This window comes from Protopterus annectens, chromosome 3.part1 (genome assembly GCF_019279795.1).
Source record: "Protopterus annectens isolate FY-2018-M chromosome 3.part1, PAN1.0, whole genome shotgun sequence".
Taxonomy (NCBI): domain Eukaryota; kingdom Metazoa; phylum Chordata; order Ceratodontiformes; family Protopteridae; genus Protopterus; species Protopterus annectens.
The window spans coordinates 604,398,801-604,470,889 of NC_056732.1; positions in this window are offsets into that span (position 1 = coordinate 604,398,801).

Consider the following 72,089-nt stretch of genomic DNA (forward strand, 5'->3'; position numbering starts at 1 on the left):
ACTGATGTCCCACTCATCAGGCTAAACAAGGAGAAGGTTACTGTCAGCTGCCTGTCGGGTGCCAGGATCCACCACATAACCCACGCACTCAGGTCACTCCACAACAAGTGCAAATATGACTCTGTCATTGTCCATGTTGGTGTGAATGACCTCAGACATACCTCCCTGGACTACATGAAAAGAGACATGGAAGAGCTCTCTGATCTTGTAGCCCAGGCAGGTATGACCCTAGACCTGAGTAACATCCTGCCATCGCCCAGAATGATACTGCAGTACAAGGACAAAATGATTGACTTCAACAATTGGCTAAGCTTCTGGTGTCATTCTAAAGGGGATCCAGTATCTGTCTGCTTGGGACAATATGGTCGACAGACCACGATATCTTGCCAGAGATGGCCTGCATGTGTCACCTCTAGGATTCCGGATACTGGCTAAGGCTCTTGCTGCCCCTATAGTGCCATTTTTAGGCAAGGCTCAAATAACAAATTCACCACTGTAACAGGCGCAGACAAGCAAAAACTGAGGGTAATGTTACTTAATGCTAGAAGTCTAAATCTCAAAATGCACTTCCTCGAGCCACTGCTTAAAATGGAGAACATCGGTATCTGTGCAGTGACTGAGACCTGGTTCTCAAGGCTCCAGAGAGCACCCCTGCCTTACCAGGCTATAACTCATACCACACTTTTCGGCCATCTAACCTGGACCAGAACACCAAAGGCAGAGGTGTGTCCATATTCTTTAAGGATATCCACTCCTCCAGGCTAGTTGCTCAGCATAATGCATCCGAGGTTATCCAAGTGCAACTAACTCTAGGCAAAACTGCAATCCAAACTGTAACTTGTTACAGATCCCCCACCATGCACCAGGATTCCCACTCCTCTTTTCTTGATATACTGGAAAATATTAGGGTTCAACCAAACACTCTAATAATGGGGGATTTCAACTACCCCACCATTAACTGAGAAAACTACTCATGTACCAACTCCTTCACTCAACGCTTTCTGAAATTCATAAATTCCAATGCCCTGGATCAACTTATCCACACCCCCACCAGGGGCAACAATATCCTAGACCTATTCATTACCAACATGAGTGACCAGTGTTCCACACCTGAAGTCAACTCCTTGTTGGGCAGATCCAACCATAAGCTAATCACCCTGGATATCCACATCCCACCCCCACCCCCACCCCCATTAAGGAAACCATAGTAAAAAATTTCTCCAAATCCAACTTCATGCTTCTTAAGACAGAAGTGGCAAACTTCATGACACCCATGCAGATGAACAATACAGATATGACTGCTGAATCCTACACAAATGCACTCTATAAGCACTTACATGAGTGCATGGATCATGCTACCCCAAACAGAACCAAGACACTATCCTCTAAAAAAAGGAAACCAATCTGGTGGTCCTCTGCCATAAACAAACTTTACAACAGAAGGAAGAAACTGTTGCAAAAGAGAGTAAAATCCCATGAGTGGAGGAGCTCCCTGGTCAGCCTCAGTAAGAAGCTGAGATCCCTTATAGGATCCTCCAAAGTTAGCTATGAAAATAAAAATTGCCACTGATTCTAGGGACAACCACAAAGCATTCTATAGCTATGTCAAGAATCTCAATGGCAACACCCAGATATGCTCTGAGTTACAGCACAATGGCATGAAAAATACAGAACCAACTGATATTGTCAACATCCTGGCAGATGGGGTCAGTGCAAACTTCACCCCCCCCCCTCTCACCCCCTAAGGGGCCTATATCTATACAGGATGAATGTCCTGCAGAGTGATACAGGCAACAGAGAGACCTAAAGAGACTTTTCCAGATTTAAGTATTTTTTCTCTGTTTTTTTGCTCCGACTGCCTTTTCCCACCTAAAAAGTGAATTTCTAACTGATCTGTGCTTTAAAAAGTTTAAATTGCATTTGCCTTCTGCTTTTTACAGTTTTTGCACTTGTTTTATATCAATTTAAGTCATTTTTGTATTATATAACTGTTTTAGGCTACACACTGCGCTAGCCTGTTTATAGAATTTACAGTGTTTTCTGTGTGTTTTTCTGCTGTTTCTTGAAAAAAAAAAAATTCTCTTTTCCCGCCTTTGCTGAACTAGATTAGTCCAGATTTCAGGTTTTGCTGAATTCCAGATGGTGGTATAGTTTCCTGTGTTGCCCATATCCTTACTTGGTTACGTGGAAGCTTCTCTGTTCACCAGTGAGAGTGGGAAGCTTTGAGCAGCCTATCTGTCCCTAGAGGAGTGGTCTCTGCCCTGAAACTAGTAGCTTATTGGCCGCTTTGGGTCAACTCCTATCTCTTTCAGTTTCCCTGCTTTAGAACCCGCATTTGTGTGGTTTTGCACGATTTTGCGCATAGTGCAGCATCGGGCAGTGCCGCTTAAATGGGTTTAATTTATTCCCGGCTCCACAAAGTCTGCACTTCACTTTTTCCCTTAGAACTGTTCTAAAACTCAAAGTAAGCACTCTATTTTCATTCTAAAGCCCTGCAGTTGCTAGTATAAGTAATCTTATAAGTAAGCACTAATAAACTAAAGCACTACACCCTCTTATACTCCCTTTAAGTACTTGGCTCCCTATTGGTCCTTTTTGATCAGTCAAAAAGTAGTTCCTTATACTATTCTGGCATGTCCAAAAGTCAGTTTCGGGTTTACTCTCCAGTCCAGCTGGTGAATCTGGGAATCTTGAGGCAATGTTACAACTGCCTTATGTACACAGACCACCCTCTCCTCCTCCCAACAAGCTCAAATATATGTGAGAGATGCAACTATATAGCCAAAATGGAGGCTGAGCTCTCTCAACCCAATACTGGCGCAGTCAGTCAGAAGGAGAATGTAACCACACACACCACAAATCCAGTCTTACATAGACCTATCGCAACAGAAAACCAAACACATAAACACACAAAAACATACTCGGAGGCTCTAAATAAAAATCTGCCCAAGCAGCAGAGACCTCCAACGCAGACATCCAAGCAACCGCTACCCCACAACAATACCCATGTATCACATAGTTCACAAAGTCAGTGTGCCACTCAGTCACAGCCCTTAAGGCTAAACAACACACCTAATACACTTGTAATAGGTGACTCTATTGTCAGACACACTGGCATCCCACTCACCAGGCTGAACAAGGAGAAGGTCACTGTAAGCTGCCTGTCGGGTGCCAGGATCTGCCACATAACACAAGCACTCAGGTCACTCCAAAGCAAGTACAAATATGACTCCGTCATTGTCCATGCTGGTGTGAATGACCTGAGATGTACCTCCCTGGACTACATGAAAAGAGACATAGAGGAGCTCTCTGATCATGTAGCCCAGGCCGGTATGACCCTAACCTTGAGTAGCATCTTACCCTCACCAAGAATGATGCCACAGTATAAAGACAAAATGATCAATTTTAACAATTGGCTAAAGTATTGGTGTCATTCAAAGGGGATCCAGTGTCTGTCAGCCTGGGATGACATGCTCGACAAGCCACATTGCTTTGCTAGGGATGGCTTGCACCTGTCACCCCTGGGCTTTCAAATACTGGCTAAGGCTCTTGCCACCCCCATAGTGCCTTTTTTAGGCAAGGCTCAAAAGACAAACTCACCTCCATAGACAACACAAAGAAAAAGAAACTAAGGGTAATGCTGCTCAACGCCAGAAGTCTAAACCTCAAGATGCACGCACTCGAGGCTCTCCTCAGTATGGAGAATATCGATATCTGTGCAGTAACAGAAACCTGGCTCAAGGCTCCCGAGAGCACCCCAGCACTACCAGGTTATACCTCATACCATGCTTTTCGGCCCCAAAACTCAGACCGAACCACAAAAGGAGGGGGAGTATCCATATTCATCAAAGATACCAACACCTCCAGGTTAGTGGCACTGCATGAAGCATCGGAGACCATCCGTGTGCAACTAACAGTGGGCAAAACTGCCTTTCAGTTTGTAGCCTGCTACAGACCACCCTCCCAAACTCAGAAATCCCACTCGACTTTCCTGAGAACACTGGAGAATATAAAGGTCTCTCCAAACACCATTATATTGGGTGACTTCAACTACCCAAACATAGACTGGGAGCACTACTCAAGCCCCAAAACCCACACCCAACGGTTCCTAGAATTTATAAACTCAAATGCTATGGAACAACTGGTCACCACTCCCACAAGAGGGGAAAACATATTGGACCTGATCATCACCAACATGGGGACTCTATGTTCCATACCAGAGGTATACCCCTCATTGGTAAGATCTGACCATAAATTAATCTCACTGGACATCTATATCCCATCCCCACCCCCAGCCAAGGAAACCATGGTGAAGAACTTCTCAAAAGCAAACTACACACTTCTCAAAACCAAGGTGGAATCCTTTAACGCCCCCGGGCCAGTGGAAAATACGGCCCAAACCGCAGAATCCTTTACAAATGCTTTCTATGGACACCTACAGGAATGCATGGATCATGCTATCCCAAATAAAACCAAGACTCATTCCTCCAAAGGCAGGAGACCTGTCTGGTGGACCCCAGCCATAAATAAGCTATACAACAGAAGGAGGAAACTACTACATGATAAAGCAAAATCCCAAAAAGGGAAGGCATCTCTGGTCAGTACTAGCAAGAAACTACAATCCCTCATAAAATCATCTAAGGCCAGCTTCAAAAGAAAAATTGCACAAGATGCTAAAGATAATCACAAGGCCTTCTTTAGTTATGTCAGGAACCTGGGTGGCAACTCCCAGATATGCTCTGAGTTAGTTCAAAATGACAAAAAATACACTGAACCCACAGACATTGCCAACATCTTGGCAGACAGGTTCAGTGCAAACTCCCCCCCCCTTCCCCCCCAAAAGAGCAGATGTCTATCCCAACAGAGTGTAGCCTCCCTGACATCACAGATGCACAGGTGAGAGCTGCCCTCTCCAAAGCAAAAAACACAGCATCAATGGGACCGGACGGTGTCCCGGGCTGCGTCTTACATGAACTCCAAGAAGAACTGAACCCTCACATAAAGTCACTGTTCAATCTCAGCCTTACTACAGGATATGTACCCAAGGAATGGCGTACAGCAACAGTGGTCCTACTCCACAAAGGTGGTGCCACAACGGACCCCGGAAACTATCGCCCTATAAGCCTGACTAGCCTGGTCTTATAAAGCTATGGAGCGTATCATCATGAAACTCATAAACAAAGACATTGGGAACCTCCAAACACTGGATCCTACCCAATTTGGCTTTGTTAAGGGCAGATCTTGCCTCTTGAACCTGGTCAACTTCTTTGAAACAGTCACCAAGGCCATAGATGAAGGGAAGGTAGTCCACACAGCCTACCTAGACCTCGCAAAAGCCTTCGACACAATACCTCACTCGGGCATCATAAATAAGCTCACCAGCTTAAATATCATCCCCTATGTCACAAGATGGGTTGCAAACTGGCTCAGGGATAGAACCCACATGGTCAGAATTGCAGGTGCCATGTCAGACTCTAAGCCAGTTACAAGTGGCATCCCACAAGGCTCAGTCCTGGGACCTCTCTTGTTTGGTATATATTTCTCTGAGGTACAGGCTAACATGGGAGGACTATGGCTGACCAAGTTCGCAGATGACTGCAAACTGGGTGCCATAATCGACTCGCTGACTGACACAAGCATCCTCCAAAAGGGTCTCACAGAGACAGATAACTGGTGCCAGAGCCATGGCCTAAAGCTAAATGCCAAAAAGTGCATAGTCATCCCCTTTGGGAAAAACAAAGTGCCCACAAATTACCACATAGGTGGTAATCCATTAAGTACGGAAGAAGTAATTAGGGATTTGGGGACCCAAGTAGATAGCAATCTCTCCTTTGACAATCACGTTGCCAAAGTGGTTAGAAAGGCCTTCTATATAGCCCACCTTATCACGAAAGGGTTCACATCTAGATCAAGAGAGGTCATTGTGCCCCTCTACTCATCACTCATCAGGCCCATAATTGAATACAATGCCCCATTTGGGATGTACCTTACCCGACACCTGCAGCAACTGGAAAGACCCCAAAAGTACCTCACCAAGAGGATCAAGGGACTCAAACAGATGCCCTACGCAGTTAGGATAAAGAAACTCCAGCTCTACTCAGTTTCTTACCGCCTACTCAGAGGCGATCTGTGCCTGACGTATAAAGCCATGTCCAACCCAGAATTAATGGACATGCTCCACCTCAGGAAATCCAAATCCCTTAGAGCTACAAGCTCCAGGGACTTAAACCTCAGCACAGAAATAAATAGGACATGCTGGAGGGACAGATTCATACCCCAGAGGCTCCCCTCACTCTGGAACAAAATCCCAATCCATGTTAGGCAGAGTCCCTCAATGACCCTCTTCAATAGAAATCTTGACGAGTGGATGGGAGATCGTAGGTTTACCCCTGGGATCTCTTCTGTGTCCCTACTAGACAGAGGCACAGTAAACTAACCTCAAAAGGGCTATCTTCTGTGACCTACTATACAGAGGCACAGTCAACTAATCAAAAAGGGTGGTGAAAGCCAAACACACTCTGGCTAGGCTTATAAATGCCCTAGGGCAGATAGCCTAGTATCAACCTATGAACCTATGTAATCACAACTATGCAGGTAAAAGCTGCACTCTCTGAAGCTAAAAACACAGCATCCATGGGGCTGGACAACATCCAAGGCTGTGTTTTACATGAATTTCAGAACAAACTGGCTCCCCACCTAAGCACCATATTCAGTCATAGCCTCATGTCAAGCTTTGTGCCCACCGAATGGCGCACAGCAACAGTTATCCCACTCCACAAAGTGGGAGCCACCACTGATCCCAGGAACTATCACCCTATTAGCCTGACGAGCCTGGTCTGTAAGGCCATGGAATGTATCATCATAGAACTCATAAACAAAGACATCAGTAAACCTCCAAACTCTGGACCCCACACACTTCAGGTTTGTGAAAGGCAGATCATGCCTCCTGAACTTGATTGACTTCTTTGAGGCAGTCACCAAAGCCGTAGATGAGGGTAAGGTGGTTAAATAGCCTATCTTGACCTCGCCAAGGCTTTTGACACCATCCCCCATTCTGGAATTATAGCTCAACTCACTAAACTAGGTATAAATCCCTGCATCACAAGATGGGCTGCCAAATGGCTCCCTGACAGAACCCACACTGTAAAAGTTGCAGACTCCAAATCTGACTTCAAACCAGTGACAAGTGAAGTACTACAGGGTTCAGTCCTGGGACCTCTCCTGTTTAGTATCTACTTCTCTGAAGTACAGGCTAACTCAGAAGGCCTTTGGCTAATGAAGTTCACAGATGACTGCAAACTAAGAACCATAGTTGAGTCAAATAATGTGGACATCCTACAGAAGAGCCTCACTGAGACAGATGCCTGGTGTCAGAGCCATGGCTCAAGCTCAATGCCAAAATGTGCATTGTCATCCCCTTTAGTAAAAACTCTGTACCCATGAAATACCACATAGGCAGCAGTCTACTTAATGCTGAATGTGTGATAAGAGACCTTGGGACCCAGGTGGGCAGTAGTCTATCCTTTGATAATCACATTGCCACAGTAGTCAGGAAATCCTTCTACATGGCACACATCATCACAAACGGGTTCTCATCCAGGAAAAAAGAGGTCATTGTTCCCCTCTACTTGACACTCATTAGACCCATTATAGAGTACAACACCCCTTTTGGAATGCACCTCACAAGACATCTGAAGCAACTGGAAAGGCCACAGAAGTACCACACAAAGAGGAAAACTGGCCTCAAATAGATGCTCTACACTGACTGTCTCAAAGAACTCCAGCTTTACTCCATAGCATATCACCTACTCCGAGGTAATCTCTGCCTAACATATAAAGCTATGTCAAACCCAGAGCTGTTGGACATGCTACTCTTAAAGAAATCCCAATCCCTCTGAGCTGCACTCTCTAGGGACCTAAACCTCATTGCCACAATAAACAGGACATGCTGGAGGGATAGATTCCTGTCCCAGAGACTTCCCATACTCTGAGCAAGCTACCCATCTATGTCAAGCAAAGTTCCTCATTAGCACTCTTCAAGAAAAATCTTGATGGGTGGATGGGAAATAGGAAATACACCCCGGGGATCACTTCTGTGGCTCTGCTCGAAAGAGGCACAGGAAAATAACTTTCTTGGGTGGCATAAACCAGGGAACCTTGTTGTCTAGGCTTACTTAGGCCCTTGGGCCGATAGCCTAGTACCTACCTATGAACATGTGACCATAAAAAGCTATATCACCAAATTGTTAGACCGTTGTATGACATACATGGCATCTCACTATGTAGAAATGTGTGCCATGAGAAAAATCTCAGGTCCAGTGATCAGGGTAGTACATCAGAGGTGTCTGATACACTCTTTCCTACCCCTTAGTGAAGTGATGGAAATCACAGATGACATACACCTGCTGTGTCCAAACAGCTGCCTGAAGGACTACAGCTTGGGGACAATCATTGACTCCAACTGTGATATTAGTATAATATACACAGTATAATCACATACCAGAGGCTACTGCTACAGCCATGACAACACAGAGGAGACACATGGATGGATGTGTTGCATCAGGAAACAGACACAACATCCATGTATAATGTGGACATCACACCCTATAATTAGATCAATAGGCATGTGTCCTGTGTCCTGGGGAAGAAGGTAAGTGGTATATCCACCAGCATGTGGTCACGGTACTGACTACTCCCTTGACTATAACACAAGTACTGGGTACGTGAAGGACATATACAGTAGAAGGCATACTACCATCATGGTTCCTGCCTTCGTAACACCAGTAACTGAGTACAGTGCACCCCTCTCCATGTACCTCCTCACACATATTGCAGTGATGCGTAACTGAATGGTACCACCTTTGTCACAGTGTGCTGTCACACAGCTTATTGTCCATACCTAGGTATTCTTTCTGGGGAATATACATGACTGTCTGATGGTGCGGAACACCATTCAAGTTGTTACACCAGATGCATCTGTGCTACCTGTTCACCTTATGCACACACTGCATATATAGATGTTTGACAACATTAATGGCATATATATTATTTGTGAGAGTGTGAATTGTACCATAGATATATGCCATGCACACAAGACAACTGGACTGTAGTGCCCATACTATCACATTCAGGTATAGCAGTGCCCTTCCTAATACCACCTGCAGATATTATAGTACCAGGACAGTATACATGGTTACCTTCATAGAGTGTGGATGTATCATATTAGTTGTCCATTGTGTCTGCAGGCTCATCTGTTTTCACTCCACATCACATATGTCAGAGGCATGGGATTAGTGGTGGTATTATTCAGATATTGTCCATGACTGTGGTTGGTTCTTACAATGTTTGCCATGATCCTTTATCTGTGGACACCATTCTGGAGACCTATGCTGAGAGTACACTCATATTCAGGTATATTGGTTTGCACAGCTTCCCAATATGCACCCTACCTCAGTTGTATGTCAGATCCCTGATAGATGTCCTCTGCATTAGTCATGTAAGGATGCTTATCTCACACACACATCATTCCCATTGTTATGTCACCTTGTGTGATAGTCACAGACACACTTTCACTGTACAGTCCATACTGTACCATATAGATATGTGCTTGTTGTTGCTACTACAGCCATCTTCCATTGACATGCCCTCCTCTGCTGTACATGCAGGAGTTTCATCTGTACTCTTTCCCTGTGTTCATTCCTACAATTCATCTGTGTGTCCCTATTCAATATATACACTTCCCCTGAGTGATCATTTTACATGACAATCCCACGTCTTGTTACAGATCATTAACGCAACTTCAGTACTGAATGCCAAGAATGGGATATCAATACTCTGCACTGTAGGTACACTGTCCTGTACTCTATTTGGACCATATTCTTCACATTCATACATCTCAACTGTCCAGATATTCTCAGGACATCCAGATGTTTCCTTATTAAATATGTGTCTATCTGCTATATTACTGGGATGATCTCTGGACTGCTGTGACTCAATATTACAGACATTTGGGTGCATACCTCTCAACTGTCCTGATCTGTGCAGAATGTCCAGTTTTTGTCTCATATTTGTGATCTTTTCCTCATAACATGTTGTTTGCCTGGCAAATTATTGGCATGTCTTTGCAGAGTGCAGTCAGTAACTGATGATTGACATTTGAGTTGCAAATTTCATGCTCTTCAGAAAGTTCTTGCTAATGTACAGCCTACATAGTCTATCAACTTCATAAGTTTGGACATGGAATATTAACAACCTGGCCCTGTTGCTGTCCCTTTGTCCCTCCATTTTTATGGCTTTGTCCACATTTCTTGTTCTAAGAGGTTGAAAGTGTTACATTCAAACACATTCCCATGTGACATATATGTCAGATATGTCCCTGTTACTGGTTATTTGTCCTCTCATTAAGTTGGCCTCTGTGCAGATATGCTGCACTAACAGAATGACAGCCATTTGTACAGCCTTACCTCTCCATTGTACAGATTTTTTTCAGAATATCCAGATTTTGCCTCATATTTTAGGTCTAGTTCTCATGCAATTGTGTTTTTTTGGAAAATCATTGTTAAAGTATTGCGAGTTGAAGTCAGGCAATAGTGAAAGACATTTGAGTCTCAGACTTACCTCTCAATTGTACATATTTTCGCTGAATGTCCAGATTTTTGTCTCATATTTTTGATTTGTTCTTCATGAAATCTGTGATTTTGTGGATTTTTGCAGCAAATCCGTGAGGATTGAATTCACTAAATAGTTACAGGCATTTGAGTTTCAGACATAATATCCTTCAGAAAATGCAAGGTAACGCAACCTTTTATCCTAGCAACTTTCTAAGTTTATAAGAGCAAAATTAAAAATTTGTAGATAATTTTGGGGCTTTGTCCCCCAATTATTTTTGGCTTTGTTCAGATTTTTTTGTGCTAAGAGGTTAAAAGCTGTGGTCTCAGACTCCATACCCTTCTGAAAATTCATACAAACACAAAACCTGTCATTCTATCAACTTTGTAAGAGAAAATAATTGATGTGTGTCCCTAGTTTTCATCCTTTGTCCCCACATTATTTATGGCTTTTGTCCATATTTCTTGTTCTAAGAGGTTCAGAATGTGTACAGCCCTGGTGATCATTGTAGCATTCTGCTCAAATACATGGACCATATGTTCTTTCCTTTACACAGAATCGATGATATCCATGTTTGCTGACAAGGTTTCGCAGCCAGCAATGCTGTTGTGAGCCATGAAACCTAGTCTAGGCCAACTGTGCCTTATTAATATGCATTACGTGTTGCCACTTGCTGTGCACCATCGTGGGAAGATGTAAACTCAGTCTAGGCTGTGTGCGGAGTCTACATGGAGTTTATTGAATTCACACCAGAGATGAAGCCAGGGCAGAATGGGAAAGGGAACCATCCTGTATACATAAACTCAACATGTACCAACATTTAAAAAAGGAAACTAGGCTGAAAATCAATTGTGCCAAACATGAATAAGACAAATAAGTACAAACCATTTATCATGGGAAACCAAAACAATTTTGGAAGGCAATAAAATAACTCAGCACTTTCAAGGTTTTCCAAAAAGCAGGTAGTTGTAGTGCTCTTAGCAAGGATATTATTTATGTACTAAGTCAGAATATCAGCAGTCCCTCACTATTTACCAACCTGACTTTTTCTAATCCACCTTCATTCCAACCATTCTTGCCATTTTACAAGATTGTTGATGTCCTGTAATTCTGTTTCAAAGCCATTACCAAAAATAGATCCAAAACCCCCTTGTAAACGTAGACAGAGACTTCCAACTCCAATTTTCATAATTACATCCCAAAATTCTAAAATTAGCTAGCCATACACTCAGTAAGCCTCTGGAACACATTTTCAATCTGTTACAACAAAATCCTCCCTTATAGCTTTAAACATGTCATGATTATTTCTCTGGCTAAATATTCTTCCTCAGTCTCTGCAAATGGCTTTTTACCCTATTGCCAACCTCTGTCTGATAGCTAAAATGCTTGAAAAATAGTATATGATCACATTTCTGAGTTCCTATTAAATATGGCATCCTGTCAGATAGGTAACATGGTTTCCTCCCTTGACAGACCATATTCTTACAAACATTGAGCAAAGTAAAGTTACAGGAGTTATCATGTTAGATATTAAGAGGGCCAAGAAACTGTCGACCGTGTTTTGCCTAATCTGCACAACAGCTTTTGAACTATTTTGAAAGCAAAACTTTCTGAGCAAGGGTTTAGCCAGGCATACTCTTTGTACTCTGTCTACTGAGTACATTTGTGTTGGGGGTTTTTTTGTTTTGTTTTTGTTTTTTCTGAGCATCACATCAATATGGCTTTTTTTCAGGTCACATTATATCTACAAATTTACAGACCTAAATTACCAGCCGGTAAGCTATTATATTCTTGGATCATTGCAAAAACAAGGAACAGCCTACCCTCATGCATTCCATTACTTCAATGTTCTGCCACCTTTAAAACCACCCTCCACACACATCTTCTCCCCCAAAGTATCTGTAATCGTTCTATAACTCAAGCAGCTATAACCTAACTTCATAAGTCTCTCTTCTTATTCTAACTATTCCCTTCATACATCTCTTCTATACTTACCTGTTCACACTAAAGAACACCCTCTACTTGAAGAGCCTAAACTATTATCTATATTATTCTTAACATGTGCCTTGAATTGCAACTGGACAGCTTTAACTAATGTCTGGGCCTTAATATGTATTCTTTTTTATTGCTGTTCAATGATGCTGTCATAGTGTTTGCACAATGCTCCTTGATTTTGTTTTTTTCTACTTGTGCATTATAATGCATTTTCTATATTTTTGTACAATGCATCATGCTTCACTAAGTGTCCTATACTATGTACTCTTATCTGTATTGTATTTGTGGAGCTTTACTCCCTGGGCCTCCACTGTAAATGGGCTCTTCTTGGCCCACTGGACTTTCCCAGTAAACAAATGCCAATAATTAAAATAAATAAATAAATCTACATCTGTCTAATGAATGCATCCAACAACAGGTGTAATATTGCTAATCTAAAAACAATATCATTAATAGTTTTAGGGGGACACAAACACACACATGCACACATTTGATGAAGAAAGTATCTTTCAATGAATGAATGAAACATCAAGTTTTGCACTTGTATTCAACTGTTCATATTCATTAAATTATGTGCTTTCAACTTCAGTTGTAACCATGTAATAGTACATCAAATATCACAGTGCAGCACACACACACACACACACACACACACACACACACACACACACACACACACACACACACACATACATACAAACCCACAAAAAAAAAAACATAGTGATGCTATATGGCACCTTTGAAAAACTAAGTAATATCCCCAACTTCAACATTACAGACCCTTTGAGGACCCTTTTTTTCTTTCACAACAAAACTATGAGGACTAATCTGAAACCAAAATCAGTCATTCCACCAACACACAGAAGTTCAGGTCAATAAGGTATTTTCCCTGCTTAAAGTCTCATACAAAATCTAACTTGTTGACCACTGAGGCTAGATGAGCCATTACCATAAATGCACTCCTCCCCATATTGGACTACTGCCAGAATTAATAAATAGATTAAACATTGTTCAGTGACTACTGTGGCTGCTTAATTTAAAAAAGGCAGCCTGCGATTCATAGATGTATACTATCACATGGGTTATATTTCTGCATCCTTTACCACACCGCCAACCAAAGTAAGCAGAAAGTTATGCAGATATCTCTTGCTAATTAGGAGATCAGTGATTCAGCTAATTTATTTCCAAAGCCCCAGGCTGACTATAATAATGTATTATGGCAACTCCCCTTTGTTTCATGGAACAAAACTTTCTACTAATATCTTGAACATCGTAGGAGTGAATATTTATTGAGATATTCCAAGTCATAAGAAACAGGTTTGTCCCTAGATAGTTCTGAAGCAAATTATGCCATGATCTGTATTTATTCCTAAACAACAAATGCTAACAACAGAAAGTTCCACACTCAATACTAAAGACTTTCCACATTCACAGTACATAATACCCAATAGGTTTTATATGACTTGGGCACACACCACTTAACCAATGGTTTGTAAGCCTAGGCTTAAATCATCAGTTCTCCATTACTTCACTCAGTTTTATGTGTACATATTAGAATTTAACAAGCATATTTTAAATGTCACTAGTGCTTCTAGAACACAAAGGCTCCTATGTCTCCGTGTATCTGTTTTAACACAGTGACCAAATCCATGGTCTGCCTGTAAGGTTCTTTAAGCATTTCAACCATTTGTAATAACAATTACATCACACCAAATTTCAGCAGCTATGAGATGAATTCATTTAAAATGAAAATCCTTGTATATGGCATATAGATGTGTCTTTAAATGATCAGTGATATTTAATATGATATCAGTTGTGGCACTTCAGTGATATAAATGCCCCATAAAGATGTAAAAGCAAATGATTTATTATCTGTCATGGTCTACATGCATAATGCATAGAATACTCAGTATGTTTATCTAGAATGAACACTGCACATTTTAAAGCACCTGTCAAACTCACCCAAGTTGTAACAGTACACTTCTGAGTTAAATTAACTAAAAACATTATTTCTTCCTCTGAATGCAAACATGAAGTTTTTAAATAGTGCTAAGAAAGCAGATAGCACTGCATTGCAATAAGCCCAAATTGAGAACAAAATGTTTAGGGAATCCTTTTCACAGTTTCTTGGATATTACATATCACACATGTATGTATGGCATTGTGAGAATGTGTGTGTGTGTGTGTGTGTGTGTGTGTGTGTGTGTGTGTGTGTGTGTGTGTGTGTGTGTGTGTGTGGGTGTGTGTGTGTGTGTACACATCTGCACGTGTATATGTATTTATATAGCATACTCATACTGTGAATTGACATAAAAATGACAATTTAGTATTGTAAACTCCCAGTATATCTACAGTATTTACATAACTCTTGACTGCACCTCATTGTGAAGAACATTCCTCATTTTGAGTGTTAAAAAGTCCATGTTACTCATTGTTCCACATTGCCAAGGTCACCACAGATTCCGTGTTAATGGTTTTAATAACTAATAATCAAGGAAAATAATACAGAATTATATTAACTTATCAAAGGAACTTTTTAGCATAACATATGTAACTACAGAGGGACTAAATTGATCAGTCTCAGCATGTAGTTAAGGGAAAGAGTAGTGGAAGCTAGGTTAAGAAGGGACGTGATGATTAGTGATCAGTAGTATGGTTTCATGCCGGGAAAGAGAACTACAGATGCGATGTTTGCTCTGAGAGTGTTGATGGAGAAGTACAGAGAAGGTCAGAAGGAGTTGCATTGTGTTTTTGTAGACTTAGAGAAAGCATATGACAGGGTGCCTAGAGAGGAGTTGTGGTATTGTATGAGGAAGTCAGGAGTGTCAGAAAAGTATGTAAGAGTGGTACAGGATATGTACGAGGGTAGTGTGACAGCGGTGAGGTCTGCAGTGGGAGTGACGGATGCGTTTAAGGTGGAGGTGGGATTACATCAAGGATCAGCTCTGAGCCCTTTCTTATTTGCAGTGGTGATGGACAGGTTGACAGACGAGATCAGACAGGAGTCCCCGCGGACTATAATATTTGCAGATGACATTGTGATCTGTAGTGAGAGTAGGAAACAGGTGGAGGAGACCCTGGAGAAATGGAGATATGCTCTAGAGAGAAGAGGAATGAAGGTCAGCAGGACTAAGACAGAATATATGTGTGTGAATGAGAGGGAGGATAGAGGAATGGTGAGGATGCAAGGAGTAGAGGTGGCGAAGGTGGATGAGTTTAAATACTTGGGATCAAGAGTTCAGATTAATGGTGAGTGTGGAAGAGAGGTGAAGAAGAGAGTACAGGCAGGATGGAGTGGGTGGAGAAGAGTGTCAGGAATGATTTGTGACAGACGAGTACCAGTAAGAGTGAAAGGGAAGGTCTACAAGAGGGTAGTGAGACCAGCTATGTTATATGGGTTGGAGACAGTGGCACTGACAAAAAGGCAGGAGTTAGAGCTGGATGTGGCAGAGTTAAAGATGTTAAGATTTGCACTGGGTGTGACGAGGGTGGACAGGATCAGGAATAAGTATATTAGAGGGTCAGCCCAGGTTGGAAGGTTTGGAGACAAAGCCAGAGAGGCAAGATTAAGTTGGTTTGGACATGTGCTGAGGAGGGATGCTCAGTATATTGGGAAAAAGATGCTAAGGATGAAGCTACCAGGTAACAGGAAAAGAGGAAGGCCTAAGATAAGGTTTACGGATCTGGTGAGAGAGGACATGCAGGTGGATGGTGTGACAGAGCAAGATGCAGAGGACAAGAAGAAATGGAAACTGATGATCCGCTGTGGTGACGCCTAATGGGAACAGCCGAAAGAAGATGACGATGGGTGCTTCTTAATTGAAGTCATTAGCAAATTGTTAGAAAGGTTTCCACATTTTTGCCCATTTGTTGTACATTATTGCCGCTGGAAGTCTGAGAGCTGAGAGTATGTATTCAAGTTAGGAATCATTACACTTAAACCTGCTGCAAACAAAGAGACAACTAGAACAATAGTGAATGGAACTGGCATAACAAATTTCCTTCATGTCAGAGATTAACAGAGAAAATCCCAAGCAATCCATAGAAATCTGAACTTCAAGGCTGAATAACACACTCATTTAGATTAACAATGCCACATCAGTAGTTTTGTAAAGCAGAGTGCTCTGCAAAATAACTTTAAACAATGTAATCATTGTTTTCTCTGTACTGATAGCTGTTACGGTGGTTTGTTTGGGTACCAAGAGAATTTATATTATTTCATCAATGAATTGTTATTCTATTTAAATTCCTGTTATTCAGGCAGAGTGATAAAAGCATGTTTAACTAAGAGTCATATGGCAATTTACAACTCCTATTCTAAAATTAATTTTCCTTACATTTTAAAACATATCTAGTAAATTGTGATGACTTCGTATGATTTAAAATTTTAAAAGAAAATATCTTTGATGCTATACAAAGCTGTTTCCAAAAGTATGGACATTTGCAAATAACTTAGAAGTAAATATAGTTTGCAGATACTTTGGGCATAATGATGATAAATACACTGTTGTTTGTGAGGTGATTCCTTTTAATGAAATGGAACTTTAATGTAATGAAGTCACTTCTCCTATCATAACAGTAAAAAGTTAGCAGTTAATAGAGAATATGACTTTAATGACGAGAATAACGGTGGAGTGTTGTAAAAGGAAAGGATTCTCATTTAGAAGTATGGAAAGGGTATGCATTGTTATTCTTAACATGTTGGCACATCACAGTCTATGGAAGTAGTAAATAAATATAATGTCATATGACACTTTTAGAGTTTTTGAACAGTAACAACTTCACTGTAACTTTCGTGACTATGAAATGGATTTTCCTTCAAAAATGTTGTTACTGCATTTCTTTCTGATTTAATGTCTGCATTTGCAAATCTTTTACAAAGGTTTTCATTCAAGATCCCTAATGATAATGTATGACTTATGAACCTCTGAAGGAGCTCATGAACTTTTAGATTAAACCTTCAAAAATTCCTTGAAGTCACTTAAGTATATATACCTGCATCCATATCACAGACTTGTTGGGGATTCCTTTGTCAAACCATGAACCAAAACCATCAAGCAAAATGTTGTTATGGGATGAATGGGGTCTGCATTAGTTTGTTCTCTATGTAATTATTACATGTTGTGTATACAGTGCTAGCCTGGGGATACCTAACATGTCTAGATTTGGTAAATGGACAAAGCAGTCCTAATCTGTACCTCACCTCTCAACTTTTACTTCCAGAGTTAGGGACAAAGTAAAAAAAAAACATTAGGGAAAAGGCCCCAAATTAGAAACGATTTTTCAGTGCTGGTGCTATTAACTTAGTCTTTCTAAAAAAATTTCAGTTTTAGGACCCAGGGAGAAAAATTTTGAAAAATAAAAGGGGCACACCTCTAAAATCTAGACAGCTGTCCTGTATTGATAAAAAAGCGAAAGGTTGATTTAATGCATATGGTGTATACCTCATCCCAGGATATACTGCAACATATCATTAGGTTTTATAATTTATTCAAGTATTTTGTTGATTTAATAACACAAGCACATTGCTGAAGTAGTAATGAACTGAAGTTTCAACATTTATTTTCTGCTGTATAATATTCAGTGTAATTATACTCTATGATGTCAGGCAGTGCATTTTGGCCAAATCCTGCAGAATCCACTCACACCAAACACCTTAAGAGTATTTGGCAAAGGAAGTAGCTTGAAATATCCCCTATGTGCTGCAGCATATACCTTTTATAAATAATGTAATTGTTTTGTGCAGTTAGGTGCACTAGAATGCAATTTAGAAAAAATCATTGGCATATTTACTGCAGTTTTATTTCATTAAGTTATTCACTGAAATACTGGTTTTCAGTTAAAAAAATAATTTATTTTCATTGGGAGGACAGGTCCCTCAAATCCTCAGTGAAATTTGTTTGTTAAATGTTTTTTTTTTTTTTTTCAAGAATGCCTGAATTTTTTGTTTAGACCTGCTATTTCTAGATTTTTCAATGCAATACTAAATGGGTATGATGTTCAGAAGCATCACTTTCCCCGGAGGAAATAGAGTTGAGAGTTAGGGACACATACTTAAATTGGTGTTCAAGATGATGTACATTTCCACAATCCAGGCTATGCCACAAATATTTGGCTTAAACAGGCCAAAAGTTACCTCACAACTGAGAATGCCTGCATGCAGCTAAGCATCTGTCATGGAAGTTTAAAACAGTACAGATAAAATCAGGCATGGCTACTGGTCAAGGAGAGAATGTCAGCATTTGATGGAATCTTGTATTTAAAATCTTTCTAGAGTTTTGCCCCTAACTGCCTTTGGTAGGCTCAACGTGGGCACTTAAGAAGATGTCTCCTTCTCCTCAAATAGGTATAACTTCCCCTAGATCCATTGTTGAAGACATCACTGTTGTAGTGACACTAGCAAAAGAAATGGGACCTTTTCCTGGGGCACCATAAGATACAAAAGGAAGGGACTCTGCTAAAGTTGGGTGCATGTTACATTTAACATGCATATACAGTTTTATGTTGTCTGTATTTTTTCTATGAATGCCTCATATCTGATGTTTTGCAGTTTTGTGTGTGTGTGTGTGTGTGTGTGTGTGTGTGTGTGTGTGTGTGTGTGTGTGTGTGTGTGTGTGTGTGTGTGTGCGTGTGTGTGTGTGTGTGAAATGGTGCCATGAAGTGTCATTCATGGGCACTGCACCATGGTTGTTGCTGTATTACTGTCCAGTTTAGTTAGTGTTTACATATATGCGTGTGTTTTGTGCCATACTCTGTACCATGCTGTAGATGATAAGTATATAATACTGCCAGTCAGCCACAAAATAAGATGATGGAGTAGTTTCAGCACTTAAACTAAGTTTTGCTTAATATCAGTTGTTAGAATCCTTGTTTTGTTAAGCTGTTGTACATAACTGTGTTTGCTATTATACTGTGGCAAAGCACTATTGACATCTCACAGTGAAGGGCTTAACTATTCCATTTACTTCACCCACCCTAAATACCTGCTGATAAGTGTTTTAGTGGTACACGAAACTGCACCCTCTAGATCACCAGTAGATGTGAATATAATTTGTGTGTGTGTGTGTGTGTGTGTGTGTGTGTGTGTGTGTGTGTGTGTGTGCGTGTGTGCGTGCGTGCGTGTGTGTGTGTGTGTGTGTGTGTGTGTGTGTGTGTGTGTGTGTGTGTGTGTGTGTGTGTGTGTGTGTGTGTGTGTGTGTGTGTGTGTGTGTCTACTGTCACCTTGTCCTGGTTTGGTTCTCTTCTTTATGTTCATTGTTTGCCAGGATACGCTGTTTACCTTTGATGTCGCCACATCTTTTGGGTTTCTAATACCTTGATGGGAATGGACCCCACTCCTAAGTCAAAGTATGATTAAAATTTGTGAAGTTACTATTGTTTCAATGTTTGATGTTAGCCAAAAGTGCTCTTTGCAGCACCCGTCATGCACCCAGAACTGACTCCTTCTGCAATTCATATGGAGTTACATGTATCGGTAGCATATCTAAATTCTTTTTTTATGAAACCCATTACTCCATCTACTACTATTGGAAATGTTTGGGTATCTTTTTTCCACATCACCCTCATTTCTGCCTGTGATTACTGGTATTTTAAGACTTTGTGTCTCTCTGTACGTAAGATACTGTAATCACTGGGTGTATCAATTTCAGTGATCAATGCAACTTTTGTATTCTTTTCATGGAGTACTATACCTGTTTTTCTTGCATTTATTTTTTAAACTGTTGGTAATTGTTTTATAAACTTCATATTTCTCTGTAATGCTTTATGGCTCATGTTTCCAGTGCTTCTCAGCTACTTGAATATTGTAATGTTTGCACATTCTCCAGTACAGCATTGTTGCCACATTATTATGCCTTTCAGTAAACAGGATCTCTGCCATTAGTGTATCACACCCAGCAACAAGATGGGTGACTGTTTCCAGTTCTGTTGTACAGAACCTGCATTGATCTGTTTCTCCCAAATGTTCAATGGACTTTGTAAACCAATGTGTACATAGTCTACTATCCTGGGCCACCAATACCTTTTGTCTTTTGGTTTAAATTCGCCTCTCCTTAACCATTCCTGTGTCAGTTCCTGATCGACATGAGGTTGTTCCAGGAGCTTTCTGTACTTGCAACTATATGCCTTTTCCACACTTCTTGCCTTCTCAACTGACCCTTTTCCTTATATTCTTTCTTCTATTTTTTTGGATATTCAGTTACAGTTGATTTTTTTTCTTAATAGGACAAAGCATGTATTTGCTATTTATTTATTTGCTTGTTTGTTTGTTACAACTCCTATTTGTCTTGTTTTTTTCAGTACGTTTTTAGTGTTGTTTGTGCAGGAGAAGTGGTATGACTGTACTGAATGTTGGAAACGTACCCTAAATATTGAGGGCACCACACTTATGTTCATCCAGAAAATGACAGGTAGAGCATATTAATCTTCCTAAAGTGACAAGGTCAGTAGAGAAGTCTAATCTTTTATATAACTTGTCAAGCACCCATGAGAAATATCACTTTGTATTATAATTTGGGTAACTTTTTTATTTGTACTGTTTTTCTAGCTAAATAAAATAACTGATTGACAGTACTAGAAGGCAGCTGCATTTGACAAGCCAAAATAATAGTCAGGTCTGTCAGCCACTGAGGTATACATCAAGAAAGTCTGTAACAATATTTCATAAGAATTGATTTTAAGATAAAATATGAAGTTGTGAGTGTCTTATGCTGCACTGTGACATCTGATATACTGTTATATGACTACATCTGAATCTGAAAATGCATCGTTTACTGATTATTTGAAATTTGAAAACAACTGCAAAACTTGATGTTTCATTGTTGCTTTTTTCATCAAAATACTATTTATTTATTTAGTTACTTACTTAGTTACATTTTTTGGGGAGGAGGCAATTCTCCAAACTGCCCAAAATAAAATAACATAGAAGCAAAGAGTTAGAAGTTTAATATTGATGACCTACCAAATACTGTCTGCTATGTTCCTATTTAATTAGACAAGGTTCAGATCCTGCAATTCTAAATTTTGTTTCTCAGATTCATTATTACTTGAAATTAAGCTACCAGGTGTTAGACTATTCCTGCATTGTTGCCTAGTTCGTGTATGTCCTTTCTTCCTCTCTTTGTGTGCAAGCCTTGTTGCCTTATCAAGCATTGTTACTTATAAAGACACAGAAAAAGAACCAGATCTGGGTATACAGGCACACCAGGCAAATGAGGATCATGTTGTCGAGAGCCAGAGACAGCAAGAGGCCAGGGACTCATCCTAAATTGTAGGAATGAAAGTCTGTCTTCCTAAATCAATAGTGAAACCTTTCCCACTGTTTAAGCAGAAGATGTTACATAGGGAGTTAGAGAGGTACTTTCAGTGGAAAAACAGAAGACAGTAGAGTTTGTAGCATTAAATTCTCAGTCAGTGGCTGTGGAACCGAAATAGTTGTTATTACTTTAATGCTATGAGTCATGGAGCCGCTTCTAATGACTCAGCTGCTTGGCAGGAAGTCAACATGTGAAAAAAAATAAGTTCAGTGAGTTAATTGTTGATGATCTGCGTTGAGTTAATTTTAATCAGTTGCACTGTGAACTTGTTTAATAATCATAAACAATTTTATTATTAAAGGTCATTAACAGGATATTGGGCCACTACGGGGGTGCATCAGTGTAGTCTTCAAAATGTAAGTAGCTTTCTGGATAGCATACCTTTCATTACTCAAAAAAATCCTGAAATGACAGGCTTAAGCAAAAAAAAAAAAAAAAAAGTTTAGAGAACCTGGTGTTCTGTAAAAAAATGAATAAATATGTAACCTAAACTAAATCCAAAAAAAGTGATACACATGCCAGTTTTTTATTGTTCATTAAAATTATATCATATCTTAGTGCAGAAATTAAATTATTCTAAAAAACATGCATGCCATGGTGTATATGGTGTATGTCTGGCTATATTATCTGTGATCAAACAGGTTTTTGGAAAAAGACCAAATGATGAATTAAGAATAATAAACCAGATAAACAAGGTTCTAGTAAATACGTGGGATAGAGTTATACAGGGGAGGTCTATTAGAGAGTAGTCACACCATGAGAGCCCACAAGAACAGCAGCAAAAAAGGTATTTACTCCCAGTTTATGAATAACTAAGAGACTGATTATTCCTGTAAGCCATTACAAGAAGTGACTACAGAGTGAAGGTAACAGAAACATAGCTCAATAAGAAGTTTTATTTTATTTTTATTTCTTTTTTTTTTTTTAAATTTGCTCAGGCATTTTACTTTGGTATGGATAAGGACACAAGAATGCGAATTCATGTGAAGTATGATGATTGTGTCGACTTTAAGGATGAGTAGATGCCTGCGGCATGAAGTCAAAATGCTACCAACAAAATAGGTAATTAGTGCCGTTAATGCCAGCAGATTTGTTAAAGTTTACTCAGCCATCTATAGAGTGAGAGTGCACAGACCCCAAAGAAATACAACAAAACAGATGCATGCTTGTAAGCATGAGTGACATAAATCAAAAAGGTATCTTCCCTTTTTAAGCTGTCTCACAAGCTACAGATGTTCTAACTGTTAAAGTTTATTTTATTTTATTAGACAGGTAGTAAGCAATATATCTTCTTTGCAAATGTCAGTTTGATAGATGGCTAGGTGTGTTGGTTAAAAGACCCCCTTCAGCAATGACCCACGCCAACAAAGAAAAACATATACAATATGCAGGTAACATTAACAGTGGTAAATGAAGGGTGACAAAAACTTTATATACAATCTGAAATTAGAACAAACAAATGATATATTCTTAATGTACATTAAGCAGAAAATCGGTATATATATATATATATATATATATATATATATATATATATATATATATATATATATATATATATATATATATATATATATACAGGTATACAATATTATATAGAAAATATATATAAATATAGACTAAGATGAGGTTTCCAAATATTGGTATAAAAAGAGGAGGCACAAGTAGGTGCATGCTGGTAGCTTTCTGTCCATTGTTCTAAAAGCATCTGCAGATAGTCTTTTTTTTTTTTTTTTTTTTTTTTTTTGCAGTGTTCCTTGAGTTTTTTTGCTTAAAGGCATTTTGTTGTCAAATCTTAGGAGGGAGCTGATTTTTTATGGCTGAGCTAAGTTTAGTGAAAGCTCTCTCTCCAATGGTAGTTTTAAATCAATGTCTGCCCAAGAGAAGAAAATCATCCTGACTGTCTCTTAGGGTGCAGCTTGGTTCCGAAAACTGGAATTTTGATTTTAAAGGGGTACATATCTTTTGTAAGATTATTTTAAATGAAAGTATGCTAAATAGTGGAGTGATTCTACTGATAGTGGGGAGCCAGTCCAAAAGTTCAAATAAGAAACAATGATGGGTCTTGGTCTCTGCAAGCATGACAAACCTGCCCATTTTATTTATTGTGCTCTGAATAGTATGTGTGCTAACACTGAAGTGGAAGGCTAATAAAGGAAGGCCATATTCCATTTTGGGAATAAGTGCATTCCATGCTATGGATCATTCAGCAATCGGTGACAGGAGGTCCACAGTCTTGTAGCAGAGTTAAAGCTGCTGCATATCTTTAGTAACAGCCTTAGTAGTGTTTTCAGTAAAATTGAAGAGTCTAGTGTTAGAAATGCATACTTCTTTTGAGAGACATTAAGGATAGTGTGTCCATTGTTATCTAGTAAAGTAAGGCTGGATAGGTTTTGTAGCTTGTGCCTACCGCCAAATACCATAATACTGAATATGGAGGAATTGACTAATAGCCTGTTGGTATACATATATATATATATATATATATATATATATAAAAGCGCTACAGGATCCTGAAAGCCCAAAATCCTGAAGACCAAAATCCTGAGACCAAAATCCTGAAAGTTCAAAATACTGAAAACTCAAAATCCTGAAAGAACATAGGATACCAAAACGTATTATATTCCAGCACAAGTACATACAGAAACAAATAAAACACAAGCTATATTACTGTTCTCCAAGTATAAGCAGTGGGCAAGCCCCCCTGCACCCCCACACCCCCTGATACTTAAATATATCAACTCCAACATTGCACTTAGTGTAGTGAAGTGCAATCTTGGAGTTAATATATTGAGGTAGCAGGGGGTGTGAGGATGCAGGGGGGGGGCTTGCCCCCCTGAATATAGTTGAACCGTAATATGTTTCTGTATATACTTGTGCTGGAATATAGTAAGTGGTGGCATCCTGTGTGTTTTCAGGATTTTGAGTTTTCAGGATTTTGAGTTTTGAGTATTTTGAACTTTCAGGATTTTGGTATCAGGATTTTGGTCTTCAGGATTTTGGGCTTTCATTCTGTAGCTCTTATATATATATATATATATATATATATATATATATATATATATATATATATATATATATATATAATCCACTGCAACAAGTAGCCATTTTTTCAGCAATAATTTAAACTTTTTAGGAACAGTATAAACACAGACGAGAAACTTCTTGTAAACAGTATGAAAGTGGACTGGAACTTGATTTTGTCATTTGGACTGGTTTCGACTCCATATCTGAAAAATGACTAAATCATGTTTAGCATACAGCAGTAAAACAGAGCAGTTGTCATATGCCAATGCAATGCAAATAACATTCATCTGCATTTTATTTGATTAATCCATAGTATTAGAAGATATTTAGCAGTATGTTATCTATTCCTTGGGCATGCATTATTTTCTGGCTATCATGCTAAGTAAAACACCATCGCTACGCAGACACCTGTCCCTTACTATTGAAAATCTCACCAAACATAAGCATTGCAAATGGTTTTCCAGATACACATGAATGTCTGGCTTACATTATACAGTTGTCTGTTAGCTGAGTGTTTTCTACTTGCATGAGACAGATGAAGCCCCAAACATTGGATATTAATTTATTTTTGGCACAGTCAGTATGCACACTTGCCATAACAAAAAATGTCATATTACTCATAATTATGAGTCAGACTGAACTGTTTGGACTTTTTGATCAAGGTCAAAGCAAATGCTAATGGGAAGGAAAGATGAGTAATAAAGAACCATGAAAGAAAAAAAGAAAGAAAATAAACATGCTGTTTAGGAGAGATAGGAGAGAATCAAAACAGCTGTTACAAAGTGAGTTTAGATAATATCAATTAACTCATTTGCAAAAACATTCCTAACACAAGCTAGTGCCACGTAAGCCTCTGCAAGCTGACAGTAATAAAGATCTTTTCAATGATGTGTGGGTCATGTGTGAAATTCCCTTATATTCAAAGTCAGCTGAGCTGCACCTCCCAGGAAAGGTGTTGCATGCATTTGTTGTATACCTCTCAAATGTCCAGATTTTGCCTCAAATCTTTGGTTTGCCCCTCAAAAACTGTGTGTTTTTCTGGCAAATCATTATGAATTCATGTCACTAAATTATGGCGGATTAATTTTCAGACTTTGTATCCTTCAAGAAATGTACAGTCATGCAACATCTGCTATTTTAGCAACTTTTTAAATTTATAGGATCAACATTTAAAATCTGCCCTCATTTTGCACCTTTGCTCCCTCCCCATTATTTTTCATGCTTCCATTATGAGTAGATGAATTTCATTCCCTTGAGGCACTACTCACTGAAAGACAGCCCATTGAAAATAACCCCTCAAAACACTGTTTTCAGTGTTTTGTAGGGGCAAATCCCTCTGTATAATCCATATAAAATAATATAATCCACTCCACAGTCATTAAAATGGGGGGATGGGGCAAACACCTAGAAACAGCACTTTGTGCTTGTATGATTCCTAGCCAATACCTTTCAATGGAAATGCCAGACCTGTCAACTAATCGAGCCATAGGCAGTTGTGACTCAGAGAATCTTCTTTCCTGGAGAAGTCATGTTACCATTTTTGGCTTTGCCCAGATTTCTTGCACCAAGATGTTAATAGGTATGATTTGTTGCATCTACTTTCAGTACATCCATGCACTAATTCGGTAGAACTTAATGGAACAAGAGATAGGAGTGCAAAATTGCAACCATTCTAATGCTGCTAGATGAATATAAATAAATATATCCACACACACATATGACCACAGTTCCAATATGTGATTAATTCAGATTTCACTTATTTAGATTTTTTAACACCAGATAATAAAATATAAGTCTAAAACCAAAATACATTTTAAAAACAAGTTGCTAACTAAATTAATAAATATAAATATAAATAAAAATACAGAAAGTGTTTTGGGAAACTGTGCCTTACATAACCCCCAAACTCTACAAACATTATACTAACTCTGAGCTTGCACTGCCTCAGAGATTGATGAATAACTAGTTTTTCAGTAAACCAAGCATTATTTCTATCTTTGAGTTAATGCAACCTCAGAGTTTTACATTAGCTTAATGGATGTGGAGTGAAACCCCTATTTTAGTTGCCTCTGCTGCTTGCTTTTGTTAAACCTACATTATCTTTCATTTTCAAAGTAGAATATCGTAATATGTTACTTTTCCATGCACATTCTGTATCAAGATTAGTTTAGAAGTTTAATCCTATGAATTTGTTTAACCTTAAATGAAAAGGTGATTTGAACCTATTTTTATTTCTGTTAACAGTAAGGTATAATACAATAAAAGTATGTAGCTAAAATCGACAAGATGATCATTTGCAAGAACAAGCTACTAAGCATGGCTATTGTATTCCTTTTTACTCTAAAAACTGGAGCAGTAATATAGCTAAGTTTAATATATCTATTATATCTATATCAGACTTCATTAACTAAAACAGTGCTTTATATAGTCATTTTTCTAGATGTTAAATATCAGCTAATACACAGTTCAGATTTATGAAAATGAATTATAAATATTCAGCTATAGAATAGTCAAAGATCAATCCCAATAAATAAACAGATATGTAAAAGTGAAAAGTTATTTAAATATATATATATATATATATATATATATATATATATTTGTATGTATACATGTGTGCGCGTCTGTATGTGTGTGTGTGTGTGTGTGTGTGTCTGTGTGTGTGTGTGTGTGTGTGTGTGTGTGTGTGTGTGTGTGTGTGTATATATATATATATATATATATATATATATATATATATATATATATATATACCCCAGGATTCAGCAAGGTCTGCACGGCGTGCAGGAATAGTGAAAGAGCTGCTGCAGGTAATATGGCTGCCGTGCGATCCAGGAATAAGCTCCCGGGATGTGCACGAGCGCTCCTGCACTATTCCTGCACGGACATGGCTCCTGTATGCTAATTACCTCATTTGCTTGTGAAAAACATGAAAATGAGGTGAATTAGTTATCCAGAAAGCAGGCAGATGTCCGTGCAGGAATAGTGTAGACTGCAGAAATGTATTCAGCCAGTAACTGAATACATTTCTGCAAACTACAAAACGGAGGCATGACAGCTCGTAAAAACACATGTATTAGAAAGGTTAGGCATGCCAAAGGCCAAATATATGGTCATAAGCATGAAAATTAGTTTCAAAATTTTAAAAATTAACTTTTTTTTTGTTGACCGATTTCGGTTGTTTAAGCGCAGGGAAGCGGTACACAAACGGGATTGGCCCAAAAAAAAAAAAAAGCTGGAAATAAGCTTTTAAACCAAAATTATAATTCTGCCATAATAGTCAATGGCATACATAACACAACAAGACCATGGAACAGTGGTTGCTAAGGGGGAAGGCTGAGTGTCGGATTTGTAACCATGCATTAGCAGTCAGTCCTATGCAAATGAGGGCAATGATACTGAATCACAGACTTCCCCTCAGTGCTAGCTTGCACCCAACTGTGTAGGTGCATTAAGACCACGGTGTAAGCCTCAGAGCTAGATGACTTCATAAGGGGGTGTGTCATGCATGTTGTAAGCTTATTGGAGCCCTGTGGCCCATATTTGTGCTTAGCTAAGCACAGCCAAGGCAGGGGGTGTGCCTAAGACTGTATTGTCTTCCAATAAGAAATGCAGAGTGTGATTGTGTCCAGGGAGGGCCAGTTTCTGCTAAATGGTGTTTACATTGCCTAAATGGGTGTGTGTGGTGCACACCGGGTTTAAAAAAAAAAACAAGAAATAGCAGCTCTGTTCACATCTGAGCACTGGGTTTGTGTGTCGTGCCTCGGGGCTTAAACAGGAAGGTAATGGAAAGGGAAAATAGCTGTAGGAAGGTAATCAAGGAGAACTAGCATAGCTGGCAGGTGAAATGTATCAGAACCAGCCAGTTATACAGGCAGCAGCCCAGCCCAGCACACTACTATAAACTATGCAAACACCTTTCCCTCTGGTTTTTCCCAAAAACTCTACACCACCGTTGTACACAAATGGGTAAATTTTACCTAACAAAAGCAACAAAATGATAGGGGCTGCTTTCGCTCTCATAAATCAACATGTGGAAGAGGCTGAGGGTGGTGAGGATGTGAATGCTGATGACCAATCCACAATGAAGAGAAGGAGAAGAGTGTACAGACCCAGGGTAACCTACCAGGGACTACATGAGCTGGAGATAGTGGAGTGCTATAGGGTGGACAGGGACCTCCTACAGCAAATTGTTGAGCTGTGCTGGCCATGCCTCACACACAGAACCAACAGAGGGGAACCCATCCCAGTGGATACCAAGGTATGTGTAGGCTTAAGAATACTAGCCACAGGTATCTTCCAAAGGCCAACTGAGGAAATCATGGGGATCTCACAGGCATCAGCATCCAGGGTACTCCACCAGTTCCTGGATGCCATGTCAGCACATGCCGGTGAGCACATATATTTCCACAACACCCATGAGGCATTGACCAGCAATATGCATCTCTTCCACTAAATAGCAGAATACCCTTTGATAGTGTGTGCTATAGACTGCACGCACATACACACCAAAGTACCACCCGGTAAGCAGGGTAGAGTCTACATAAATCGCAAGGGCTTCTCCATCAACTGCCAGGTCGTGTGTGATGCCCAGGACATTATAATGAATGTGTGTGCTGGCAGCCCTGGAAGCTATCACGACTCCCACATCTGGCATATGACGAAACTGTACCAGAGATTTGCCAATGGAGACATCCCATATGGCCACCTAGTGGGGGATGCTGGTTATGCACATGGAGCCATGGCTGATGACACCCATCAGAAATGCACACACACCTGAACAAGAACTCCATAATGAGGCACATGCACAGACCAGAATCATAATAGAGCGTGTGTTTGAGATGCTGAAGTCATGGTTCCAGTGCCTGGACATATCCGGTGGAGCCTTGCAGTACTCACCAGCTACATGTACCCAAATTGTCATTGTATGTGCCATGCAACACAATATGATCTTTCAGAAACAGCTGCAGCAGGAACAGCATGGGGCAGGGCTATGCAGCCCCCCACCAATGCCAAGGCCTGCACAGGCACAGAGTGACTAGGAGGAGGAACAACCTGAGCCTGCCCCTGTAGCCAGAAGGAGGCGTACCTAGTATGCCCAGGCCTTGGCAAAGAGGCAACGCACATACACTGACATGGTAGGAACTCAGGAAATGACACCTCTCTCTGACTTGCACATACAGTAAAAGGGATGCCAAACATGACACTACCTGTGCTTAACCATGTATAGGGAGTGTACTATGTGCATCCGACATAGTCAGCCCTCCAGCACCATCCTCAATACTGGCACAGCCACAAGGTAAGTCACTCTCACTATCAATTGCTGAATGAAGTAGTATGTTCTGCTACTTGTATCTATGGTATGGATGTGAGCATGCAAGGGAATTGGGTGGCTGAATGGGATAGCAGCAGATAGTAGACACCTATATCGGCAGCATGAAATCCATAACAAATACTGGTGTCAACACAGTAGGCAGTACTAGACAAGGTGACAAAACCCACTGCAGGACATGTGGTTTGCCAAATGTGTGTCCACAGGACACACACATGCATGTCAGTGAGGCTCACATACCCAACAACAGTCTCAGCCAACAGGACAGGTGTAGATGAACACAAAGAAAGGATGTGCTAAGGCCTCTTATTGATGGCAATGGAGAACAGTCCCCCTCCAGACCTACACAGACAGACTACAACAGGTCAGGCAGTGGGATGTTAGTTCTGAAGGGTAATAAGTCTGAAACTGAAATATAGGTCAATAAAACCTAAGAACTGTACTACACTAATATGCCTCTAGTCTGCATGATAGGTCAAAATATAGAATAAAATGGAAGCCAACAGAGTACCTGAAATACCAGTACGGTCATAGCAAATGTTTACAGTTGTCAGGTGTGTCCCCCCTCCCACAATCCTATGTAGTAGTAACATGTACGTGTGGGTATAATAACAGTGGAGCACAGATTACCCAAGCTGGCCAAATTAGCAGGATAGATTGTTGCATGTGTACAATATGCAGGGCTCTGTGTGTTAGGTTGTTGTGTGTTGTATATTGTGTGAAACTGGTCAGCATGTAGGCATGGAGGGTTGTGTCCCGGTGGCCAATGGCCAGTACTGTTGATGACAGGGCCAAGTTCTCACAACTGCAGTGCCACACACAATGCATCCCAGCAAGACACAATCCAGCAGTAATCCATACTAATTGTTCGGATGTAATATCTGTCACCATCTGAAAGATGGACATGGCATGAATGTGGGCCCAGACATACAAACTGTGCACAGGTGGCAGTACCCTATAAAATGTTACTGTCAAATGGACACACCTTTGGATTTGTACATGCAGGTTAGCAGCACATTAGTTGTCTGTGTAGTATGGAATACTGATGTAGTCTGGCTAAACACTGGCAGACCACAAACGGCACATGTATGAAGTACTGAGAAACTGCTCAAGTCCCCGCACAAGCCAGCATAAGGGGAATGACCTACGTATATCTGTGAGTCAGCAGCAAGTACCTTAAATAGCACACATGCACTCAGCTCACCCCACCATCAGCCACAGGTACCTCACAGGTCATATCCCTGCTGTTGGTAATGATTACAATATGACCCCCCACTTCTGTATGGGAATACCAACAGAAAGCAGCATGCTGTAGAGGTGTCCCATGCAGGTGTGTCCCTAGCTGTAAGCAGCACCCTGCTAGCATCCACACCAATGGATTAATAAGGACAGAAACTATTGCCATTAACCCTTTGCACACCTACCCTGTCACCCCAGGGGAATACAGTGGCTTGCACCCTGGGACTGTAGGAGTGGCAGAATGCACTGGCCTGCTACAGATGGCCTGCATCACTACCAAATGCCCCACAGTCCTCTGTCAAAGGCCTGTGTCTCACCCGTACTGCCAATGTATGTTATCTCATGGACTCCCAAATAACGGCATAACACAGTCCACAGAACACAAATGTAAGGCCATGTTGAGAAATCCCAGTAGCATGTCCACCATGTCCTACTGCATGAACTGTGGACCAAACCCTAAATACTACTGGGATGAAGTGATAACTATAGTGATACTTATCAGATATCATTTGCATAATGTTAGGAAGAGGATAGAATAACAGAGGGGGGGGGTAGAAGCATGGACGCCATGGAGTGTGTGAAGTCTGAAACTCTGATGTGTGCCCATACTATCCCTGCCTCCAAACACAGGAATGGGTAGCTACAAACCTGCTCGTAAACCACAATGTGAAGGGGTAATGACCAGAAATATGAGCCCTGCCTCTGGATAACCTGTGTGAATCTGTACAGCTGTGAGGTATGGCCACAGCAGGATATGGCCATTCTGTCACATCAATAGATGTAAAAGCATGGGAACCTCAACCACCACAGTACCAAGGTGCTGGACCATTTACACAGACTCACCAGCAAGTGTCTGCAGCTCCCCCTCCAGAATGGAATGATTGTGCAAGAATATGTAGGCTGCAGACCACAATACTGGACACAGTTTCATTCATCTTGTATTCCCCAGGAAATTACTGTGAGAAAATACATATATCTGTCAGTAGTTGATAACATAAAACATCACAGTGTAAAACAGTACATATGTCTAAATATCTCTGCTAACACCAACACCGTGTAGCAGAAGCAATACAGTCACAATTATTTACAGTATCCCACTATCCTTTGCCCATTGTGACCCCATATTGTCAACCTATCTACAGATATCTTGCAGAAACAGGTTGCTATCTGTAGGTGTAGAATACAAATGCCTGCACTGGAGTACAACCTACCTGGAATGGATTCACACATTCAGTACAGAAGGTCATACTGGACATGCTCCCACACTTGGAAAAATGAAGCCCATGTCTCACAACAAAATACATACGGGTCATACTGGGTATGCTCCCACACTTACAGAAATGAAGCCCATGTCTGGCAACAACAGTGGACTATACATATCTGTCAGTAGCAGATGCACATACTCCACATTGCACACCAGTCATGCTTTGCACACACATCGGATAGGAATACACACATATATCCAAGGACAACACACTATAATAGGTCAAGCATACACATACATAGATGTGGGGAAGAGCGTGACAGGCAGTGACAAAGAGCTTCCCATCATGAGGCCTGTCCCACCCAGCACACATCCAATTGGCCAATATCACATGATGTGAAAAATGTCTATCACTGTAGACATTTGCTTCTGGTAGACCTGAGCACTATAGTGTCTGTGTTGCTTGTGATAACTGTGTAACATGACAGTACATGTCATTATTTATCTAGCAATTGTATACACAGTCCTGTAAAATGTAAAGTTATGTGTGACATAGTGTTATGTGTGTGTGATTCCAGAGGAATGGTTTATGGCCCATTCACATACACTGCACTCCCCATTGCCCTACTTTAGCTAGCCTGCTGATGTCATTCACCTTGAAATACTCCTTTGGAGTAGGGCTAGCCCTATAAGCTCTGTGGTACATGCTATAACTGTATAATGCTATAGTGTAATGTACTAGTTAGGTAGGAGTTCTAATCCCAGACATGGCAACTGTGAAATTCTGTGTGTGTGTGTGTGTGTGTGTGTGTGTGTGTGTGTGTGTGTGTGTGTGTGTGTGTGTGTGTGTGTGTGTGTGTGTGTGTGTGTGTGTGTGTGTGTGTTTGTGTAGGGATAAATGCTTTTGAGGCCATTCACAATCACTACACTTTCCATTGCCCTACTTTGGCAAGTCTGCTGATGTCATTCACCTTGAAATACACCTTTGGAGAAGGGCTAGCCCTATAAGCTCGGTGGCATGTGCTATAACTGCATAATACTATAGTGTGATGTACTAGCTAGGTAAAAGTTCTAATCCCAGACATGGCAACTGTGAAACTCTGTGTGCGTGTGTTTGTTTGCGTGTATAAGGATCAATGCTTTTGAGGCCATTCACAGTCACTACACTTTCCATTGCCCTACTTTAGCAAGCCTGCTGAAGTCATTCATCTTGAAATACACTGTTGGAGTAGGGCTAGCCCTATAAGCTCCGTGGGGTGTGCTATAACTGCATAATGCTATAGTGTGATGTACTAGTTAGGTGGGAGTTCTAATCTCAGACATGGCAACTGTGAAACTCTGTGTGTGTGTTTGTGTGTGTAGGGATCAATGCTTTTGAGGCCATTCACAGTCACTACACTTTTCATTGTCCTACTTTAGCAAGCCTGCTGATGTCATTCACCTTGAAACACATTTGGAGAAGGACTAGCCCTATAAGCTCCGTGGCGCTTGCCGTAACTGTGTAATGTTATAGTGTGATGTACTAGTTAGGTAGGAGTTCTAATCCCATACATGGCAACTGTGAAACTCTGTGTGTTTGTTTGTGTGTGTAGGGATCAATGCTTTTGAGGCCATTCACAGTCCCTACACTTTCCATTGCCCTACTTTAGCAAGCCTGCTGATGTCATTCACCTTGAAATACACTGTTGGAGTAGGGCTATCCCTATATGCTCTGCGGCATGTGCGATAAATGTGGTACACTGTAGCAGCAATATATAGCTAGGTAGGGGTTTGAATCTCAGTACTGGCAATTGTGTGTGTGTGTGTTTGGCATCAGTATCCTGTGGGGAGATAGCTGTGATTGTGTAATAACAGGACTCATTGTGGGGTGGGTTTTGCAAAATTCTTATATTGAGGACCTACTATATGTCACAATGTCCACCTTACAAGAACAACAGATGTCAAACAGCAGAGAGGCTGGTGTAGACAATCCATACCCCTACATGTGATATTATGGATCGGTGAACAATATAGGCAACCCTTGTATTACCCAGAGAAAACTCTTCACCCATGTCTCATAAACAAACACACTTTGCTAGGCAATAATCACTATATTGGTAGTTCCCTGCATATTGCCCACAGATAGTAACCACGGTGTGATTGCAGTGGGCTACAGAGGACATGGCACCCTGTTACATCCCTACAATAGGCAAATAATTGCTAACAATGGTCCTTAGCTATGTTCCCCACTGGACGCCTGCAACAACTGTAAAGTCTGCAAATGTAACCCACAAAGGGAATACTATGCCTTATACACATGCCCTGTATGGACAGATGCCACTAACACTAGTGAATACCTGTATCATGCTGTCAATGTAGGTGCAGGCACGACCTCAGTTCCATAGCCAGTTCTCACCAGATGAGGTCAGGAATGCCACATCTGATGATAACAATCTGTCCACACAACATGCCCCAGAGACCCCAGGTACACTTCCACATGTCACAGAACATGCATGCGGGACATGTACACAACCCAGGCACTGTCCATGTTATGGAATATAGAACACATACATGGCAAGCACTACACAGCACTGGCTACCCACAATAGTAACCCAGATAAGTGGATGGTGAATACAATACCCACCTGTGTGGGCCAATCCAGGGACTACACCCCTGAGCCACACTGCAGACCATTGTCATGTGGCCTGATGCCAAAGTATACCCTTTGCATAGCCTTGTACAGCCTTCTGGCACAGTCAACTTCTACACACCTGTGAAGCAATGAACCCATGCATGTCAATACTGGCAAATGTGTTTGTGTGCATGTGTGTGTGTGCGTGTGTGTGTGTGTGTGTGTGTGTGTGTGTGTGTGTGTGTGTGTGTGTGTGTGTGTGTGTGTGTGTGTGTGTGTGGAGATTAATGATTTTGAAGCCATTCATACTCACTAAACCTCCCATTGCCCTACTGTAGCATGCCTTCTGATGTCAGTCACCTTGAAAAACCCTTTGGCCATATATCATCCTGATAAGCTCTGTGGTGCATGTGATACCTGCATAATAGTGTAGCAAACTAGTTTATAACATGCATCTGTGTGCTGTCATTACAGTAGCAAGGGGTGCGAGTCTACTGTCTGGGACACCTGAGTATATATGGCTTGTGCAACACTCTTTTCCATTTGAATATGTTACATACATGGGTAGTATCCCAGGTTATATGCAGTCACACTGGCATGTAGTGTATCATTAAATTACTACTGCTGACAGTGCTTTCCCAAGTAAGAGTAGATTGCAGATTGTAGTACTGGAACCAAACACCCCTGCATGCAAAGATGGACTCTGAATCCTCACTGTTGTGTTCTTGGTTTGTGAGCTGTGTGTCATTAAGTATTTCCTGCTGGATATTGATCTGACATATGGATATTAACTGTAGACTACTGTGTGTATAGTACATGTCACTGAGGGCTGCTGTCATGTAGTAATGACATACCTATCAGTGTCAGACGTCTATCTGTCAACACAGTCATCCTATTGCATAACCAGTTGGCTAACTGATGTCTGTCTGTCCTCTGTACAGATGTGCAGATGTTGAGAATAAATCATGGCTGCTTACAGGCAATCTATGCTTGAGTGACACTGACATGTCTGCTCAGCTGTGTTATGAATGCCACAGCTAGGAATCCACACCCTATACGCACCACATGTCATGGATACCTCAACTGCAGTACCCCAGTCAACAGAAAATGCTTGGGTATAGGTCTCTAAGACAGACACTGACCATGTTATGTAATACATGGTGCATACATGTCAACTGGAGCACCTCACTGGCCCTCTGCAAGAGGCAACCAGTTGATTGGATGTTGCATGTAACTCTCACCCTGAGGATCACCCCTGTGGCATCTGTTGATAGATGGCCTGCTGGCAAATGGCAGGTGACATGATACCACTGCACACACATCCCCTACTCTTCCCATCTCTCCATGGACAATATCCTGGTACACACTTATGAACACCTGCACCTATGGACCCCAGTGCTGACCAATGTGTACGTGTGCATTACTGATAATAACAGTGTCTGTGTGTTTGTATACCTTTAGTTGATAATAACCTGAAGCTGTTCACACCCACCTCACCCCCCCCAGTGCTATAGTTAGATATGGCTACTGCTGTAATGAACATTACATATACCTTGTTACACTCTTCACCCTATGGGCTACCCGGAGCTTGCAGGACCAGCACAACACTGTTGTACAAATGGGTTGATAGGCATGGGTTATCCTCTCAGTTCTGGCAAGTGTGTGTATGTGTGTACGTGTGTATATTTGTAGGATACAGCATTCTAAGGCCACATTCTCCTAATACAATACACCTTGCCACACAGTATTAGGGATAGTGATGTTGCTGACCATAGGAGAGATACGACAATGCATCACCCTACTATCCCTGTGGCATGTGCAATAGATGCATATCCCTGTAGTAGCACTCTTGAGATAGAGAAGGGTTATATTGCAGTCCTGGTCAATGTGTGATGGTGGGTATGTCAGAATATTATCATGGGTTTCAGTGAGTACAATATCCAATGTGGGGTGTGGGTGCTGAGTATACTGTCTTTACACCATGGTACCCCCAGTACATGTCCCATGCTTCATTGTATGGGGACCACTGTCACCATCAACCATACAGGTAACTGATAACACTATCCAGCCCAATGATGCATGTGCTGTGTGCAACTTATATGTAACAGAATGGACACACTGGCAAGGTAGTTAGCACTGATAAGCCCAGGTCTTGCAGATGTGTGTATGACTATGTGTTTGTCAATGCATATATGACAGTATGTCACACTATGTATTGTTCATAAACAACCAGTACATCCCCCATTACCATACTGGACAGGGCCTGGTGATGTTCTTCACTTAACATGTAACCTGGAACACACCTCATCCTAAAAGCTGTGTAGTGTGTGCAATTAAGGCCACACACATCAGTAGCACTACATACCTAGGTAGAGGTTCTAATCCCAGTGTTGCCAAGTAAGAGTGTGTGTATGTGAAGGGATCTGCTTAAGTATGCAGAATATACATGTCCCAGGAGGTCATCTGTCTGAGAACTGCCTGGCAAATGCTAACATTTCACAGGTATCATCCTGTGGAAATTCATTCCATCACAACTAGTAGTAGATGTATAAATGCTCTCTTCCCCACTGTATAGCTGTACATCAGTACTGGGGATGGTATATATAGCAGGGTGTGGATCTTGTGGACACAGCCACCATCATTGCCATTATTGTTGAGTGTATCCCCCTGCTTAGTTGGCTGTAATACTGTGCAGTACATGTTAACAGGTTAAGTAGTTGTCAATCACACCATCTGCGTTTCTACTCCACCTCACACCCTCCAAAGGGTAGGGCTGTGCCACCAACACACCTATTTTTACCAAGTTGAGAATTGCAGTGCATTGGGGAAGGGGACATATACCCTGCCAGTACCATCATCACTGACATTAAACTAGCAGACTGCTTATATCCCAATGTGTTGTTGTGCCTATTCTGTCTTGGTGGAATTACATAGGCTAAAATGGGTTCCTTGCAAAAGTGCATACATCCATGTGTACATTATCCTCTGTGTAATGCATCAACACCAAAGCCTCTGTGTGTGTTATACATAAACATGTGGTGTGTACCACCCAGTACACTTACCATTGTCCACTGTAGAAGGGCTGCTGACATCAGCCACTATGCACTCACCTGTATACACCCTCAGACCTATCAGGCATGTGGCACATGCAGTAACTGTTATACAGACCTGTGACATGTGTTCAGCTGTACCCAGTATATGGCACAGTCAGGGTGTCACCACAGTGCCATAACCCTTGTAGGAAACAACAGCAGACCAACATCCTGCTGACACATGGACACCTACAACACAAACAGAATACATTATGGAGACCAAAATCACTCAGTGTTAATAACAGCTGTGCTGCATCATGGCTGGACAGCTAAACATCCTGACATGTAAGCATTAAACTTTAGTGCTGAAAACATGTTACACAGCATTACATTGGTATACCATAGTATAGTCACCCTGTGCATCAGAACCATATTAGCCTGTCCTGTATCAATGTTATGGATGACAGGGATGTGGCATATGTATCATCATATGCACAGGGTGTGTTGGTTTGCCAGACACCTAGGCTGAGCCATACATTTGACATCATGTGTGTGTGTGTTAGGGGGTTGCATTATTAATTTGGCTGTTGCGATATGGTGTGTGTAGGTTTTCAGTTGCCCTACCTGTATTGCTGATGTGTGTGTGTGTATGCATGCACACAGTTCTGCCATGTGGCTGCCCTATACAGGGGTTTGTTGGACAGGTGCAGACCATACCCGGCAGGGTGTGCAGTTCACCATCTCTGGCCATGGACACGAGAACTCTGCCTGCCAGGGGTTCCACTGACACCACCAGGTACAAGCCACGATATGGTACTCTTGCCTCATGACATATGTCCCCTGGATTCAGGTCCCCATTAGGACCAACCAGGGCCACATGCAAGTGGCCTGCTGTGTTGTGGTATGGACAGCGCCCCCCCCCCACAGTACTGAGATTGGTACTGCCACTACGGGAGTGGCTCTGACTTCGTGCATGTCCACATCGACCGCCAGCTGTTAGTGTTGCTGGCCTGTGTCCACGTAGCCATCTCACTACTCCCACCATATGCTCAAGCACAGACATTCCACGGTCGAGGTTTCCCACCATCTCAACCAACCATCTATCCATGACCTCTGCAAAATAATGGTGGCCACCTGCAAGATCACAGATGTTGTCAATAACAGCAGAATGAGTAGCCCTCTTCAGCCTCAGACCCTGCCTGGTATACCGTTCCATACATGCCTGTGCCTTCATGACAGCCTGAAGCATGTTTCTGGTGACACCAGATGTGGCACTTCTGCAAGGGGAATGATGACCAGCAGCCCTCCTATGAGCACCCCTGTACATCTGCCTGTGTGGTACCCCACCGGGCATCTGGCTATGGCTGCTGTGTCCAGACACACTTGCCATAGACACCATACTGTCCTGTCCCATGCCACCACCCACCAACTGTCCCTCATCTATGGCCACTGGTGATGGGGTATGTATAGGCAATGTGACTGTGTGCAGGGATGGGTTGGATAACAGTGGGATGTCAAATGATGGCACAGCTTCAGCCCCTGACAACCCTGCCTGTGCCTCAACACACCTATCATCATTGTCAGTGTCTGTGTGGACACTAACATCAGTTTGCCTGCAGGAGGGAGCCTGACCCACCTCACCACCTGTGAGGGGAAAACAAGAAATGCACTTTAAAACCTGTACGTCATTGCTTAACAGCACACAAACACACACACACACACACACACACACACACACACACACACACACACACACACACGCACACACGCACACATGCACACACACACACACAGACTTACTGGTGAGGTTGCACAGAGATATTACACACAGACTTCTCATTACCCATCTGTCAACATGCATGACATATGGCACTCAGCAGCATGCAGTGCAGCTATAGTCAATCTGTGTTACCAACATTATACATTTCTGTGTTGCATGGGTTGTGTTAGTAGGTGATGCCCCTTCCCCTGGAACACACTGTACCCATGTACACAGTATTGCTGTGCACCTGTTCAGCACCCTGGCATGTTCTGTGCACCATACCTCACAGGTGTGCATGCCATTGCTGAATGTGTATATGTGTGTCAGTTATTTTTGCTCTGCTGCTCACAGCCCCTATGTGTTTGTCCGACACATACATGGGATGATATGCGGACAGATGTCATTAGTGAATGCCTGATGTCTGCTTAATAGATCTCATCATCAGCGATGTATGTATGACTAATAAAATACAATTACACTGACAACCTTCAAACCTCACTGTGGCTATGAGGAGTGTACACACCCTTATTGACATGGGGCCATATTACTGCATATGTTAACATTACACAAACCTGATATGTGAAATAATGACCTGTGCAATCAAGTGCAGTATCAAACAAATGTGTTAATTGTGCAGATGCTGATTGAGATGCATACAATTTGTTGGTGCATAAATGTGCACAACCCTTAACATGATGGTTTGTTGCACCAACTGTTAAGTGTACTACAGCAGTCACTATTCCTGGAAGGGGTATACTAGCATGGGCCATCTGCATTTGTCAGTATTTGGTCACTCTGCCCTACAAATGTCGCCCAACTCTGCATGATTGCAAAGTCAACTCATATGCTCATCCCTTGGAGGTCACACAGTATCGTCACTATTATTGTGGAGTCAGGGTTATGTCTGCCAAAATTCATGACCTTGACTGTGTGCAGATACATCCATTCTTAGTGAGCTTTGGATGTCTGCTTGATTTCACTGTTGTGTTTTAGGATGAAACCCCCTCCCCATCCTCAGCCTTTTTGCAGATGCTTGACAACTATGGGCTACACGTGTGTCATTTTGCAGTGTCCCAAATTCAGAACACCATGTGTACCAGCCTAGTCCCTGCTAATGAATGGCAAACATACACATGTACACTGGCAGCAGCAAGGTACAGATGAGGATGGTGGGCCTGAGGTGGGATGAGGTGTTGCTTTTGCAGCACATGTATCTTAATTGATACTGTCTGTAGGTTTCCAACTTGGTCTTGGTACACCATTACACATTTGCAACACATGCCTTTAGGGGACCTTGGATGCTATGCATATGCTACCTGTAGAGAGCCCTGGCTGATGTTTCCTGTGGAACAACTGTCCCATCTGATTATCCTAACCCATGGGCCACATTTATGCAGAGTCCAGGTGACTGTCGACGCAGGTACTGCACAGCCAGTACTGCTAGACATTCCTTAAAATCCCTCAGTGTTGCGGCATGTTACTAGGCAGCCTGCATGACCAGTTTGCAATATGTGTCGTCATCTGTCTTGGATGGCCATCTGTTTATTTTCTACATTAATCTTGTCCCATACATCCTTGCCACATATATGACTGTCTGCACTGTTTGCCATGGTATATGCAATGGTGAGGTAAGGCTACATGTCCCACTCCTGCATGCTACCTGTTGGGTATGGGATCCATTCCATGGCTTGTAAGATGTGTGCAAGCTACGGCTGCCTCTGTTGCAGGTAAGTGGGCACATTTGATGGACAAACGTCTTGGACAGCAGACCATTTTTTGTTGTGACATTGAGGACTTGTATTTGCTGGAAGGTCCATACTCATGAAGAGTGGATGCTGTCAGTACCTCAAAAGCTGCTTCCACAATATGTTATTTGGAGTGTATGCACACATATGCTTCCAGTGTTTGTTAAGTATATATTATTCATATTTGCTGTCCTAACATAGGATTCCATATTACACATTCATTGCTCATGTTAGGACCACATTACAGGTTGTAAGGGTTGTGGAATACAGTATTGTGATATGCTGTTGTGTAGATCTGTAACAGTTGCCATATTAATAGTAGTATATACACTGTTGTTGCAATGTATAAGGGCAATTTTTCAGATATGCTCCTACTGTAGGCCATTTGCCCCACCATTATGTTCAACTCTGTGCACACATCTTGCAATGACAGGTTGTTAGTTATATTGCAGGACTCTTACATACCCTTCGGATATGCCACCATGGTGACCACTGTGATGCAGTGCAGTTAACAGCAACAATAAGTGAACATGTACAGCATGCATTATGGGTAGGTGTGTTAAATGTGTGCATGGCAAATACCATGGCCATAACATGGCTGGTGTATTGGCAAACCTGAACAAACAACACTGTACTCACCAGCTACAGGCTGCTGCCCCACAGGTATACCAGTGGGGCCTACATAGTTGTGTGAGAGATGTGATGTCAGTAGCCACACCTGTGGCATTGGTACAGGGTGGGAGCAGCATTACAGTACATCAACAGTACAAACCCACAATACTACAGCTTATGCACATCTGTTTATTACTACAACACAGCAACAGACCATATATATTTTATCTCACATATGCATGATTAAACTCTACAGAAGCAGATGGATAAGCAACAGTGGTCTACTAATGTACCCCGTGGCCTTACCTGCATGCTCCTCATCCATTGTGTGGGTAGCACCCACCTCCACAATGCTCTCCACAGGGTCTTGTGGTTGTGGGTGGGCAGGTGCCCCAAGGCTGGCGAGGAACTCCTCAGCATGTTTCAGGGGGGTTGGACGGCATGACCCCCCCCCGTAGCTAGCTGGTCTCTCCTAACTGCAGCAGCATGCTGACAGGCATGGCGGAGTAGGTCAGTGCACCTATGTCGGACCTGCTCATAACTGCATTTATGCAGGCTGACATCATTTACCCTGTGGACGAGCTCGTTCCACATGGTGGTCCTCTCCTGCAGATCATGGGCTGTACAGCCAAACAGGGTGTGGTAGTGCTGCACCAGGTGGTGTATAATAACCTCATTCTCCTGTGGGAATAGACTGGCAAGCGCTCCCATGACATAGTGCCTGAAAGACATAAAGAGGAAAAAAGGTCTAAGGACCTCATACTGCAAGGATATAATAGTTGTTAATACACATCTCTGTCTCCCCCCCACCATATCTGCAACAATAATCTGAACACACAACTTAACAGGTATGTTTACAGGAAACCTACAGTTGGGACATATATCGTATTGTACAACAATTTGTGCAATGTGTTTCTAGTCATGTTCCATGCTGAAACACTATCACTGGTGGCCTGTTGCAAACAATGTCATCTGCATGCCATTGTAAGGGCCACTATGGATCCAATGCATATGTTCTGTTGGCTACGTGACTGCTTCAAATCTGGTGTTTTGTGTTAATGGGGATATCTATGCATACTGTTAGACATAATCCTGGAATGTGTGGACTATTACTACCCACATATGTTCTATAACTGTGACACAATAGCATGTTTGGGAAGACAGTTCCCAGCAGAACCACCTCTTCCACCTCATCTGGCCATGTTACCAGGCCACAACACATCTGGTACCCACCCTAGGACCTCATATGCTGGTCCTGCACTACATTCAGGTGGAACCACCTCAGGGGATGGTGTTCGTCCTCCCCCCCAGGAGCACATACAGACAGGATCCTGTCACCTGAAGTCAGGTCCAGGGTCTGGTGCATAGGAAGCTCCTCAGAGACTTGGAGGATGTGTTACACCACCTTAAGGCCGTCAGCATACAATCACAGGGTCCGCATATGCCTCCTGCTCAGCCCCCAACACAGTAACCTTCAGGACTGTGAAGGTGCAGTTGTGACTGCCCATGGGTGAGGACCTTGGTCCCATTGTTTCCATATGGGGGCTCATGGGCTTCCACATTCCAAACACCACTCCCCATCCAAGGTGCTTACCCACCACATGTGTCATATACTGCCCCTGTATGCTGTCTTGTCTGTCTTCCAACCCAACCTACCTCCCCAAATATACCTAATATCCTTCACCAACATACTAATCTCACCTTCACAAACAAGGACAATGTGTTCCCAACAAGGATTTCACACCAGACATAACTGTCCATTCTGCACCCGCTTACTACTGTATATATATATATATATATATATATATATATATATATATATATATATGTGTGTGTGTGTGTGTGTGTGTGTGTGTGTGTGTGTGTGTGTGTGTGTGTGTGTGTGTGTGTGTGTGTGTGTGTGTGTAGATATGTGTGATGTTATCTCACACATGTCATACAGCACTGTCATTCAACAGTAGAGGAAATGTATATATATATATATATATATAATACACACACATTCTGTATACATACATATATGTATGTGTGTGTTTGTATATATGCAGACATACACACACACACACACACACATGTATATATATACATATATATATATATATATATATATATATATATATATAAAACAGCTACCACCAAAAGCAGGTCTCCAGCTCCAAAAAGCCAAAAGAGTCCAGAAGCATACAAACAAAAGAAGGACCAGGAGTAGGCTGTAGATTCCAGTATAAAGATTATTTATTGTAGAACAGACCACAGAATAAAAAACATAAGCACTTTCGTAGGTGTGTACCCCACTTCATCAGATGTAAATATGTTGCATCTTAACCTTCATTTTATACTCTGAAAGCACTAGTCACATTTTATTAGATAATCGCATGACCCAAATATTTAAAGCCATACATACATACATACATATATACCTTATGTATAATTGTAATCACTCTCTTATAAAAAAAATAGCAGCAATATATTCAGAATAATTTCATACAAAAATGCATATATAAAACTTCATATAAAAATACATATATAAAAAACTCCCTTTTCCAATAAGAATGAATGCAAGAAATACACACATAAAATTTATCTAAAGAGGGGCCTTTTCTTTAATATAGGCTTCATGGGGTACATAGTCATTCAGGCCATGTCCACTATCTAGTTCACTAAAAAAGGTACAAAACACAATGAATAAATAAAAAAAATCCAACCACGAATGAAGGCAGAATGACCTTTATATACTAAGTACAAGCACTTTCATCTGGACAAGACTTCATCAGATACAAAAAACACAGGTGCTACAAAAAACTTATATAATGCCTCATGAAACAATCAATTAAACTTTTAAAGAAACATACACATAAAAGATATACATATATAAAAATATACTAATATTAAATGCTTTTAACCAAAAACATGGACATAAGTAAAAAAACAATTATTTCTACAATAAAATTCATGTTAAACCCTAGCTGCTTTGGCTAGTAAAACTGGTTTAATACTAATATATTCATTAAGACCAGGGGAAATATGTGCCCTCAGCCTAAGTTGCCATTTAAGTTCTTTATTTAATAAAATATTTTTATTAATTGATTGTTTCATGAGACATTATATAAGTTTTTTGTAGCATCTGTGTTTTTTGTATCTGATGAAGTCTTGTCCAGACGAAAGCGCTTGTACTTAGTATATAAAGGTCATTCTGCCTTCATTCGTGGTTGGATCTTTTTTTATTTATTCGTCATGTCCGCTATCTGCCTTAAGCCTTACAATCCAGTTGGCTTCCAGAGCCTCTATCTTGTTGCAGACATCGCAGCTACTGATACTTTCATACACCATCCCCATTACAAGAAATTTAAAAAAATGTTCATCGTCAGTCTCACTAACATGTTTAGATAGTGCACTTACTCTGTCCTTTCTATTAATGTGGTACACATGTTCCCTAATCCGATCTTTAAATGCTCTGTCAGTTTTACCAACATAAAATTTCAAACATTTCAAACAATGGGCAAGATACACTACATGTTTGGTGTTGCATGAAGCAGAAACATTAAAATTATACTGCCTTTTTTCATCTGGATGTATAAATTTGGTACTAATGTCCTAATAACTACAAACATTACAATGCCTACACATAGTCAAACCTCCATTTTCTAAGGCATTAGCCTTACTCCTTGGGAAACATAACTTTCTCTTAAGGGAGAGCTCATTCCTGAACAAAAATCGAGGTTGTTGTTCTATAATGTTACTGACGTCATTGTCAGACGTCAGAATTCCCCAATTTTTCTTAGCTATGCCCATGTAGGTCTGTACATCAGATTAATAATATAAAGGCATTCTCAGCATCCCTTTGTTACTAGTGTTACTACCTTTCCTAGTGACCTGCCTCTTAGAAAAATATGGTTGTGCCACTGAATCTCTGAGTCTAGTTACCTCCTCTACATTATTCTTCACCATCTGGCCATCATAGCCCCCACTATTGACATGACATGGTTTCCTGTATTGTTTCATGTACAGAAAACCATGTCATGTCAATAGTTTACTATCATATGACATATTTCCAAGAGTGTGGTAAGAAACCAGGCTTTTAGTGCCTCTAGACTCAATGTGAGGGAGTCTGACTTCTTGAGATGTACTGAAGGTATTACCAAGGAACTGATGGAGAGGAAAAATAAAAATTGGGGAATTCTGATGTCTGACAAGGGTGTCAGTAACATTATAGAACAACAACCTTGATTTTTGTTCAGGAATGACCTCTCCCTTAAAAGAAAGTTGTAAGTGGGTTTGTGTGGGTTTGCGCGGAGCCTAACGATGGTTAAGTGAGCTTAGCTTTGCTTACGCCCGCTTATGGCAGCTTAAACCTGTGTTAATTTTAAATAAAGGAAAGAAGAAAAGGGAGATAGGAAAGTGGTGAAATTGGGGCAAGCAGGGGGACAAACAAGAGGAGAAGCAAGTAAGGATGTGCAGGATGGGTGTAGGAAAGGACCATAGCTCTGCATTTGTTTGGCAGCAACAGCTCCTTTTAATGTGGGCAATTTAGAATTTGGAGCCTTACACCCTACAGCGAGGTGTGTGGGCATCATACAATATGGATGATTGGCATGGTTAAATTGCATGCTGGGTACATGTTTCTGGGTGAAATGCAGAGCTATGTATGGGATGTGTTTTTTTTTGTGGGACAGATGCCCTTTTTTTTTAAGGTGAGAGTGGGATGTTAAGAAAGGATTATTGGTAAGTGTGCTGAGGAAGGTTTGGTAGGAAAGGTTGCATTTGCAGACAGACAAGGCAGACAAGACAGTGGGCAGGGGTGGTGTATGACACATGGGGGGTAAACACCTTGATGGGGAGGATGGTTTGGAATCCAAGGCTCATGAGTCCCCCAGATGGTAGCAGTGGCACTGATGTCCCCACCCAATGGCAGTCACCACTACTCCTTCACAGCCCCTGTGCTGGGGGCTGTGCTGGAGGGGCTACCTGCACCTCTAGCTGCGACAGCCTGCCCTCCACCTGGCACAGGCGATCATCCAGCTCCGTCTGGAGGACACTGTGCACCATGCCACAGACCTCGTCCTGGGTGACAACATCTTCACCCCGCCCACCAGCAGGGGAAGATGAGCCCCATCCCCTGCAGTGGTTCCACCCAAGGGTGGTGCAGGACCAGCAAATGAGGGAGGTCTGGGTTGAGTCCCAGATGGGCTGGGACCCAGTGCCTCGGCCAGGTGGGGTGGGAGAGGCAGATCTGCTGGGCTCTGCCTTCCCATATGTGCTATGGTGTGGAAATTAACAATTAATATTGGTTAGTCATGCACAACACATTACAACATTAGTCAAAATAGCATGTATGGATATTCCCATTAACCCAAAACAGAGCAATTATAACAGTGCCATAGCAAGCAGAACCCATGCATATATGGAATAGCATTCAGGGTTGCAACAGCATGCCAGGTAGTGGTATGTCAGGCAGGCAATATGATGATTATTCAACAGGGGGTATTAGTATGCACACAGTGATAAACCAAATGGAACAATGGTCCCAACAGTAGAGGTTTGTTTAGGAATATACCCATGTTGGTTTCAGTGTGATGGTTGGATCAGTTGAGTGATGGGGGAAGGGAACAGATTCAATTGGCAACTGCTATCAAGTATATTTGTCAGTACACTACTATTCACTACTCTACAGTCTGACCACACTTACACTCTACCTGGGCCATGGGGCTGCTACAACATACCAACAGCTGTAGATATCAACAGAGCAATTGTACCCTTATTTTAGTTATACACATCAGACCTGTTCTATACCAGTTTCTTTACCTGTGGGCTTGTGCAGATGAACTGTGTGCACATTACATTGCTGTTTCTACACAATATTAGTTGCATATTAGTTGCAGGCCCTGGAATGTGTGTTGTGTCTTTCACATACATCTACTGGGACATTCTCTGTGTGCAGGTTTCTTGTCAACTGGGGTAACTATCCATGACAGCGTGACACTTGAGGGGCTTGTCTGGGCCAGAATGCAGAGTGTGGATGTCTAGCTTGCATCTGATTGTAGGACTGGGGCTGATCAATACAGCAACTGTACACCTTTCATAGTTATATACATCATACTGGTATTTCTATTCAGATTGCTTTACCTGTGTGCCCTGTATGGAAAATGCATGTGTTGCAGTACATTATTTTTTCTATTCAGATTGCAGTTTAAAACTGTAGAACCAGACTGAGATGTTAGTGGCGGTCCCTGGATTCGAACCATGCTTTGTGTGCAAAATTGAACTACAGGCCTAGTCCTTATCAGACTGAGCTACTGGGGAGGTGTTGTATTTTGCTTGTGACATTTCTATCTAGTACATATTTTTGTGCACAGTACTTTTATTATCATGTTTTGCATTATTTGTTTCCCATTTTCAGTACAATTTATGCATACACTACAGATATTGGTGTCACTGTTTGTGAAACATGTGCACATTAGCTGGATTGCACATTTGACTGTTTTACAACTACATACTGCAATTTAGATTCCTGAGTACACAGTGTAGGTTTTAGGTCTGCACCTGTTAGCCATATACATTTCTCAGTACATTCACAGCTACATATGGCTGAAATTGAAAGGTTAACACAGGACAATGCTGGCAGACAAACAAGTAAAACTCATTCTGATGGGAATATGTACTGCTGCTTTTTTCCAGTTATTTGACATGCCCATTCTGAAGTAGGCAGACAAGCAGTGCTAAATCAGTTCACCTCAGTTAATGCATTCTGCAGGAAATACACATTCCTATTTATCAGGTACAAGTGAGATGACACACACCAGTGTTTGGGATCACCTTTATTAGTTTTGACATACATATCTGTGTATGACTCAGAACTATACAATTACTATTCCTGCATGATCTGCACAGGGGAATGCTTTTCATTTCAAACGGTTACAGTAGCCCTGACATGGCACATTCTTGGCAGGTTCACTCAGACACACTCATATATATTCTAATATTCCTCTCCTGCATATTGTACCATGTTTGCTACTGATATCTGTCTTACACAGCAGCTGGGAATACTCCATTGTAACCCTGGCAGCCTGACACAGGCATTTATTCCTGACTTTTACTGCACAATCATATATACAGGTAGTACTACCATTACTATAATTTTGATTTCTTACTTCTAATAGTAGGGGGTATACTGTACTCACCATACTGCCGACACAGCTGGGCCAGTCGCTGTGCATGAGCCTGCACATTCTTGGGACTTCTCAGCAGCAGATGTATGGGGAGACATCACACATTAATCACACCTGCATAGTCACAAGTTGAACTTTTTCCATACTCAGAGATACATAAGACTGCATACTTACAGATAGGTGGGACATCCTGTGTTCAGGCTTCTTGGATCCACTGGTTCAAGAGTGCACCCCTCCTCCACTTCAGGTCATTATGGTGATGACGTACCTGCTCACCAGTCCATGTTATTCCAGTGGCATTGGTGAGATCAGGTGCAAGTTGGTCCCAGGCCTCTGCTTTGTACTGAGAGCCCTGGTACTAGCCCTGCAGTAGCCTGCCATCTTTGTTTTTAACAAGGAGCCCAACCATGACCCTGGACTCCTGGATGCCCCAACATTGTGCTCAGAAGTGCACACCTTCTCCAACACCAGCTATTTTGGTCCTGCTGTGTGCAATCCCAAATGGTTATGACTGTATTCACAGCTGTGCAGTTTAAATAGGGAAGTTTTCCCACAGTTTTTCATGATTGGCCAGTTTTAATATGCTGCACTATGCCTAGCCCAAACAAATTTGCATAGCAATGCTTACACCAGCTAAGCAGAGCTGAATGCAGGTAAGCAATGCTTACACTAGCAAAGCATTACTTAAATCAATTTTTTTCATTAAAGTTATACATTGTTTTTTACATTTATATTTTACATATTCCCACCCCTACTGTGCTATACATGAGCCATATGATTGACATCTATCATTCACATTCCTTAAAAGTTTATTAAATAATTTGCCAGAGGGGGATTCGAACCAAACATGTTCTACGTGCTATACCATGGCAGTACCACTACGCTACAGCAGTTTGATGATGTTTTCTATCACAGTAGCACTTGTCTATTATTTTCAAGGTTTCAACCAGGTTAAGCATAATGGCACGCTGCACAAACAAGCTGTGCGGCGCTTAAACTTTGGATTTATTTCATGAAAAAAATATTACTACATTTCTTTTATTTTTTATTCCTTTCCTCTTGCCCTACTGCTTCCATGCATGTAGGGCAAGAGTGCATACATTTGGGGGTGTGCACTTGAAAGCTGATGGCTTCTATAGGTGTTTGTGGTATTTTTTTTCCAGTGTCCGCAGATACTGAAATGTTAGCTATTTACATTTCAGTGTCTGCGGACACGTGTTTACTATATAATATTAGAGCCAGGCTCTAATATTATATAGTTTGACACTTATCTATGTCAGAAAGTGCCGTATGGCACTTTCCAAGCAAAGAGGGTGTGTTTCAGGTGCTGGGACTGTTGACACATGCCACCTGTGCTCGTTCCTGGTTCGTATCCATTTAGTTTAGATAGTAGTGCACCTTCATGCATATGCAAGGTGCGCTCTTATCCTAAATGGGCACAAACCACTCCATGCAAGAATAGCCTTATTCTTGCATGGAGCTTCGTGAATCCAGGGGATGGATATATATATATATATATATATATATATATATATATATATATATATATATATATATAATCTACTTCAGTAGATCAAACTTTTACTAGTTCGACGCACATATGGCTGAGACCATATGTTCGAACTCGTAAACGTTCGAACACGGATGTAAAACCACATAAAATCAAAAAACACAAAACTAAATGTCTATACCCCCCATACACCCCTTACTTAACTATACCAATCTGAGATCGCACTACATTACGGAAATGGGAAATCTTCCCTTTCCACTCTGTATGGAGATCTCCATTCAGTCAGATTGGACTTTTACAAGTTCGAACATATGATCTCTGCCATATGTGCTTCGAACTTATAAACGTTCAATCTACTGAAGGGGACCCATATATATATATATATATATATATATATATATATATATATATATATACATAAAACAACAACAAATTCAAAATATTTTAGATTTGAACTCTGTTATTAAGGCTCTTTTGGGTGATGATCCTACTTTTGTTTACAAAAGAGGATGTAACTTAACAAAAACTGCTTAATAGGTGACAGTTGACATTAAAATGAATGTGCAATTATTGTGAGTATATTTTTGAAATCATTGCCTTTGTTCATCCACATATGAGCTTCAAATACCATTTTAATGATAAAAATGACTGCCAAACTTCAAGTTCAGTGACTTCAGTTGTCACTCTCCAAAGCCAAGAACACAGCATCAATGGGACCTGATAACATCCCAGGCTGCATTCTACATGAACTACAGAATGAACTGGCACCCCACCTAAGTACCATGTTCAATCATAGCCTCACTTCAGGCTTTGTGCCCACTGAATGGTGCACAGCAATGGTTATCCCACTCCACAAAGGAGGAGCCACCACAGACCCTAGGAACTACGCCCCATTAGCCTGATGAGCCTGGTCTTCAAGGCTATGGAACGTATCATCATGGAACTTATAAACAATGACATTGGTAATCTCCAAACTCTGGACCCTACCCAGTTCGGGTTTGTAAAAGGCAGATCATGTCTCCTAAACTTGATAGACTTCTTTAAAGCGGTCACCAAAGCCATAGATGAGGGTAAGATGGTTCACACAGCCTATCTAGATCTCACCAAGGCTTTCGACACCATCCCCCACTTTGGAATTATAGATAAACTCACTAAACCAGGTGTAAATCCCTATGTCACAAGATGGGTTGCCAACTGGCTCATTGACAGAACCCACACTGTGAAAGTAGCAGACTTTTAATCCAACTTCAGACCAGTGACAAGTGGAGTACCACAGAGTTCAGTCCTAGGTCCTCTCTTGTTTGGTATCTACTTCTCTGAAGTACAGGCTAACACAGAAGGTCATTGGCTAACAAAGTTAGCAGATGACTGCAAACTAGGAGCCATAATCAAAACACCTGACGATGTGGACATCCTACAAAAGGGCCTCACTGAGACAGATGCCTGGTGTCAAAGCCATGGCCTCAAGCTCAATGCCAAAAAGTGCATTGTCATCCCTTTTGGTAAAAACTCTGTATCCATGAACTACCACATAGGCGGTAGTCTACTTAACACCAAAGGTGTGATAAGAGACCTTGGGACAGGTGGACAGTAGTCTCACCTTTGATAATCACATCGCCACAGTAGTCAGGAAATCCTTCTACGTGGCAGACCTCATCACAAAAGGTTTCTCATCCAGGAAAAAAAGAGGTCATTGTTCCCCTCTATTCATCACTCATTAGACCCATTATAGAGTACAATGCCCCTTTTGGTATGTACCTCACAAGACATCTACAACAACTGGAAAGGCCACAAAAATACCTCACAAAGAGGATTACCGGCCTCAAACAGATGACCTATGCAGGCCATCTCAAAAAACTCCAGCTTTACTCTGTCGCATATCGCCTACTCAGAGGCGATCTCTGCCTAACATATAAAGCTATGTCAAACCCAGAGTTGTTGGACATGCTCCACGTAATAAAATCCCAGTCCCTCCGAGCTACACGCTCTAGGGACCTAAACCTTGTCACCACAATAAACAGAACATGCTGGAGGGATAGATTCCTGTACCAGAGACTTCCCATACTCTGGAACAAACTACCTATCTATATCAAACAAAGCTCCTCATTAGCACTCTTCAAGAAAAATCTTGATGATTGGATGGGAGATAGGAAATTCACCCCAGGGATCACTTCTGTGGCTCTTCTTGACAGGGGCACAGGAAAATAATTTTCTTGGGTGGCAAAAGCCAGGGTACTGTTTGGCTAGGCTTATATAGGCCCTAGTGCCAATAGCCTAGTACCTACCTATGAACCTATGAACCTATGTTCAACTTGTAATTGTCATTATATAGGGAAACTGAGTGTGGTTTAAAATGACATTTACAGGAACCATACCTCCTAACTGTACAGGTTTTCACAGAATGTCCAGATTTTTGCCTTATATTTTTGATCTGTTTTTCATAAAATTGTGGTTTTCTGGCAAATTGGTGGCAAATCATTAAAGACTGAAGTTAGAAAGTAATGACAGACATTTGAGTTTCAGACTTCATACCCTTTAGAATGAGGTACTACTTCAAAACATCTAATTCTCATAACATCGAAAAGCAAAACACTGAGACCATAACATCAAAAACCCAAAACACTGAAAATTCACAACATGGAAAACTCAAAACACTGAAACTTTGCATTACAACATCGAAAACTACAAAGCACATATAAATAACATCCCCTCCATCTATAACAACACCAGACTAACAAACACAAGCTGCACTCCACACACACACCCATAAACTAAATATGCCAACTCCGAGATTGCACTACAGTGGAAAAAAGTTAATTTCCTAACCCTACTGTATCGCGATCACCATACAGAATGTACACATAATGTCTAAATTACTTACCAGTATGGCCTAAAAACATGTGCAGATTGGCAAAATAAACACTATATAAATAGTATAAATTCCTACACTATATAAATAATAACTATATAAATAAAAACTACAACGTGTTATAGTGATACCACAAGATTAACAGATTAAACTATAACATTTACATGTTTGATGATGCAGTACTCGATGTTATACATTTTTCAGTGTTATGAAATTCGATGTTATGAGTTTTCAGTGTTTTGGGTTTTTGATGTTATGGTCTCAGTGTTTTGAGTTTCAGTTTTATGAGAATTAGATGTTTTGAAGGGGAACATATTATTGCAAAACCTGTTATTCTATCAACTTTCTAAGTTTGTAAGAGCAATATTTAAAATTGTCCCTATTTTGGGGCCTTTGTCCCACTTTTATTTATGGCTTTGTCCAAATTTCTTTCTCTAAGAGGTTGAGAGGTATTAAAGGAACATTTGGCACAATGCAATCAGAAGGTATAGTTACAGTGTTTTGGTTAGGTATAACAGCATTGCTAACCATAAGGTCATTTTTTAATTTCATCTCTTAGAAACTGTTAGTCCAGATATTCAAGGGGTGAGCTATGCAAGCAACTTATTATATCATGAAGCACAATAGAAAAATTTCCTTAGTGCAAATGTAAAACTTTACTTAAATTAAATGTTTTCGTTTCAAACTCCACATTAAACAAAGTTAATCCCTGTTCATATTCAAGTGCAACTTAGATCTATGGATGGGAAGCAGAAAATTTACTCCAGGACTACCCCCCCTGTACTACTAATGGACAGAGGCAGCTAAATGCTTTTATACCATGCATGGGCGTCCTCAAATTATCTATGGTATGTTCAGAGGTAATATATAATTATCAACCATGGGATGGGTAAGGCCAATCTGTTACCAAATGGGATATGTTATTTTGAGAATAAAAAAGGAAATTGGCTAGGCTTGAAATTGTCTCCAAGGACAGCTAGCCTAGTACTTACCTATGAAACTATTAAAGCACCTGTTAAAGAATAGATGCAAGGCAAAGTTTTAGTATATCTTCAGGTAATTAGTTTATTTCATTAGGTATTTATAGTGTAATTTATATAGTTTTATTAATGTCTTTCAGGTAATGAATTGTTCTTTTCCTTATACATTTAGTTAGTTTTGAACTTGCTTGATGAAGGAGTTTCTAAAAGGTAGCTTTCAGTTTTTACTAGTTATATTTGTATATTAATAAATATGCTGTTTTTCCCATCTTGCATGGCTTCTGCTGTTCCAAAACTAGACCTATTTGAAGTAGAAAAACAAGCAATACCAGATAGAATCCAAGAAAGCAAAGTGTTCTGTGACACAAATATTTTAAAAGAAGTTTTGACAATGGTCTATTTTAATAATTCGTAAGTCATTATCGAGTAATCATTCCTATACAATTGGCTTTCATTTTTTTTGTTCTTCCTTATGTGTGTGTGTGTGTGTGTGTGTGTGTGTGTGTGTGTGTGTGTGTGTGTGTGTGTGTGTGTGTGTGTGTAGTGAGAGACATACCATATCTAGAACACTAGATATTTTAATTATCAAAACTTTAAACACATCTTCATTAAACTATTGCCAGTCTCAGCCTGCATCATTAGAAAATGATCACCATTCTACAAACAAACCTTTTAAGTTCCTACACCAAGTTCACAACAGCAACCAAAACACTACACATCAGCCTCACTAGAACACTCTCCATAATCATAAATATAATATCTAACTTTACATTACTCATGACATTAAAATGCAGTTAAGCATAAAAACTACTTTTTACAACCTATAAGTAATCACTATAACCTACCCCAGCCAGCTGTTCTTAATCAAACAGATTAAAGTCACAGTCCCTATACCAAAATTTTAAAGTACATTGAAACTCACAGGAAAAAATAGCATGTATACATAAAAAGAAATAAGTATTACTAATCTAATTTCCACACAAAGACACATGGAACCCAGAACAATTCCCAGACATGAAACAAATTCATCCTTCATATAAATGAAATGACCTTCCTAATTCAGAAAAGTTCAAAAAATACTAGAAGAATCTAACAGTAAAAATAAATATCTGGAAAAATCCCAACACTGAATTTTAAATAAAACATTGCCATCCTTCCCTACCTCCAGTGAATACACAGAATTCCAGAAGTGACTGTAATGCATACATAATATTAACAATAATAATAATAATAGTACTCTCCACATGTTAAAGTTACACATTCTAGGCAAATCCAGCATCTATGGAGAAAGCATGCCTCACAAAGTATTGCAGGATCCATCTTGTCACTTGCAGACTTCCAAACCAGCATGTGATCCTATCATGAGCACCAACACCATCCCCAAGCACTATACTATAACCCCAGCACCTCAAACATACCATTCTACAACCTGAACACTATACTGCCCTCCTTAACAATTCTGTTACCTTACCTTAAACTTGTAAGACTGAGATATCTGCTGCTTTGATTAAATTCTGCAAATAGACTTTAAAACCTCTCTCCTGACTAGAGGCCATCTTTGTTAGGTTTGTACAAAGACTGCAACATCCATATTAGGAAGGCTAACAAGGGAGAGAAGTTGTATTAATGGATACAGAGAAGTATAACTCCAAAATGTTGACTTTGTTGCCTGACAACATTTTAGAAGTGGATTTAGGGTCATTGAACAAGATGATATTATTGAGGTCAGTATTTTAATGGTAATATCACCTCAGAAGTTACTTGTATGTCAGTTTTCACCTCTTTAGGGTTATTTTAGATATTCCAAAGTTAAAAGAAAATGGTTACATACCCTGATTTACAACCCATACTTTTTCTGCTCAGTCTAAGACTGAGCCATTAGCCCTGCTAATGAAATACAAGCTTGTGTTGTTAAAGTAAAATTTCTTTTGTTTTGGATTCAACCGATTGTTTTGGAAAGGTAAAATACTAAAAATCAAAAGGAGTGACTGTTACAGATGATGCTTTTTTGGTTATGGTAGATTTTAATAGCCTCTACAGTGTGTGATTTCTATTGAACTGAGTTTCCTTTGGTTTAAAACATACATATGTGCACAATGCTGCTTATTAAATAGGCAAGTTAACTTGTTTTACGAATGCTTACATTTGCTATGTCAGCAAACTCATATATGGTAGCTGGGGCTACCATGGTCCCCAGTTATGCAAACATGGATTTATTTTGAGCGAAAATCCTTATTTGTGTTAAGTTCCATGTAATTGACAATATTATGCTTGTTATGCAATGAACACAAGAAGTTTTGAAAATGTTTTTAGAAATATTTAAACATTACTACCACTTTTTTGAAATGTTCTTACATGAGAGTAAGGGTAGTGTAGTATTTTTTGATATTGTTTTGGAGAAAAAATTAGAAAATGAGAATCCGTTTACATGTATTTCCAGGAAAGAGACTGTCAGTCATTTATATACTTGTACTTCCATAGCATGCATCCTGGCCAATTTAAAGAAACATTTTATGGGACACGTGGTCAGAACAAGTCATATGACAATAACATATGTCCTTTATTTTAGAAGAACCTGACATTTTGGTGAAGTATTCAGGAAAAAAAGCACACAACATTACATGGAATAAGTGAGTGGTACTAGTTAAGTACAGGGCAATTCAGAGACACATATAGTGTGACCTTGGCACTGTAGAAACAGCATGCTATGTATCATATGCAAATGGGTGCAGAATAGTATGTGAATGAGTGTCATCATGCTAATGAGAGCAGTTGGTTATAAACATTACAAAATCAGACATGGCAGAATAGTTCAGTAATGTCTAAAATTAGTAAAATGAGTTCCTGCAATCATCTGTTCTGAATGCACGCTTGCCAGTACACAGGAGCCTCCTCACGCACCTTGTGATACCAGGAGTAGCTTTGGTATTAGTGGCATACAATGTGGTAGTGGCACATCATTGCCCTTCATTTCACAGAGGAATCAGCCAGTGACAAATATACCATCACCTCCATGACAAGGACATTATCAACTGCTACTCTCTTGACAGAGACATTATATGGAAGTTGAATGACATATGCCACCTTCACGTGGAATCAGGTGAGATGTGTGGGATGCATATTATAGTGGAGGCAAAGGCTTAGAATTAACTACCCTTGCCATAGTGGTCTGACATCCATTATCAGGTTCATAGGATCATAGGTAAATACTGACAGGGGACACATTAGGAATTTTTGAGGCATTGGCCTAATGAATTCTGCTCATTTCTTTGATATGATGCAGATGCATATGAAGGAGCATATTTGTTCTCCACGGGCAGCAAAGGAGAGGGCCACTACTGTGACAGCATTCTGTAATAAAACCCATTTCTCTGAGATCCTGGGGGCCATTGATAGTACCCACATTGCTACTGAGGCTCCATGAGCTCTACTCTATGTCTGCTATATCAACAGGAAGAGTATCCATTCCAGGAGCTGCCAAGTGGTGTGCAATGCACAGGGTATTATACACAATGTGTCTGTGTACCACCCAGGTAGTTTATATGATTCCCACATCTGGCCTACATGTATCTATATCAATACTTTGTGTTGGGTGGCTCACTATGAGGGTCATCTTGTTGGTAGGTATACAGATTGCCAGCGATAGGATCCTTCATATGCTGTTCCCATGGTCATAGGCAGCAGGCTCCTAATAATGTATTGAATTCTGAGTGCTACATTCAATGCCTGATATACCTAGGAACCATGGCTAATGACCCCCATGCATAACTCACAAAACATGACAAAGTTGACTTATATCACCATATTGTCACAGGCACAGAACATCGCTGACCATGTATTCAGACTTACAGAGGCTCACTTCCACTGCAATTGATACATCTGGTGGCACACTGCAGTGTGCACCAGAGACCTGTAGGAAGGTATATATGGTCTGTTCCCTGCAACACAATATGGTGATGCATCAACGGTTGCAGTGTGGGAACATTATAGTATTGCCTGAGCCTGTGGCAGTAACAGAGAATAAGTCAGGTGAAGAGTCATTAGAGGAAATGGCTGCAGTTGTACCCCAAGCAAGGAAGTGGCAAACACAATATGTAGCAACTCTGGCAATGAGGCGGTGTCTGGTCCAGAGATATGAGCCATAGGTCCATAGGATCATCAGTAAATACTAGGCTAGCTGGCCTTGTGGGCCATTTTAAGCCTAGCCAATTTCCCTTTTTGGGCTTGAAATAACCTATCTTATTTGGTTATAGACTGGCTTTACCCATGCCATGGTTGATAATAACATATTACCCCTAATGAGAATAACTGGGATCATACCAAAGATAATTTGAGGGGACCCATGCATGGGATAAGGCATTTAGGAGCTGCCTGTACCCATTAGTAGTACAGGAGACAGTCCTGGGTTTCCCACCCATAGATCTAAGTTTTACTTGAATATGGACATGGACAAACTTTGTTTTATATGGATGGGGAGTTTGTTCTACAACAGCAGCAACCTTAGGTTTTACTTGAATATGGACAAGGACAAACTTTGCTTTATGTGGATGGGGAGTCTGTTCTACAACAGCAGTATCCTCTGCAAGTTATACCTGTTCCTCCAAACCATTCTGTTAATGTTGTAGAAGAGGTTCAAATCCCTATACTGAGTGCTTTTGATGTCATTTAACTTGCTGATGTGCAGGATAACCATCAGTAATGGGGCAGAGTATGCCTCGTATGCCAGACACAAGTCATCTCTTAGCAAACTGTAGGATACAGAATATACTGAATGGGACATTTAGTCGATCCATGTAGGACATGTTGTTTAGGCCTTGTATCCTTTTAGTAAGGTATCTCTGCAGACATTCCAGTTGCATGTGTCTGGACAGATATATATCAAAAGGGACATTATATTCAGTGATTTGCATAATGAAGGTTGAATAAAGGGGAACAATGACCATCCTTAGATCTAGAAGCAATCCCTTTGTTTATAAGCTGTGCAATATAGAATGACTTTTCTTACAGAAATATTCACATGTTGGTCAAAAATTAGGTTACTGTCCACATAAGTTCCCAAATCCTGAACAACTGGGATAACTCTTTGGGGTGTATTATCAATTTGGTAGTTACCTGGGATAGATGACTTCCCAAAGAATACAATAATGCATTTTTGGCATTTAGTTTCAGTCCATGATTTTGACACCAGTTATTTATTTGGGATAGACCTTCCTGCAGGATGACCAAGTCATTTGAGGATTCAGTGACTGCTCCTAGCTTGCAGTCATCTGCAAACTTAGTCAACCAGATTCCTTTGGTATTGGCTTGTACTTCAGAAAAGTAGATGCTAAACAGGAAAGGCCCCAGCACAGAACCCAGGGGGACTTCACTGGTGACAGCTATCTCTGTGGAGGTAACTTTCCCTATTTTGATTATCTGCATCCTATCTGTGAGCCAAATAGCAATCCAGTGGGTGACATAAGAGTTTATTTCCAGTTTATTTAACTTTCTACTATGCCTAAGAGGGAAATTATGTCCAAAGCTTTGGTCAAGTTGAGATATGTAACGTACCATTTTGCCTTGCATGGCTTTGCTGAACATTTGTTAGTAGCCTCATGGATGTACCAATGGATGCCAACTTGGCCACCAGTGACCACATCTCAGCAGGGGGTCTGTTCCCGACCCATATATGCCATGTCATGCTTCATACATTGCAGGATGTCACACAACCCTTGCAGCTCACACAACCCTTGCAGCAGCAGCACTTCCTCACATAGGCCACATTTGTTATTAGCAGCTATTTTATTTAAGCTTTAAGCAGATGGCCACTCCAGGTATCATTCATAATAACTGACAGCAGCTAAGCAGAGTGGAAGTAGCAGCAATTTTATTTAAGCAGAGTGGAAGCAGCAGCAGCTATTTTATTTAATATTTAAGACTGCAGAGAGTGGTTCCCGCTGTGAAGCAGAGTGGTTCATATTGGCAGCAGTTCCGTGTTTTATTTAAGCAGAGTGGTTCTGCTCCAGTGTATGAAGCAAATGTGTGTGTGTGTGTGTGTGTGTGTGTGTGTGTGTGTGTGTGTGTGTGTGTGTGTGTGTGTGTGTGTGCGTGTGTGTGTGAAGACTGCAGAGTTCAAATATGCTACTATTTTTAAGCAGAAATGTTTGTTGCAGTTTAAGCAGACTGTTTGTGTCTAATAGATCATTGGTGTGGGTCTGTAAAATGCCCCACTGATATGTAACTGCTGGTTAGGGTTACCTAGGCTCAAACCCTGTACCTTGGGTACAAGGGGCAAGAGCCTGCATTCTCTACCTATACCACCACTTGTGGTTCAAGGAGTTAAGAGCTATAGTATCTGGAATGTTTGGCTCATACTTTTGGTCTGTGTTTCTCTTAAAATTTGTGGTTTTCTGGCAAATCATTGAGGACTGAATTCACTAAATTATTAGAGCCATTTAAATTTCAGTCTTCCTATCTTTCAGGAAACCCATGGTAATATCAGAACATTTTATTCTAGCAACTTTCTAAGACTTTAAAATGTGTCCCACTCCCTGGTTTGGGCCTTTGCCCCCCCCCCCACCCCCCCAGCCAATAAATTTTGTTTTTTTCCAGATTTCTTGTGCTGCAAAGTTATTCAGGGGAAGACGTTTAGTGCTGCTTAGGTCAAGTCTGTTTTGGGTTGCCACCTTTTCAAATGCCCAAAGTGGGACAGTTGTGGTACAAACATCAAATTTTGCAGGTCAAAACAAACCCATGGCCAGTACAAGGGATAGAACTTTACTTTTTTGCCTAAATAAAAGCGTATTCTTGTAGCATTTTAGTTGCTTAGTCTGTTTCTTATAACATTTAGGTGTTTCAGATACAGAATAACTGTTTTATGCAACTATTAAGTAAGATATAGGGAATAATGTTGCCCTAATATCTCAGGACATTTGCCAATTTTACAATTTTTTTTTCTGGGCACAACTTCCCAATGAGGGACTGTCCCTTGCAAAGTGGGACAGGTGGTAACCCTAAGTCTGTTTGCATTGTTAGCAGTAGAGCAACAGGTAGTATACTTGTTTGATGCAGAAGGCTGTGGGTTCTACTCCCACAGTATGTAAATTGATTGCTGATACTGTACAATTGTACTTTTAAAGGGGGTAGGTGCTGCAGTCCTGAGAATGTCCTCTTTGGTGAAGATACCTAGTAACTATGAACCTGTTATCAGTTTAGCATCCATTCCCTATTGCAATATTACTAGCTTATTTTTTCAATGTAACATAGACAATTTATTCCTCAAGAGCAACAGGCGCTTTATTTGTAGATGAAACAATGAAATATAAAGTTGTTTGCTAGCAGCAACCTCTTCATTAGTTACATATCTGTTTAATGTGGAATTATTTAGATGATTTTTACTTCTGCAGAGATTGTGCATATTTACTGATACTGGTGGTTTGTAGAGATTGTGCATATTTACTGATACTGGTGGTTTGTAGAAGTTTGCATAGACTTTTATGATGGAAATGTTCTGAATTGGGCAGTTTTGTTATTATTGTTTCATGCATTTTGTTTTATTTCTTATTGGAAAAATGTTCAAAACAATACATTTTAAACATGCTGTAACATGTGTGCTGTATTATAAAAGGAATATAATTTAATACAATCAGGAAGGTGTATCAAAGAACACATGTATGTTTTGTGTGCAAGGGCCCTATGATTTGAAAACAGCCCAAAGGTAATCTTTATCTGCCACTGGCCAGACGCTTTTTCATTGAATGTGGGTTTCAATGCTGTTTCAAGGGCAGAGAAGTTTTAATTCTAAGTCTGTTTTCATTGTGAGACTGTATTGCTTTATTTAGCAGATGTCTATTAATGTTTGTGCTATAAAATGTAAAAATAAAAGTTTTAAATGAAATCCAAATAATCATTGTACAAGTAAAGCAGTATGCACATTACAATGTTTATGGTAAATGGGGCAAAACACCCAAGTAATGGGACACTGGAATGGCTGCAGGGAGGAGGGCTGTGTATGGGGGGCCTCATGCGACCATGATTTTGTGAAGAGGGAAGGGCGGCAAACTCAAAGACAGCCTCGTTTGGCACAAACTCTAGCTATGTCATTGATCAGTGTGCCATGGAGAATGACTTTCGGAGGTCCTAGCAAACTATAATATTCTTTTGCTAAGATTAGAATATTGCCTACCATTAAATGCCCCAATTTTACCACAAAATCCACATGCTGCAAGTCACCAAAAACAAAATACTAATGTTTATCATCTTTTCCCTTCCCAGTGAACATCATTGCTGCACATTTAAAAAAAATAGTTGCCATTTACTACAGGATCTAGGACCATATTTTGGTTGTCTGTTCTTCAGTTTGCATTTAAAAGTTGATATCCTACAATTCCATTGGAGTTGGTGGGGTTACATAATTATGTATGCAAATTGTATGTTAATCAGCATACAGATTTGTACGTATTTTTCATGGGCCTTTGTCCAGATTTTTGATGTTTCTAGGTTGAAAGTTATGCCTCTGTGTCAGTGGTCCACTGCCTGTGGTGGACCTGTCCTTGGCAGTATCCTGTGCCTTGCTCTTAGCATGCATATCAAATCAGAGACCCTGCAAAACACCTAAAATTATGATCACCTACAATATGGATGTCTTGCTTCCCTACCTGCTACACTTGGTCCCAAATGTTTTTCCTGCTTTTCTCTTCTCAGGGATTTGCATGCAATGTATACTTATGGACTCCAGAAATATCACAGGATCATAGGAAGTTCAAGGCAACTAAGTCTTACAGCCATTACACCTTGTGAATTCTCATCCTATATTGTCCCCCTCATTTCAAGGAGGGCTATGCCAGTTAAGCCTGAAGTGAATTTATGAACACCCATCCAGATATCTAGGTCCTGTTTGAAGGAAGATAGTGTATCACACTGTTGATCTGCAGAAGAAGTCTATTCTAGAGCTGGAGGAAAAGCTGAGTAATGAATCTTTCTCCCCATCTTGTTTTACTGATCTGCTGTAGCAAGTTTAGAAACTTGGTTCTGGTATTAGTGGAACTATTTGACTTTTGAACATGTAAGAAATCCTGGGTCATTGGGTCCCTGATTTTACAGAATGCAAGGCATAGGTCTTCTCTGTGGAGTCTACAAGACACAGGGAAGTGTGACAGTGCTTCTGGCCTTTTCTGGTGGCTTAGCGGTTTTAAGCTCATGATCTCTGTTATGAACTGTTGGGGTCCATTCAACTATTTAAAATGTCTGGTGAAGCACATTCGAAAGGGGAGGGGGTTGTATTCTATAATTAGCTTGATTGCTGCTGCATATAAGGGGGACAATAACCTCTTTTGATATGGCTGATGTTTCATTGGTGATTAGCAGCACCAAGTAGAAGGACTTCCTGACAACTATTGTTAAATGGTGATCAAAGGAGAGGCAATTATCAGTCCAGGTTTCTAGGTTAATAAATATATTTTCATTTTGAAGGATATTGTCTGTGCTATATGCTGGGGGAAAGTCGTCTACCAAATGTAAAAAAGTTGCATTTCTTAGCATTTTAAGTCCCTTTTCAATGCACCAAGTATTTACAAGTGTAAGTTCTTGCTTGAGGGCCTCTGTATCAGAGGAGGATTTGTCAATGTCTCCCAGTTTGCAGTCATCTACAGACTTAGTTAGTCAGAGGTCCTGTTCCAGTTAGTCAGAAAAGTAAGTACCAAATAAAAGTGGTCCCAGTACTAATTGCTACCCTGGACACCCATACAATATGGGATCTGTCTATTAGCCAAATGGCTGTCCATCTCACTATATAAGGATCTGTTTGTAACATGTTAGTTTACTAATTATAATAACATGGAGGATGGAGTCAAATTTCTTGTCTAAATCAAGGTAAGCTGTGTGTAAAACGTTAGTAATGCTAAAAGCTTCTGTTACCCTTTCAAACAAGTTTAACAGCTGCATGTTATTTTTTGTTTTACTGTATTGCCTTTCTATATTTTGAATACTGTAGTTTGTTTTCTTTACTTTGTGTTTTGCTTGCATTCTGTTTTAACAGCATATTTAAACTTCAAAAGAGACCACAGCTCTCTCTGTTCTGAGTCAGGCAGAATTTTTTCCCGCCCTCCCACCCATTTAAGTTGTCTTGTTAAATACCACTGTCTTTCTAGTTGCCCGCCTCTTATGTTAATCTGACTATATATCTCATTTCTCTCTACTTTCACTGGCTTATGTGAGTAATCACAAAATCATCATTTTTGAAATCCCACCCCTTCAATTATTTAAATTTATTGGCCATCCTACAGTATTTCATAGTACCAAAATATAAAAGTGACCACCCCTTTCAATCCATCTTGCTGTTTTAAAAATAGTAACTCTCCATTAAACCTTAACTTTTTAAACAGGTAAAACTCAAGTTACCTACTTTCACATCTAACTTCTCTAGTGCACACTGTAGTGCATTCTTTTCAATCTTACCTTTAAGCATCCCTGTGACTAGCACTTTCTCTAATACCTGCTGGAAAGCCCTAGGAAGCCTTAAACTCATACAAACACTGAACTCTCCTTGTTAACAAGGAGAAATTAATAGTAGGCACTAAACAGCCTATAATTGCAAAGTACCTTGCTAAGTAAACAGCTCCTTTACAAAGAAAAAAAAAAGCCCCAAACCAAGCATGTCCAAGGGTCAGCTTCCGGTGATTTCTCCTGTCCACCTGGTGAATCTGGGCATACTGGGGCAATGCAGCAATTGCCTCATGTACACAGACAACCCTCTCCTCCTACCACCCAACACTACAACCTGTGAGAGATGCACTTACATAGCCAAAATGGAAGCAAAGCTCTCTCCACACAAGATTGTGCTAAACAGTCAAGAGGAGAAGGTTAACACCCACACTACTTCTCAAGCAACACATAGCCCTTCTAAACCCACACCACCAACACCCACATATAGCAACACTAAATCCACATATTCAGAGGCCCTTAACTGTAACCTGCCCAAGCAACAAAGACCTCTGAAGCTGAAACGCAAACAAACACCAATCACAACCAATGTGTCACATAGTTCACAACACCAGTTTGCCACCCAGCAACAGCCCCTAAGGCAAGACAATGTACCTAACACTTTAGTCATAAGTGACTCTATAGTCCGGCACACTGATGTCCCTCTCACCAGGTTGAATAAGGAGAAAATTACAGTCAGCTGCCTGTCGGGTGCCAGGATCCGCCACATAACGCATGCACTCAAGTCACTCCACAACAAGTACAAATATGACTCTGTCATTGTCCATGTTGGAGTGAATGACTTGAGATGTACCTCCCTGGACTACATGAAAAGAGACATGGAAGAGCTCTCGGATCATGTGGCCCAGGCAGGTATGACTCTAGCCCTGAGCAGCATCCTGCCTTCGCCCAGAATGATACCACAATATAAGGATAAAATGATTGACTTCAACAATTGGCTAAGCTTATGGTGTCATTCAAAGGGGATCCAGTATCTGTCTGCCTGGGATGACATGATTGACAGACCATGATGCTTTGCCAGAGATGGTCTGCACCTGTCGTCCTGGGATTCAGGTTACTGGCTAAGGCTCTTGCCACCCCTATAGTGCCTTTTTAGGCAAACTTCAAAGGACAAAACCACTACTGTAACAGGTACAAGCATGCAAAATCTGAAGGTAATGCTACTCAATGCTAGAAGTCTAAACCTCAAAATGCACTCTCTCGAGGCACTCCTAAAATGGAGAACATCGATATCTGTGCAGTAACTGAGACCTGGTTCAAGGCTCCAGAGAGCACCCCTGCAATACCAGGCTACAACTCTTACCACACTTTTCAGCCACCAAACCAGGACCGAAACACTAAAGGTGGAGGAGTGTCAATATTCACCAAGGATATTCACACCACCAGGCTAGTTGGCCAACACAATGTGTCTGAAATTCTCCAAGTGCAACTAACACTAGGTAAGACTGCAATCCAAATTGTAGCTTGCTACAGATCCCCCACCATACCCCAAGATTCTCACTACACCTTTCTAAGCATACTGGAAAATATTAAGATAGAACCAAACACCCTAATACTGGGTGATTTTAACTACCCTGCCATTAACTGGGAAAACTACTCATGTCCCAACACCTTTGCCCAACGGTTCTTGGAATTCATAAATTCTAATACCCTGGATCAACTAATCCATAGTCCCACCAGGGGCTCCAATATCCTAGACCTGGTCATTACCAACATGGGAAATCAATGCTCCATACCTATGGTCACCCCCTCGTTAGTGAGGTTTGACCATAAGCTAATCACCCTTAACATCCACATCCCACCCCCACCCCCCAGTAAAGAAACCACCATAAAAACTTCTCCAAAGCCAACTTCATGCTACTCAAGTCAGAAGTGACAAACTTCATAACACCCATGCAGACGGAACTGAAAGTTCAACTGCTGAATCCTACACTAAGGCACTGTACGAGCACATCCACTCATGCATGAATCGTGCCATCCCAAATAGAACCAAAATGCTCTCATCCAAAAAGGAAGCCAATCTGATGGTCCCCTGCCATAAACAAACTTTACAACAAAAGGAAGAAACTTTTGCAGAAAAGAGGAAAATCCCAGGATGCAAAAAACTCCCTTACTGGCCTCAGTAAGAAACTGAGATGCCTCATAAAATCCTCCAAAGCTAGTTACGAAAATAAAATTGCCAAAGATTCCAAAGACAACCACAAAGCATTCTATAACTATGTCAAGAATCTAAATGGCAATGCTCAGATCTGCGTTGAGCTAAAACAGAATGGCATTAAATATACTGATCCAAAGGATATTGCCAATATCCTGGCAGATCGATTCAGTGCCAACTTCACCCCCCTCTCACCCCCTAAATGGCCCATCTCAATACCGGAAGATTGCCAAATTCCAGTAGTAATGGCCACACAGGTACAAAACGCACTCTCTAAAGCCAAGAATACAGCATCCATGGGACCAGATGACATCCCGGGCTGTGTACTACATGAACTACAATATGAACTGGCACCTCACCTAAGTGTCATGTTTAATCATAGCCTCACCTCAGGTTTCGTGCCCACTGAGTGGCGCAGAGCTACAGTTATCCCAATCCACAAGGGGGGATCCACCTTGGATCCCGGAAACTAACGTCCCATCAGTCTGACAAGCCTTATCTGCAAGGCCATGGAGCGTATTATCATGGAACTTATAAACAAAGACATTGGCAACCTTCAAACACTGGACCCCACCCAGTTTGGGTTTGTGAAGGGCCGATCTTGTCTCCTGAACCTGATTGACTTCTTTGAATCAGTCTCCAGAGCCATGGACAAGGGTAAGGTGGTCCACACAGCCTATCTAGACCTTGCCAAGGCCTTTGACACCATCCCCACTCTGGAATCATAGATAAACTTACTAAGTTGGGCATTAATCCCTATGTCACCCAATGGGTTGCTAAATGGCTTACTGATAGAACCCACACTGTAAAAGTAGCCAACTCCAAATCCAGCTCCAGACAAGTGACAAGTGGAGTACCTCAGGGTTCAGTCCTGGGGTCGCTCTTGTTTGGCATCTACTTCTCTGAAGTACAGGTCAACACTAAGGGACTCTGGCTAACAAAGTTTGCAGATGACTGCAAACTGGGAGCCATTATTGAATCCGCAAATGATGTGGATACTCTACAAAAGGGCCTTACAGAAACAGATGCTTGGTGCCAGAGCCATGGGCTCAAGCTCAATGCCAAGAAATGTATTGTTATCCCCTTTGGGAAAAAACATGTATCCATGAATTACCATATAGGTGGCAGTACACTAAACACAGAAAGTGTGATAAGAGACTTAGGGACACAGGTGGACAGTGGTCTCACCTTCGATAACCACATCGCCACAACAATCAGGAAATCCTTCTATGTGGCACACCTCATCACAAAGGGTTTTCATCCAGAAAAAAGGAGGTCATTGTCCCACTGTACTCATCCCTCATTAGACCCATTATAGAATACAACGCCCCATTTGGTATGTACCTCTCAAGACATCTGCAACAACTGGAAAGGCCTCATAAATACCTCACTAAAAGAATCACAGGCCTAAAGCAGATGCCCTACGCTGACCGCCTTAAAAAACTCCAGCTATACTCTGTCGCATATCGTCTACTCAGAGGCGATCTCTGCTTAACATACAAGGCCATGTCAAACCCAGATCTGTTGGACATGCTACACTTAAAGAAATCCCAATCCCTCAGAGCTACATGCTCCAGGGATCTAAACCTTGTCATCACAATAAACAAAACATGCTGGAGGGATAGGTTCCTGACCCAGAGACTCCCCAGACTCTGGAATAGATTGCCCATACATGTCAAGCAGAGTGCCTCTTTGGACCTCTTCAAGAGGAACATTGACGATTGGATGGGAGAAAGGAAATTCACCCCAGGGATCACGTCAGTCACCCTGCTAGACAGGGGTCCAGGAAAGTAAATAATGTGGGAAGAAATAGCCAGGGAATTATTATGGCTAGGCTTGTATAGGCCCTAGGGCTGATAGCCTAGTACCAACCTATGAACCTATGAACCTATGAATCTACTTTTTACAAAACCAAATCGCTGCAGATCCAGCTAAATATGATTTTTAGTATTGAGGCTTATAAAGCTAGTTATAATGTGCTCCATGGTCTTGCAAATGAGACATTTTATTTTATTTATTTATTTTATTTGTAGTTGGTTTACCAGGATAGTCCATTGGGCCAATAAGAACCCGTTTTCAATGGAGTCCTGGGGAGAAAAGCTCCAGTTACAAAAAAAATTACAGCAGTTTACAATTTCAATCATCTGTAGGTTAAAGACAAAGCTTAAAAACAGTGGTAACAAAAAGATTACAGCAGTTTAGAACTTCAGTAATTTGTGGGTTCAACACAAACAAAGATTAAGCAGTTGCAATGCAATTTTTAGGTTTCATTTTGTAGAAAACCAAGATTTAAGCAGGTGCAATAAATTTTTTTAGGTTAAATTTTGTAGAGAAAAAAGCATTGCTATAGTAGATATATAGTTTCTTGAGTGGAATAGTAGGATTAGAGAAGAATAACATGTCATTGCAATTGGCTTATTATTTGGAGTCTGGTAATATATGATATAGTTGCCTGAAGGAAGTGGAGAATAGGCTATGAGGGGTGGGAGCAGGAGCATTCCCATGAGGATGTTAGATGTGAGTGCAATGATTTTTTAAAAGCAGGGAGGTTGGTGGTGATACGGATGGAGGGAGGAAGGGAGTTCCATAGGTGTGCCAGGGCAAAAGACAGGAGGCTTTGTCCTGGAGAGCGAAGGGGTTTGTACAGCTCTATTAGGTTTTGGTTATTAGATCTTAGAAGTCTTTGTGGCAGGTGCCTTTTAAAGGTAGAGCTGAGGGAGGGATGAAAAATGTCAGGTTAATGGACCTATAATTTGGGGGCCCATAGCTGGACAAATTGTAGAGAATGGCATCACCACTGCTGTACGAGATATTTCTGGGAATGAATAAAAATATCCGTGACTCGCTAAAACCACAGCTTTATTGTAAATGTAGAATCACTGACTTAGTGCTTTCACCCATAACATTGGGCTTCTTCAGAGTCAGTTTACACTCAAAAAAATCAGGACTTTTATAGTCCTAAACAGGCAATCAGCCAATATAAAAAACATCCATTAAAATCAATTATCCAATTAACCATTTAACCCAACCCCTGCTGTAAAGGAAAAAAACAGCACAAGAAATACTATGATAAAACCACATCTTAAAACAAAAAAATAGTTGTAATAAACTGTTTCATGTAAACCCCTTTGGTGAATACTTTGTCCAAGGAAAGTTAAAAGAAAGTTAAACATAACATAACATAACATAACATAACATAAATCATCTGTTAAATAAACTGGGATTTGTGTTTCAATACACTTGCAATAGAAATGTTTTCATTAATGTCTGGTGTTTTTGTTGCATCTAGGCGCAACTGCCATAGACATTCTTTCATCTCTAGTAAGGTTTTAACATCACCTCCCATGTCTTTTTTGGGCACCCTGTCAATGACAAAAAATATAAACTTTTTGTAGTTGCCACACTTCTTACTGTGGTTAAATAAAGCACGTGTAGGCTTCTTGTTTTTTGTCTCTGTTGTGTTCCAAAGTACATAATTTTCATGTGGTCATTCCTATGTAAAATGCTGGACATGATAAACAGGTGGCTACATATACTATCATGTCAGTATTGCAATTACCGTACCCTGGGCAGTTTAGTGTTCTTTTGTAACTGTCGATGTGTACATAAGGTCCATCATTAATAAACTTGCAAATACTGCATGTACCACACTTACCCATCTGTGAGATGTTACTATTCGTTGTCACTACACCTCTTTCCAACAGCTCTTTCAAGTTGGACCCCCTACTGTTAATGAATCTCGGGCTTGGACCCAATACTTCTTTTAAGTCTGAAGGAAATACACTGTCCCATGCTGTCTGGATAATGTTCTTAATTTTCATACCTGAATCGTTATACTCCAGCACCATTGCCATAGAGTTGTTAGTAGCAAGTGTATTGATCTCAATGGTATTAGATGAACCAACACTTCTACTTGAATCCAAGAGAATAGGTCTAAAATTACTGCTTCTTCTCATTTCGACATCCTTACTTAACTTAGTCAGTAAATCCATTGGATACCCTCTATTTGTGAACATGTCAATAAGCTTCAGCAGTTCAAATTTAAAACACTCATCCTGACTAATAAGCCTTGACAAATGAATCATTTGACCCTTCACCACATTTTTCTTTTGAAACTGAGGGTGGCAACTCTTATAATGTAAAAAAGAGTTGCTGTATGTTTTTTTACGGTAAATGTTCGGATGTATATGGCCATTCTATTTGTACAAAAGAATATCCAAAAATTCAATCCTATCTCTGTCCATGTGACTTGTAAATTTTAGAAAAGTGGTCGTGTTACTCAAATAACCAATAAAATCTTCCAACTCTTGTTTTGAGCCCTTCCACAAAATCAGTATGCCATCCAGGTATGTCATGATCTTTGACATATAGACAAAATTAAACACATGCTGCTGTTCCCATTCTGCCAACACCAGGTTAGCATAGATGTGTGCACATCTGGCACCCATT